General features: G+C 39.8%; 1 protein-coding gene and 1 pseudogene across 1 annotated transcript; both read left to right on the forward strand.

Moving 5' to 3' along the window:
- Nucleotides 1-33829: 33829 nt before the first annotated feature.
- On the forward strand, nt 33830-38242 carry LOC147454202 (uncharacterized). The gene is made up of 3 exons (XM_086517293.1): nt 33830-34123; nt 34352-34366; nt 37460-38242. Exons 1-3 carry the CDS (start codon nt 33830-33832, stop codon nt 38240-38242), a joined length of 1092 nt encoding a protein of 363 aa, XP_086373419.1.
- Nucleotides 38243-39591: 1349 nt separating this feature from the next.
- Nucleotides 39592-40240, forward strand: LOC147454203 (uncharacterized; annotated as a pseudogene).
- Nucleotides 40241-72089: the final 31849 nt, after the last annotated feature.

The following is a 72089-nucleotide window of genomic DNA, read 5'->3' on the forward strand; positions in this document are numbered from 1 at the left end:
CTTGTCTCTTGAGTCACATGGATGTGGGCTCAAGAGGAGACAATTATTGAGGCAAAATAGAGAATATTCTAGAGAGGTGATTGATTTTTTGTGTGAGGTTGCCTACTCCACGATAGAGTAGAGTGGGTGCAATTTACAAAAAAAGGGTTAGCAATTAGTGTTAGTAGTTTGAAGTTAGTAGGATGGGGTAAAATTACATGGCATATGCACTCAAGGTGCATTATATGATTTATACAATGATAAAAAGTAGGATAAGAATGAGAATATACACAATTTGGTGGAAACCACAAGATGTAAATGAAATTTTTCACCTTCTCCTCCAGTGAATGAAGCGGTTGTAGAGCTTTGTCGGTGCAGTTCTTCTGACCATGGGGAAGTTGAATTATCCATGATCAAACTCCTTCTTTTGGAGGGCTTGAGCTTGGTTATTTGCTGATTTTTTCTCTTTTTATGAAAGGATGAAGAGGTTATGGTAATATGAATTATATTCTAGAGAGAGAAATTGAGCTATATGTGTGTAGAGATGATAATCTTTTGAGCTATGGAGTAAGGAGAGACGGAAATGGTGAAGAAGATGAAGTAAGCCATGAAAGTTGCAGGTTTGAGTGAGGGATGGAGAGGAATGAGTGTATGTGTGTGGAAGTGGGAAAGGAGGTGAGAGAAGATTATGGGTTACTTTGTGAGAAAAGTGGGAAGATTGGGGTCCACTCAAAATATCTTATCTCACCGCTGGTAGCTCCAAAAATCATGAAACAATTTGAGGTGATTACTCAGATTGTGGGCTACATTTTCTTTGTTGATTACTTCTTCAAATTACGAGCGGAGATAGGTGTCAAAATTCTCACCAAAAAGCCTGTTTTTAATGCTTGCAAAAGTATTTTAGTGGCCCCCTCCTTTGTTGAATTTGTAAAATGTATCCAAGAGTGAGCCCCTCCTTTGTCATATCATAATACAAAGCATCCAAGTTTCCCTTTACACATGCATGGAGGAGGATTATTGGTGAATAAAGCAATATATACATGGTGGGACTAGTGTATGGACTATTCATTGATTTTAGCTCAATGAGCACATGGTGTTAGAATAATGAGTAAAAATAAATAAATAAAATTATGGAAGAATTATGGATATGAAAAGATATTGGAATCATATGATATGATCCCTCTTTGTATTATTTTGGGTGAAAGAGGAAAAGGTATGCAAGTAGATGAAAATAATATAATAAATATGACTAAGAAAGTAGAAATCAGTTTTTTTTGTTTTCACGAGGGTGAGTGTGAAAATGTGGGGGTGATTTGTATAAAAGAAAAATATGAGGTTAGAGTATGTACACATTGGCAAAAAATACACTTATGGTGCAAGAGGATGAAAGAAGGTATACATAAGTTTAATAAAACACACACCTAGGTATAAATATTTAAATAAAATACACAAATAATTATAAAAACCCTTAAATTTAGGCCATATATACAATGCAATATTTACACACAAATGGGCCATAATATATTTTATTTTTTTGATCTTATTTATTTATTTTTGACTCAACTAACCCAGTGACTAGCTAGATGAGGGTTTTAAGAAGATATGGGAAAAGCCCCCTAACTCCTATGTACAATGAAAAGGTAAGAATAGACACAGTGTTTAGGTGATTTTGGTAGGGTGGGATAACTCACTGTGGCAATTACGGAGAGCCGAAAAACGGCTATCACTACCTACTGCCCAAACCTCAGCCAAAAAATTTCAAAATTTTTTCATGAGGTACATGGAGCGCGATCGATGTTTGACCACATTTTGACATGAAACTTGGTCAGCTTGTAGTCCATGTTATGTTGATAATCTTCCCCAAATATTTTTGAATTTGGATAACTTTTTCCTAGTCAAAAGCGAGTTTTCCTGTCTGTCCTATGGATTTTGACTAGTTTCTGTATTTGGCTATTTTGATCAACTTTTTTCAATTTTTTGACATGGCCCCTTTTGGCAAAGTTGTTCTAAATGATATCAAGGATGTACTTGTCAAATATCAGGCCCAAATGTCAAAAATATACATGGATCGCGATCCATGTTTGGCAACATTTTTTCATGAATTTTGTTTTGCAGGTTCTTTATGCCCTGTAGAAGCCAAATCTCACCCCTTTTTGGATTTGGATCCCAAAATCTCAAGATCTGCTCAAATTTGTGTCTGCAATGCCTGTTTTACTATTTTTACTATGTTTTTCTTTTAAGAAACCTTGATCAGAGCTGTTTCCCAATGATGTATACTGTAACTGGTCACTTTTTGCAAATTTGGTTTATTGGGGTACATGGATGGTGATCCATGTTCCTCCACAGATTCTTGCCAAACTTCTCAGATTGCTTCTAGAGAGTCGGTTGATGCCTTTGATCCACAAATTTTCAAATTTGGATCACTTTTTAGCTCTCTACCATCAAATTTTCATAATTTCATAGTTATGGTCATTTGAGTCAAAATATGGTTTTCACCGTTTTTTCCTTCAATCTTTTAGCCCAAATTGGATGGTGGTAGTTTCTACTTACCTACTCCTAAGTACTGAAATGAAACATAAAATAAAAACAAACTGAACGGTACAAAATAAAGTCGAAACGGAAAATGGAACAACACCCTGAAAGCACAGAGAAAGTCGAAGAATGAAATGCTTTTGGCTATCTCACTCACAACCCTTTTTACTTCTCAAGAATAGATCTAGCAAGTCCTTGACTTCTAGACTCTATCAAGCACTAAACCTCGTGTCTAGCTGCTTCACTGTTAAAGTGTAAACGGAATGAAATGACAAATCTTTAGAAAAAGAACACTCTAAATACGCACTAAGTCACTCACCATCTAAGGATCATATCCCCGGCAACGGTGCCAATGTTAGCGGGTCGCCACGACGGACGTCTGCAGCATAGGTTTTTGGCACTAACATAATATCAGTACTCAAGGAAAGTGACTCAGATGGGGCACGGAGACTCTATGAGATCATCAATCTCACGAAGTGAACCTTAACAAGCAAACACACTAGCTCAATAAGCAAACCAACACTCAATGATCAGGGAAATCTGCCTATGTCCTTTCTCATAGCTCTAGGTCATCACGCCATTTCGACACTGGAACGGACTCGAAATGCAATGAAACTTTAGGAGGAGGTCTAGGACACCTAGCGGCACTATCCTAGCAAGTCTAGTTGCAATCCGACAAGGTACCAAAATCACGATCCATCATGAAAAAGGTCATGAAAATTGCAACAGAACTTGCCAGAAATGTCGCCCTATGGTCTAAGAACACTCTCCTATAGTCAAAACAAAAATAAACAATGATTTAAGCACTCAAATATGCATTTACATCTCACAGACACGTAGTCGCGAACCATAGCAAAATAACAATGCTTACACTTAATTTAAAGAGCAAAGAGAGAGGAACACAATGCAACTTTTGGATTTGAAAACTGATTACCCATTCATTAGTTGTGTCGATTACAAATTACAACAGCTCGTAGCTTGAGCGTACGTTTTTTGAGCTCCCACTTCTTCTAAAGATAAGCCTCCTTTCACATTAAGGTTATTGACCTTTATACCTAGGGCATTCTAAATGGCCAGAGACCGGTTAACATGTACCTTTACAATTGTCGTTGACATAACTACAACTCAGGGAATTGACTACTACTCTAGAATTTGGATTTACACAGAGTATTACTATACTAGCTCGCCAAAATAATAAACTATAAATGTGGTGTTCGGCTACATGTCCGGCCAGTTGGGCGCCCGTTTGATCTGGTCATCAAACACTCTATGTATCACTTCAAACCGAGCTATGGGAGTCAAAATTTGACTTTCAGATTTGACTTACCAAAAATTCAAATGTTTGATCTGCAACCTGGAAACTGAGTGTACCTGTATCAATTTTGATCTGATTGAACTCAAAATTGCCTTGTGGCTTTATATTATGTTGGTCTAACACTGTCTAAGTTCAAAAGTCAAAATTGATATCTCTGGATAGTAGAAGTAAATAATTGTGATTATTTACTTTTGTTAGTATTTTGCACTTTTTGGATTGGTTAGCAAGTATACAACTTGTTAAAGTCTCTGGACAAGTTTCAACAAGTTTTGACAAAATCTCATCAAGTTTATCAATTCTTTTGTGTCCGCAGACTCTGATTTCGAGAATCTATCTTAAGTCTCACTTTTGTGATCCAAATTTCACCAAAATTGATTTATGAAGTCCACTTGGTATGCTTGACTCTGTGGTATAGTCAAACTTGCAAATTTCTCAAGTTTTGAAGCGGATATAATAATTGTGATTATTTGCTCCAGCTATAATTTTGCAACTTTTTGTCCCAATTTTGACAGAGATATATTAAGCACCTTAAGTTAAGGTCACTAGCCAAGTTTCATCAAGTTTAGATAATTTTTGGTCAAATGGTTATCAATTATCTGTCCACATACTAACTTTGCAATTTTAGTCACAATTTTCACTCCAGTGATCCAAATCTTACCAAATTTGGTTTGTGGGCTTATTACAACATGGTAAAACTAGTGATATGCTAACTTGGTCAAAAAAGTTGAAAAATGGGGCATATATAAATAATCGCGATTATTTACTACTAACAAATTTTTGTATCTTTTTGGTTACCTGAGCATGTACACATGTTTATCACATCAATATAAGCCTATGAATCAATTTTCAACAAGTTTGGACAAAATTTTCCCCAATTTACACTCAAGATTCAAAAACTCAGTACAAACTTTAGTTTTTACCTAGTTTTTTGTCAGTTTAGTGATCCAAATCTGTTGGGCCTTTACAAAAGTTGTTTGTACACATGCAATGAGTCAATGGTATGAACCTTGGTCAATTTAGAGCAGAAAGTTAATAATCACGATTATTAACTTCAGGCTTAAAATGAATACTTTTTTGCAATTTTTTCAAAGACAAACCTTATATGAGCTATTTTAAGCCTATGAATCAAGTCAAAACTTAATTTGGCCAAAAATATCAAGAAAAAGTAAATAATCTGAGTTTTGGCCAACTCTTGAAATTTTTACCTCGAAGTGTCTTTGAGCTTACCAATTGGTTCAGACAACTCTTAAGCTTACTCTCCAGTCGGATTGAGTGGTTTTGAGTCTTTTTGAACTATTTCTAGCCGTAGACTTGAAATTTTGCAACTTCCAATAACAACTCACACTTGATTCTTTCAGAGAGAGCAATGTTCTGAAATCCACCTCGGATCCTACTTACCCTAGTCCTAGATTCTCATGCACTGGGGTTGTGGAAAGTGTCCACAAACACTCATTTTCTTGTTTTTTATGTTTTTGTGAGCACTGATCTTAAGACTTATCTCATCTACCAATCATTCTCAAAATCCTAATCTATTTCTATAATCCTACAATCCTAAAGGCATTCAGCAAGTACGATTACTTCCAAGCTACCTCTACACAGCAAAAGACGACAATCTTAAGCTATGCGGTTTCTAAAAGAAAGTTTTGAACTCTAAGCAAACCTAGAGGAAGTTAAAGGATAACTTCACAAAATGCTCGTGTTTTTTCCTAATTTAGGTCTCTTCGATCCTCGATAGCGGCGCCAAATGTGGGACGCATGTCTAACCTCACTATCCTATCTTATTGCAGTATTAGCGAGAACCACTATTAATTTGTCAAACCATGGGAGGAAGCTGACTCGACTAGTGCATACAGGCTACAAGAGGTTGTCAATATCTCGAAAAACAACTAATAGCTCACATCTAACTCAAGCTACACTCAAGTGATTGAAATCACCAAAAGCCAATCGCTCAATCGGCAAACAAATCACATTCGTTACAGCATTAAATGACATCCAAATGTAACGAAACTTCTAGGACATGTTTATAAGACCTAAGCACATATATCCTTATGGTTTCAAACTCCACTTTAGGTCAAGTTTCAAAATCGTGATTATTAACAGCAGTGGATTTTTTACCTAGTCGTTTTTGACCCAGAATGCATCTAAATGCTTAGCAATGATGCCCCAATACCCTGCCTATGCTTAGTTTTTGATTTGAAAGTGTAAATTCCTAGTTATGATAAAATTAGGCCACGGGTCGGCGACGCCATGATCTACAAAATACTGTGATGTATTTACGTCAATGCATAGAGATCTTACCTGTGGTTGCAATGCAACAAACGCAATTGCAATGTGACAACCGGGGAGGGAGTAGGAAGCACGAGAAGGAGAGGAGTAAGCACTGTTAGCTCACACTGTGTATTTCTTATCCAAAAACTTATAAAAAACTTACAAAATTTGGCTTTTATACCTTAGCCAAGGTTTTTGGGTGGTCAAAACTAATAATTTGGAGTTCTACCAAATCTAGGTAATGACTGGCTGATACAATCTGGAAGCTTGTAGCCCCGGCTCATTAATTACAGAGTTTATCCAAGAAAATAGGAGTTACAATATTCTCGATTTATCAAAATAATAAATGCTTTACAAAGAGAACTCCGAATAATGGTGTCCGTGTTAGCTTGCTGCTAACAATGGATTTTCACCGTGGCTTGCACTAGAGGACACTTGCAACCCACTCAAAACTTGTGACTGCACACCTATGTTTTTTATAGACACATTCTCTCTTTATTTAGCCCCCAAATCATCCTTTACATCAGCATACCAATTAGCCATTTCATAAAAAATATCATCCTTGCTCACCCTCACTTTACACGTGATAGGATTGTAGCACTTGTACCCTTTCTACTCAAGGGAATAGCCAATGAACACACATTTTTCCTACTTTTGGATCAAGCTTACTTCTTAGCTCATTCGGAAGTTGCACATAAGCAATACATTTAAACAATTTAAAATCTCATACGTCTAGTTTTTCACCATTGAACTTTTCTTTAGGTGTCATATCATGTACTGCAGCAGTAGGGATCCTGCTCATAATGTAGATGTTGGAATTAGGGTTGCAGAGAAACGCACACAACTTGGAGAAGATGAAGAAAGCTCAAGGCACACAATAGAGAGTGTGTTACTTAGTGTACAATGGAAAGATAGATAGCCCTAGAGTGATGGGCGTATTTACAATGCTCGGGGGAAAAAATCTCCTAAAGAGGGAAAAAATTCCCCGGCAGTCCTAGTGTGTTCACACACATCACTACCACATGTATATGGTAACAAATCCCGCCTGGAGTGACGCGGTGAACGAGAGCTGGCACATGAGTAAAGGGAAGTGCCATGGCATGAGGACATGATCAGTCCACAAAGGGGAGTAAGCCCAAAGCTTTGCGGAAAGCTTCAAGCTTCTCACAAGACAATGCCTTTGTGAAAAGTTCTGCAAGGTTGTCCTGTGTTGGCACATAAGCCAAGTTGATCTCTTCTGCTAAGAGCCTCTCCCTGACATAGTGGTAATGCACCTCAATGTGCTTTGTGTGAGCATGAAAATCTGGGTTCCTCGCAACTGCCAATGCGCACTGACTGTTAGTGTAGATAGTGTTGGCAGTGTCCTGTCCAACACCCAAATCAGCCATAAGGTGTCTGAGCCATACACACTCAACCATAGCTGTGAAGACTGCCTATACTCAGCCTCACAACTCGAAGTGGCCACAGTAGGTTGCTTCTTGCTCAACCATGATATACATGAACTGCCAAGCATGAAACAAAAACCACTTGTGGACATTCACGTGTCAAAACAACCAGCCCAATTTGAGTCCGATAAGGCATGTAAGTTTGGCGGCAATGATCCCCCCTTGGGATAAACAAAGCCAAGATGTAAAGTGTCACTAAGGTAGAAGAAAATCCTCTTGACAGCCTGCCAATGCTTAGACCCTAGGCTATGCATAGATCTGCTGACCTGTGAGACTGCAAGCTGAATATCCGGCCTCGTGTTGCATACATAAATGAGGCATCCAATAGCAGTTTGGTAAAGAGTGACATCTGCAGGATCACCAACATCATGAAGACTCAATTTCAAACCTGTTTCCATGGGAGTGGCAATAGGTTTGCAATCCTCAAGTCCAAACTTGCATAGCAATGTCTCTATGTAGCTTTTCTTACACAAGGAAATACCACCATCACACTGCTTAAACTATATACCCAAGTAATGATGCAACAACCCCAAATCTTTCATCTTGAAAGTAGCATTCAAATCAGCCTTAAATTCAGCAATATGTCTCTCATTTGGTCCAGTGATCAGCAAATCATCGACATAAAGAACCACAATGAGAAGTACACCACCCTCACGCTTTACATACAATGTGCTTTCTGTTGGACTATTTCAAAAGCCTCGTTTAACCAAATGAGTGTCAGATTTCTCATACCAAGCACGAGGAGATTGCTTCAACCCATACAAAGCCTTCTTACATCTGCACACTTTGTCCTCTTGTCCTTTTATAAATAAACCGCGACGCTGCATTACATAAACTTCCTCAAATATGACACCATTCAAGAAAGTAGTAACAATGTCTGATTGATGTACATCCCAACCAAAATGAGCTGCCAATGCACATAGAAAACGCGCAGTAGTCATACGACAAGTGGGAGCAAAAGTCTCTTCATAATCTATGCCTTTTTGTTGTGCATAACTCTTTGCAACAAGTCGAGCCTTATGGCGATCGATCTCACCATCTGGCTTGCGTTTCAACTTGTAAACCCACTTTGTACTAATGGCCTTTTTGCTAGGAGGCAAATCACATAAAGTCCATGTGTCATTTTCTATAAGTGCAGCTTATACTGATTGCATGGAAGCCATCCAATTTTCTAAATTTTGTGCTTCATCAAAAGACAGAGGCTCCTCAACATCATGTAAGATAGACACAGCCAAAGCATAACAATCTGATGCAGAAGATGCATGGCAATAGCCTGAACGAGTACCACTAGACAAAGGTGCATGCAATTTACTCTCATGCAAAGTGTACACCAGCCATTTTGGCATACCTCTAGCCTGCTCATTTTCATCCCTTTCCTCATCAAGTAAATCATGTACATCTGCATCAGTAATAGGCTGATTTATAACATTTTCAAAAACCCCCATAGGTTGTACATTTGCCTCATTGGAACTTATATTCGTATTTCCACCACTGAAAAGAGGCAACAAAGTGTCATAAATGTCCTATGAGCTTACATTACTGTCTGTAGTACATGACAACAAGGGCTGAACAGAATCTTCCACAAACACTACCTCCCGTGAAACCAAAATACGTTTTGTTTGCGGATGATACAACCCGTAACCTTTGTTTTTAGCACTATAACCAACAAAAATACATTTGACAGTCTTATCATCCAATTTTCTGCACTGTGTTTGTGGCACCAAAGCATATGCCAAACAACCAAAAACACGCATGTGCTCAGTAGAAGGATTTCTATCATGACATCCTTCATATGGAGTAATAGACTGCATTCGTAGGACACCTGTTAAGTACATAAGTGGCACACATGATGGCCTCAAGCCAAAAAGAATGCGGCAAAGCTTGAATTTTGGCCATACATCGTGCCATTTCCGTCAGTGATCTATTTTTCCTCTCAGCAACACCATTTTGCTGAGGTGTATAAGGCATTGTACATTGGTGTTTTACCCCATAACTAGCCAAAAATGCATTAAATTCATGAGACATATACTCCCCCCCTCGATCGGAATGGAGGGTGCCCATAGTATATCTCGAGACATTTTCAACCATAGCCAGAAATTTTTTGAAGCACATAAAAACTTCGGACTTCGTTTTAAGTGGGAACACCCATGCATGCCTGGAGTAATCATCAACAAAAGTCACAAAGTACAGGTAATTGCCCAAGGATGGAGTTTGCATGGGCCCACAAACATCACTATACACAAGCTGCAACCTGCATGTGGCCCAAACTGAACCATCCTTTGGAGACTTAGAACGCTGCATCTTACCCAAAATACAGCCTTCACAAACATGTTTGACAGGTGCTTCAAGAGGCGGCACAGAAGCAACCATATCAGATTTCTGCAAACGCAGCAAGCTGGCAAAATTCAAATGACCAAAACGTGCATGCCAAAGTTTTGCATCTGAAGTAGCCCTTGAATCTGCAACATCATTTGCAAAATTTTGTCCACACTTGTCATACAAAGTGATCTTATACAGCCCACATCACAAAAGGCTAGATGCAACAATTTCATCACCAAAACTGAGATCATGAACTGTACATCTGTCATCCACAAATTTGAGTACAAGTCCAAGTCTAGCAAGTGCGGATATAGACAAGAGATTCTTTTTAATCCCAGGTACATAAAGTGCATCAATAAGTGTGAAGGAAGTGCCATTAGCAGCAATGAGCACAATCTTTCCAACTCCCTGAACTGGATAAGAGGAATTGTTGGCACAAGTGACAGAATTCCCATGAGGGACAGAGTTGACAGAGGTAAACAATTCATGATGTGAGGTAATGTGGTTTGTAGCACCACTGTTGAAATACCACACATGTGAATCTGTAGCAATTGACAAGCATGCATCATGGACAACAGGATTGTAAGTGCACTTTGCGCTAAAAGCCCATTCTGCATCAACATCAGCATCACAATCTCCTTGCACAAAAGACTCAACAATGGCTGCATTTGTAGTGGAACCAGCATTTGCAGTGGAACCACCCTCTTTCTTCTTAGCCTCTTTGGCCTTCAACTTAGGACACGACTTGATCAAGTGATCATTAGATTTACAATAATGGCAACACATCTTCTTTTTGCCGTTGTCACCAGAATTGCCTGACGAATTGCTACCAGCACAAGCATTAGGAACAGAAGTTTTGCCACTCGCAGCAGAACCATAAGAAGTGGCTGCATTGCTATTACCACCCTTTCTTTAAGAAGCAATAAAAGCCTATTTAACTGCACGGCTGTCTAGTCCTTTTTTTTTGGAAAGTGAATCTTGCAACAACAATGTGCATAATGCATCAAACTTGACAACTTCTGGATTTCCTTGGGTCATAAGTCTCGAAGTACTCGCAAAAGTCTGGTAAGAATCTGGTAAGGAATCAAGAACAGTTTGCACAAGGGAACTATCTGAAATGACTTCTCCTACAACAATAAGTTGCTCATTGATATCCTTGACACTAGCAAGGAAAGTGTCCATATCATCTTCCTCATGCATAATCTTTGACTCTAGCTCTTTATGCAGCAAAGTAATTTTAGCCTCATTACGACTTGCATAAAGACCATCCAAAATATCGCAAGCATGTTTTGGAGATTTTGATGAACGGATGTGAGGAACAATGGTGCGCTTCACAGACAACAAAATCAATGCATGAGCCTGCGCATCCTTAACATCCTAATGAGCTTGTTCTATCGCAGGCAAAACAGCTCTAACAGCAGCAAGACGTGCAACATCCTCAACATCGCCTACATCCTCAGAACCATGATGTACATCAATGCCCTTCACAAAATTCCAGACGCCCTTTGACACAAGAACGTGTTGCATCATACAAGCCCACATAGGGTAATTGTCCCCATCCAACCTGTCCTCAACAGCAAACATCTTGAACACATTTGTGTTTTTGTTGTCAGCCATGGTAAATGATGCACCTGATGTGAAAACTACCTAAAAATAGGAGATACGGAGTGGGAACAACATGTGCTATATAGCACAAACCGTAGAAGACTGTAAGGCACCTGTTATGCAGAAAATAGCAATGATAGAAACTATGCACAAACTGACAAAATAGCCTATGCAGCACTACCTGTAGTGGAAACGGAGGCCGAAATGAGACCGAATCAAAAATCTGAGCAGACTTAGCTCTATGAGCTATCCCGAAGTATTTGTTGACCTGCAAACGCTTGCCAAATCTCACTGAAATCGGAGAAAGTGAGCAGGCGTGTGCTAGAGCAGCTGGCGACTAAGCCCGGGAGGACGAAACCTGCTCTGATACCAATTGTTGGAATTAGGGTTGCACAGAAACACACACAGCTTGGAGAAGCCAAAGGAAGCTCAAGGCACACAATAGAGAGTGTGTTACTTAGTGTGAAATGGAAAGATAGATAGCCAATGGTTGTCAATGGTTGTCAATGGAACTCACATAGTAGCTTTATCCACCCATAGATGTAGTCTTTGTCGGACCCCCTACATATGCATGCAGTAAATCCAATGCATTACTGCTTACACACTTATCATGAGGAAAGTATGCTTTTGACTGCTTTCCAAATTGACAAGCTTCACATACTTCCGCATTTCAACAACTCCAAACGTAGGTAAACCTGTAACCATCTCCTTAGTTTGCATTGTTTTTAGCCTCTACAAATTTACATGACCAATTGTTTGTGCCAAATGTCTATATCTGGAACAACACTAGCACCTCGTGTGAACATGGTAGCGAACATGGCAACATTTACTTTGAGCACATTTACATCCAAAATAAACATTCTGCAAACTTGATTTCCTTGCACAATCATCCTTCCATCCTTCTGATGCTCTTCAAGAAAGAGAAAGAGACCATTAGAGTTAAACCTGCTCACACGCAAACCTTGCTCAACCATTTTCCCAACAACAACCAAGTTCTTAGTAATGTTGGGTACATGTTGTACATCAGCCAAGTACTTCACTTCACCATCTGTAATAGACAATGACAAATTTTTTGTATGCATAATAGGATGTATAGTATCATTTGTAATTTTTACATTTCTAGTTTGTAGTAATTTTTTGGTCTCTTTCTTGAAGACCATTAGAGTTAAACTTGCTGACACGTAAACCTTGCTCAACCATTTGCCCAACAAAAACCAAGTTTTTTGTAATGTTGGGTACATGTTGTACATCAACCAAGTCCTTCACTTCACCATCTGTAATAGACAATGACAAATTTTTTGTATGCATAATAGGATGTGTAGTATCATTTCTAGTCTCTACATAACCAGGACTTTGTAAAGTCTACATTTTCTTAAGCCATTCACCATGGTTGTTCATGTGATTAGATGCACCAAAATCCACATACCAGACATTATCACTTGATTTTACCACATTTTCAGACATAGTATTCAACATGTGTTGCATCACAAATAGGCTGTCGAGCTCATCTGCATTCCTACTAGTAGTTGAGAAATTGTTTTGATGCCTCCTATCTAGACATTTACGTTCAAAGTGACCATGTCTTCCACAGTCCCAACAAAATACATTGTTGTATTGACCTCCATTATTTCACTGCAAATTTCCACAACCTCTTGCAATCCCCATTTCCTCAAAAGTTTCCTCGACCACCACCTATGTTCTGACCATGTTTGTTGTTCTACTTTTGTGCTTGGTGGCTGCCTTGTCCACGACCTATACCGTGCCCTCTTCTTGTGTTGTTGAAAAGGACCTGTTCAGAGTTGTTTCCACCCTGCGTAGAGGAGTCTTCCTCAAGTTCCTTTTCTTCCACAATCAATAGGGTGAAAGCATGTTAACATGTCGCGCTTTTTGTGCTAGTTAGCAGTTTCAAGTTAGCACATCTTCGAAAAGTTGGGCGTCCGGTAAATTTTTTACAAATAATATCAAAAATTTTCGGAGGTTGTACATTTGGATTCCTTGTTTCAAGTGCCTTCTACTGATATATCATATGTCATAGATCTTGGAGATGTAGCTCAAGTTATTGTACTAGTCAGCATATGCCAAAATTGTGCTAGTTAGCATTGTCCGGGACATGAAAAAGCATGACATGGTAACATGCTTTCACCCAATAATGACACCAAATCTATAAAGAAGGGAATGTTCCCTCGAAGATGGATGCCAATCTTAAACTGTTTGTACTCATGAGCCAAACCTCATAGACAGACTTCTACTTTATCATCATCATCGACTATAACACTAATAAGTGCAAGTGACTCACATACGTTCTTTGTCTTTAGCAAATAGTTATTGATGGACACAATTTTTCTCTGTACAATGTTCAGTGAGTCTTCAACTACAGCTTCATTGCCTTAGTGTTGGTCACATACAATGACAACAAAGTGTTCCAAGCCTCCGTAGGACATGGCTAATGCAATCTTCCTTGATAGTCAAGGGCGGCACAATCACGTTTTTTTTACCGTTGGGCGCTTGGCAAGCCCAAAGGCAAACCCTTGACTATTGTGCAGCCTTTGACCAAGGGTAAGTTAATGGATGGACATGAAACTTTGTAGGGGCAAGGAAAGTAAACTAATCCCTATCTCGGCAAAGTTTCATGGCCATTGCAATCCATCTATTAGCCCTATCTTTGGATCTTCATTGGGTCCACATCCATGAGCTTAGTCCTGCAGCTTGTCCAGTTCCCGCAGCTTGTCCACTTCCCAAGAGACGGTTCTCAACCAAAACCATCTAAACCTTGGACTTCCTAAGGATTGCTTCCTATGTGTTACTACCTGTCAATTGGCTAGCCTTGTCGAAAGGAAATTTCCCACACCATGGCCCTATCACTCATCACAAGTCTTTTAAGCCTTTAGCCTCCCAAGAATAAGGCCATCTCATCTAAGGTTTTTGGTCTCTCTAGCCATTTAAGAAATCTCTACAAGAGCCATTGTTATGAAATTACAAGTAATCAACATACATATTTGCACACTTCAATATGAGTGAATAACACGTGCACAAGGCCAACAATAAAATGTAGGTGTACACATCAATCTTTGAGGATGATTTCATGAATGTGCCAACTTATGTAAGAGGACTAGACATTGCCATGATACATGGTAAGACCTTTCTCATGAGGCATTAAACTATGCACACACACTCTCACAAAATCTGATATGTATGTGTGTTTTGGACTATTGGAGATAGAGGTTACATCCTCAACACAATGGACCAATGGAACAAATAATGACATGACCATGAAGACGAAACCATCAGACACGAGGACAAAGATAAGAATAACAAGCTACAATGACAAAAAATGAATATGGAGAAAAATTTGACGATGACAAATAGCTTTAAAGATTTGAAGATGGCATCAACAATGCATCTAGCCTTTTGACATCGGAGCCAAACACACAAAAATATCTAAAAGAACCACATATGTATTTGACCTACAACCTAGTTGTTACCATTTTCTAGGGGAGGTGCACTTTGATCCTACACCAGGTTGACAATTCCCTAGGGAGAATGTTGTGTCTTTGGTCCTACACCCAGTTGAAAATTCTTTAGGAAGGACGCCTTTGTATTCTGGGTGCTACATGTGACTCACCCCAAAATGATGCCCATATCTAAACATATGAGCCAAAATATATAAAGTCTCTGTAAAAACCAGAGTTTGGCTTTAAGGGGGTATTTTTAAGGGTAAGCACAAGTTGTGGCACCAAATCAGAAAGCCCTATAGCCATGTAGGAAAGGATAATGATGACATGGTCCAATAACAAGAGGATGCCACCTCTCTAGCCAATAATTGTAAAGCACCAAGTCTGTATGAGAGGATAATTTCAAATGAATCAATTGCATTTTGAGAATGATCAATGTGTCTACTCTCTCTCTCTATGCTCTAGCTTTTGTCATAACATAACCCCAATCACCATCTCTCTAACCCTAACGCTAACACCATGGTCAAGCTAAGGCTTCAACCTCCATAGGTTAATGCTAATAATTGGAAACTAGGGAGTACACTTCCACATACATTAACCCATCAAAGGGCGGCACAATCACCATCTTTTTCCTGTTGGACCCTTGGTGAGCCCAAAGGCAAAAATTTGGTGACTATGTCATCCTTGATCGATGAGACGGGAACATACGGCCATGAAACTATGCAAAGGCAAGGGAAGCATACTAATCCTCAGCCTTCCAAACTTTCAAGGTCGTACGTTCTTGTATCACTCATGAAGAGTGGTGCAATTCTGTCAATTATTTACCTTTGCATCCTTGTCAAGCCCAAATGAAACAAATTAGCAATTTTGCCGCCCTTAATGAATGAGATGGCAACAAATGGCCATGAATTTTTATTTTTATTTTTTTTTGGGGGGGTGGGGCCGGGGGGCACTTTAATCCATGCCCCTATGGACACTGCAATTCATCTTGATAGCCAAGGGCCACAAAATTGTGAATTTTTGGCCATTGGGGCATGAATTTTTGGCCATTGGGGGATTGAGCGCCCCCAAAGGCAAAAAATTGGTGATTGTGCCACCCTTGATCAATGAGATGGGAATTGATGGCCATGAAACTTTTCACACAAAAAAAAACCATACAAATATCCAACCCTTTGATATTTTCATGGCCATTGCAATCCATCTTGACGGTCCAGGGTGGCACAATCGCCAATTTTTTGGCGTTCGGCCCTTGGCAAGCCTAAAGGCAAAAACTTGGTGATTGTGGGGTCCTTGACCAATGGCATGGTAAACGGATGGCCATGACTTTGCAAGGGTGGGAAATCATACTAATCTCTATCTTTCCAAAGTTCCATGGCCATCACAATCCATCTTGATGATCATGGAGGGAACAATCATCAATGTTTTTCTGTTGGGCCCTTGGTGATCCCAAAGGCAAAAATTGGCGATTATGCCCTCCTTGACCCATCGGATGACAATGGATGGCCATGAAACTTTGCAAGGGAGGGAGAATCACATTAATATCCACCCCTTCAAAGTTTCATGGCCATTGAAATTTGTCTCAATGGTCAAGGGCGACACAAATACCATTATTTTTAATCGTTGTGAATGCTCATTGAGCCAAAGGAAAACCCTTGGGGATTGTGCTTCCCTTGATTAGCGAGACGAGAACCTATGGCCATGAAACTTTGCAAGGGTAGGGGAAGCAAACTAATACAGACCCTTGCTAAGTTTTATAGCCATCACAATCCATCTCATCGATCAAGGGCAACACAATCACCAATTTGTTTCCTTTTGGTCCTTGGCAAGCCCAAAGGCGAAAAAGTGGCATGGTAATTGTGTCACCTTTGATTGATGAGTCCGCAACACATGGCCATGAAACTTTCCACGGTTAGGGGAAGCATACTAATCTCCACCCGTGCAAAGTTTCATGGCCATTGCAATCCATCTTGATGGTGAAGGATGACACAATCACCAACTTTTTGCCATTGGACCCTTGGCCGAGCTGAAAGGCAAAAAATTGGTGCTTTGCCACACTTTATGGATTAAATAGAAATGTATGGCCATGAAACTCTATAGGGGTGGGGGAAACATACTAATCCTTGCCCTGGCAAAGTTCCATGGCCATCCCAATTTTTCTTGACATTCAAGGACAACACGATCGTAAATTTTTGGCCGTCGTTGGACCCTTAGCGAGCCCAAAGGCAAACAATTGGTGATTGTGTCGTCCTTACCTAATGAGATGGAAATGGATGGCCATGAAATTTTGTAGGGATTGATAAATCACACTTATCCCCACCATTGCAAAGTTTCATGGCCATCACAGTGTGTCTCTTTGATCAAGAGCGACACAGTTGCCAATTTTTTTCCGTTGGACCCTTGGTGAGCCCAAAGGCAAAAAATTGCTCGATAGTGTTGTCCTTGATTGATGAAAGGGAAATGGATGTCCATGAATTTTTTCAACTCCATACTAATCCCCATCCTTGCAAAGTTTCAAGGCCATCACAATCCGTCTCATTGGTCAAGGGCGACACAATCGGCAAATTTTATTGTTGGACCCTTGGCGAGCTCAATGGCAAAAAAATTGTTAATTGTGCCGCCCTTGACCAATTAGATGGCAAGGGATGGCCATGAAATATTATAGGGGCAGCGACAACACACTAATCCCCACTCCTTTAAAGCTTCATGATCATCGCAATCCATCTCATTAGTCAAGGGCAATACAATCATCATATTTTTGCCTTTGTACTTTTGGCAAGCCCAAAGACAAAAAATTGGCAATAAAGTTGTCCTTGTTCAGTGATATAGGAATTGATGGCCATGAAAATTTTTGGGGGTGGTAAAAAACACTTATCCACACCTCTACAAAGGTTCATGGCCATTATAATGCCTCTCTTTGTTCAAGGGTGACACAATCACCAAATTTTTGTGGTTGGGTTCTTCGTGAGCCCAAAGGAAAAAAATTGGCTATTGTGTTGTCCTTGATCAATGATATGATTTGAAGCACATTAATCCCCATTTTTACAAAATTTCTGGCAAAATCGCAATTTATTTCATTGGTCAAGGGCGTCACAATCACCAATTTTTTTCCTTTAAATTCTTGGCGAGCCTAAAGGCAAAAAATTGACAATTGTGTCGCCTTTGACCCATGAAATGGAAATGGATGGCCATGAAACTTTGTAGTGGTAAAAAAAGCATACCAATATCCACTTATTAAAAATTTCATGGCCATCACAATCAGTCTTGATGGTGAAGGATGGCACACTAGCCAAATATTTGTCATTGGGGCCCTTACAGAGCCTAAAGACAAAACATTGGCGATGGTTCCATCCTTGACCAATGACACGACAATGGATTGATATGAGACTTTTTAGGGGTGAGAAAAGTATACTTATCGCTACCCCTACAAAGTTTCATGGCCATCACCAATTGTTTTACGTTGGATCCTTGGCGAACCACGAGGCAAAAATTTGGTGATTGTGCTGCCCTTAATCGATGAGACGAGATTGGATGGCCATGAAACTTTTTAGGAGAGGAAGAAGAATACTGACCTCCACACTTGAAAAATTTCATGGCCATCCCAATCTGTGTCAATAGTCAAATGTGGCACAAACTCCATTTCTTTGCCATTTGGGCGATTGGCAAGCCTTTTCCCAAAGGCAAACCCTTGGCGATTGTCAAACTCTTAACCAATGAGACGGGAACCTATGGCCATGAAACTTTTAAGAAGTAGGGAAAGCATACTAATTCACACCCTTGCAAAGCTTCATGGCCATCACATTCCGTCTCATCGGTGCAAGATGGCATAATTACCAATTATTTTCCTTTTGGTCTTTGGCAGCCTAAGTGCAAAAAATTGGTGATTGTGTCACTTTTGATCAATGAAACGGCAATCAATGGACATGAAACTTTTCAAAGACATGGAAATAATACTAATACTCACCCTTGATAATCTTGATGTCCATTGCAATCCATCTTGATGTTCAAAGATGACACAATATCGAATATTTAACCATTGGATCCTTGGCTAGCCCAACGATAAAAAATGACGATTGTTCCTTCCTTGACTGATGAAAGCATTTCAATGTCCATGAAACTTTGTAAGGGTTGGGAAATCACACTAATACCCACCCCTAGAAAGTTTCATGGCCATCACAATCCATATCATTGGTCAACGGAGGCACAATTACCAACTTTTATTATTAGGCTCTTGACGAGCCCAAAGGCAAGAAAATTGGCAATTGTGCTACCTTTGATCTGTGCGATGGCAATGGATCGCCATGAAACTTTACAGGGGTAAAACAAGAATAATAATCCATACCCACTCAAAGTTTAATGGCCATCGCAATCTGTCTTGACGGTCAAGGGTGGCACAATTGCCAATTTTTTATCGTTGGGTCCTTAGTGAGCCTCAAGGCAAAAAAAATGCAATTGTGCCCTCCTTGATCAATGACACACCAACATATGGAAAGGAGACTTTGCAAGGGTGGAAAGAGCATACAAATCCCTACCTTTGCAGAGTTTCATGACCATTGTGTAGAGTTTCATGACCATTGCAATCCGTCTTAATAGTCAAAGGCGGCACAATCGCTAAGTTATTTCCGCTAGGCCCTTGACAAGCCCAAAGACAAAAAATTGGCGATTGTGCCACCCTTGACCAATGAGATGGAAATCTTATGGCGAAAAAACTTTGCAATAGAGGGGGAAGCATACTAATATACATCCCTATGAAGTTTCATGGCCATTGCAATCCGTCTTGACAATTAAGGACGACACAAACACCATTTTTTTGCCGTTGAGCGCTTGGCGCGTCCAAAGGAAAACCCTTGGCGATTATGCCTCCCTTGATTTCATGGCCATTACAATCTGTTTGTATAGTCAAGGGTGGTACAATTGCCAATTTTTTTATCACTGGGCCAAAGGCAAAAAATTGGCGATTGTGTCACCCTTGACCAACAAGTTGGAGTGTGTTTTATTTGCGAGCTTTTGACTTTGAGCTTTTACAATCAAAACCAGTTTTGCCAGCTTTTTGATTTTAGATTTAGAGCCTTTTCTAACGACATAAAAAAAATATCCAAAACAAAGACATGAGAATATTATACACAACAAGAAACATCTATCATCTCACAACAAATTGGCTTAAGATTTTGAGTCTTTTTAAACGATACACACCAAAAACATGTACAAGTTTCCAAAAGCCCTAGTTTTGAGCTTGTATAATCGTCTAGATACATACCACAAAGCATGATTATCTTACTAAAAGGAATTCAAATAAAAGTCTCATGTGTGTAGAAAAGCTACTCCTGTAAGAACTAGGGAAAACTAGACTGAAGATCCTCCTCCCAACCTCCCATTATATAGGCGGGCTCCTAGCTCCTTGCCCTAGACAGATCCCCTGTCCACACTATCCAGTCCGACCCTTGGCCGTAGTCCATGACCATCCTAGTTCTTAGGTTACAGGACCCTTGTCCTGACATTACTCCCCCCTTAAGAAGAGCTTCCGTCCTCGAAAATAAAAGTGGGAAACTTCTTCTTAAGAACACTAATGTTTTCCCAAGTGGCACCTTCTTCAGGTCGGTCTTTCCACTTGATTAAGGCTTGTTGTATTATGTGATGTCGTGTACGCAACTCATGATAATCCATAACATGTTCAGGTGCATGCGGTAAGGTAGGAGGTTCAATGTAATCAACCAAAACCTGTTGGTCAATGACGTTGTCATCCCCATGTAACCGCTTTCGTAGACGGCTTACATGAAACACCGGATGAATGCGAGAATTTGATGGTAGTAATAGTTTGTAGACACAATCACCGACTCGCTTGAGTATTTTGAAAGGCCCACAATATCGGGAAGATAATTTAGGTGTCGGTCGAGTTTTCAAACTTTTTGAATGTTCTGGTACACGTAAAAATACTTCCTCCCCTTCTTCGAAGGTAACTTGCCGACGTTTCTCATCAGCATATTTCTCATACCGATCCTCTTCTTGCCGAAAATTTTGACGAGCAAGTTTCAGCATATTCATGTGGTCTTGGAGAAAATCCTTAACATGTTGGAGTTTTTCGGTTGCCAACCCCACCGTAATTGGTGACCTAGGTTGAAACCCGTACATGAGCATGAAAGGACTAAAACTTGTTGTGGCATGCTTAGAACTGTTGTAGGCAAACTCGAGAATAGGTAAGTATTCTTCCCAGTCTGACTGTTTTTTGCTCACGTATGCTCTTAGCATATCCTCTAGCACCTGGTTAACCCGTTCCGTTTGACCATCCGTTTCTAGATGATCATATGTACTGAGGTTGAGTTGTGTACCCAATCGTTTAAATACAGCTCTCCAAAAGTGGCTGTTAAACTTGGGATCACGGTCACTAACAATGTTACTTGGAAACCCATACAATTTGTAGAGATTGTCCTTACATAACCTGGCTAGTTCTGGTGTCTTAACCGTTGATTTGGTCGTACTAAACTTACATAGTTTATTCAACCTGTCTACGACCACCCATACTGAGTCATGACCTCGTATAGTGGTTGGTAAACCTACAATGAAATCATAGAGATACTTTCCCATTTTCCATTGGGAATTTCCAAAGGATGTAAGAGTCCTCTTGCTTTCAGGTGCTCTGCCTTGTTAACTTGACATTTTTAGCAATGCAAGACATAAGATTGAACAAAGCCATGTAAACCTGGCCAGTAAAACTATCGTCGTGTGAGAGAATAAGTTCTTCTAATCCCTAGGTGCCCTGCACTTGGACTATCATGACATTCATAAAGAGTTTGGTGCCGAATGTCTGTGTCCGTCGGTACACAAACTCTCCCCTTGTGGAGTAGGTACCCATTGTCGATGGTAAAATGATTCCATCGCTGTAGTTCATCACTTGATAAAGGAGAACTAGGTGTGGAGGTTAACTGTACACTACCTGCATTGGAGTGAGAAGGATCCCTCTTTTGAACATGGCTCCACACTTTGGAATATGTTGCATCATGGTCATATTTGCCCTTAAGAGAATCTAGAAATTCACTACGAAGTTCCGTGAACAAGTGTGAATTGATCTTTGGCATTCTACTAAGAGGGTCTGCCACTACATTGTATTGGCCTTGCGATACCTTAATTTGTTGTCATATTCGTGAAGGATCTCGGTCCACCTGGCTTTTCGACCCTTTAAATCTGTTTGTTGTATAAATCATTTGATGCTTTCATGGTCAAACACAATCTCGAAGTGATCACCATACAGATAGTGCCACCATGTCTTTAAGGTAGACACTATTGCGTAGAGTTCGTGTTCGTAAGCATAATAGTTCTGCTGAGTTGCATCAAGCTTCTTACTTTCAAACGTTCGTCTGTCTTGTAAGAGGACTGCTCCAATAGCACGATCACTGGCATTCGTTTCCAAAATGAATGGTTTCAAAGGATCTACAATAGCCAGTATAGGAGTTGTAGCTAACGCATCTTCGAGTGTTTCAAAACTCTGCTATTGAGCGGAACCCCACTGAAAAGCTTTACCTTTGCCTTTTAGTTGATCCGTCATAGGAACAACAATGTGAGCATAGTTTTTAACGAACCTTCGGTAAAAACCTGCAAAGCCTAAAAAGATTTGTAATTCTTCCAGATTTTTAGGAGGTGGCCATTTCCGGATGGTATCCACTTTGGATTGATCCATGTATAGGCCATTAGCTGAAATAACATACCCTAAATATAATGAATTACATCCTTGAGAAAATCACATTTGATTCCTTGGCATATAACTTGTTCGTGCGTAACAACTCAAATACGTTCCTGAGATGTTGTAAGTGTTCTTCTTCAGAAGCACTATAAACTAGAATGTCATCGAGGAAAACAATGACAAATTTGCCCAAATATGGCTTCAAGACACTATCCATAAGTGTCATGAATGTTGCGGGCGCATTGGTTAACCCAAAGGGCATCACCAAAAACTTGTAGTGTCCAAACCGTGTCTGAAATGCAGTCTAAGGTATATCGGCAAGCCGAATACGGACTTGGTGATATCCTCACCGCGTCGATTTTTGTAAAAATGCGAGCATGATTTAGCTTATCAAATAACTCATCTACTCTTGCCAATGGGTATTTGTTCTTAACTGTGACCGCATTTAAGCCCCGGTAGTCTACGCACATACGCATACTGCCATCCTTTTTCTTCAGTAAAAGGATAGGCGAAGCCCATGGTGAAGAACTGAGTTGTATAAACCCTCTGCTAAGATAGTCAGCAAGCTGACGTTCCACCTCAGCAGCCTCTGAGTAACTCATACGGTAAGGTGGTTTACTAACAGGTTTATAGTCTGCAGTCACATCAATGCCATGTTGTACTAAACGTGCTACTCCCTACCAAGAACCACATCAGCCCTTTCCATCATAACCTGAAAATCTAAATAGCTCGGCATTGAGTATCACATATTTCAGTATCATGTCCATACATCATTGCTACCTTGTAGCTGTGGGTACTCGGAGTTTGAGGCAGTTTGAGCTTTTTCACCAATCCATAATTGATGAAATTGTGAGTAGCACCGTCATCTACCAAGATGTGCACCTTGTGCCCTTGCAGATATCCGTGCATACGTACTAACTCATGTGGTCCAAAGGTTTGTTGCCACATGGAAGGTGTGAGACAACATTCATGCATCACCTCAGTGTGGTGTTACTTCCACTGTGGAGAATTTTGAGGAAGACTCAAGAGGCAGTAGTTTCACCGTGTGCACTGCTTTCTCCTTTCCCTGAGCAGCAAATTTCCCCTTGGGACAATCCTTTTTGCCATGGCCTCTTCCTAAATATTGAAAACATAGCTTCTCTTTCTTGGCTTTATCAAAATCCTCAGGAGAGAGAGGACCCCTGGACCCCTTGGGTTTTTTAGATGCATCTGAATTAGCAACTAGAAATCTTCTTTTATTGTGCCCATACTGAGTGCGTGTATTACCATGTATACTTTCAGGCACGTTACTATTATGTGTTTTCTTATCATCAGGGTCATCATGAATATGTGCTTTCACTATGGCTTCCTCAAGTGTTTTAGGGTCTTGGGTCTTGACATACTTCTTAAGTTTTGGAGTCAGACCTCGTATGAACCCTCGTACTTGTTGAAAGGTATCTAAGCCTTCCAACTTGAGGATGACGTCTTGATAGTGAGAGATATATTCAAGGAGTGATGGATATTGGCACATGGAACATGTGTCCCAAGCAGTCCAATTCCGATTGGCCTCGTTTGTAGGCAAAAATTCCTTGCTAAACATTGCTTCAAAGGCTACCCAACTCTCTGGGATGATGTTTTTCTCCTTGAGAGACATCCACCATTTGTAGGCATTGCCTTCTAGAGTTAAGCTCGTTTGCAGAGCTCTGACTGCATCCGGAGTACATTGTAAGGCGTGAATTCCATCCCATTTACTGAGAAAGATGTTCACTGCATCCTTATTGCGGTCTCGGTCTTCGCCCTTGAAAACTGGTGGTTTAAAGTTCTTTAACAAGTCATCTACCTCTTTGGCAGTGAGAGTATGCACTGTTTCGTTAATTGGGCCTTACCCTTGTGTTCCAACGTGCTCATGCATGTGGGTGTGAGGAGGACTCTTAGACTGCTGTTGCATTAATTGAATGACTAATGTGGAAATTTTAGTAACATTTTCATTTAAAGCTTTAAAATTTTCATCCATGACTGTCATGTGTGTCTGAAGTGCACGAAATTCTTGAATATCGAGAAATTCATAAGTATCTTCTCCTGCCATAGCGTCGCGGGTACTCTCCTTGAGAGGATCCGTTCGCGAGCCGTCATTGGTAGGATCAGGAGTACTTTGCTCAAAATCTAATGTCATGTTGATATCCGAATCCATGGTGACACAGTGCAGTGAAAGTACTCAGAAAAAATACCTGATGTTGGTAGCACTTGCCAAGTATAGGTAACTCCATTTTTGCGTCGTAGCACCTGACCGTCAAAAAAAGAAGAATTTGCACAAGCGGCGTAAAAAACGAACTCCACAAAATCGCCCGTGGTTCACAAGACGACTAAAATCTTGTAGTGGAGATGGTCGAATTGTCACCGTTGTGAAGAAGCTTGATTATTGAAAGCTTTCTTAATCGGCGAATGATTATGTTGCATGAACTCCAACGGGAACTGTCACAAATGTAAAAATATGCAGAAATCTAAATTTTTTTGCAATAACTGAGCGGATTCGTAAACCGTCAAGCTCGAGGGAAAGCAGGCACGGATTGATTTTTGCTTCTTGCACCGAGTACGGAGGTCGAGGCTTGTGGGAAGGACCACCAAGAAGGTCCAAGGCTCAAAAAGTTAAAATTTTTGGCCTTGCCATGTGAAAAAGAAACCCAATTTGGCGTTTCTGTGTGCAGGCAACGTGAAGAAAAAACGTGGGTAGCTTGGGAGATGTGTGTGCCTTGCATAGTAGCAATTAGGCCAAACCCTCTTGGACTCCAAGCATTGAAGCCATGGCGCTCCTCCCTAGCCCAAGAGCGTGCAGTTTCGTGCACCACACATCCCCTTCCAAAACGGAAAACGTACCCGATTTAGGCAAGCCCACTTGCTAAATTTGGTAAAAGCCCTAAAAAAGCCACGGTTCACACCTTAAAGCCCTATTTTTAGGAGCCAAAAGTGAGAACTCCTAGAGAGAGAGTGGAAGAGAGACCTTCTAGCCAACCTAAGCTCTGATACGAGTGTTAGAACTAGGGAAAACTAGACTGAAGATCCTCCTCCCAACCTCCCATTATATAGGCGGGCTCCTAGCCCCTTGCCCTAGACGGATCCCCTGTCCACACTGTCTAGTCCGACCCTTGGCTGTAGTCCATGACCATCCTAGTTCTTAGGTTACAGGACCATTGTCCTAACAACTCCACATCTAATACATAAGAGAAATCTCCTTCAATGCATACCTCTACATGACATTCTCTAAGATTTAGGTTCACTACACCACAGGCTTTATCTTGCGGGTTTGCCCTAATACAAATGCAAGGTTTCTGGGAGTGGGGGTTTCCAATCAACGAGCAAAGAAAACCGAGTGAAACCAGTTTTTGAGCAAATATGGGAAACATTCTTGACAAATTGATGTGAGCACAATGTGTATCGAAGAAAATAATTATGTCATGTTGGATTCAACTAGCACCTCAACCCAAAAGGGTTGGACACTAAAATCGCCGCAAAGGAACGGAGGCTTCAAAATCTCAATCTTCAAAACCTACCCCTTTCTCCAATGACCCAATTATATTGACATGGAGCACATGTGATGCATGGGGGACGAAGATTACCTCCCGCATGAATGTGGCCTGCACACTCCTTCCTTTTGCAATTTTGTTTTGAAAATGTCTTGTTATTTTTTATCTCCATCTAGCTAACCTCCTTACCATCCCTAAACCTGGCACTAAGTACAGATCCACCAGCTCTAACATTGTGGCTGCACTCTATACTTACATCAATGTCTTTAAGAACAAACCGATTGTGCCACAACATCTCAACTTCAGATGGTTGTAGGTCAGTGCCCTCTGCCACTACCCAAGTTTCAGATGTTCGTCCTTGCGGATCAACAATTATGTCGCATAGTTCTTTCCATCTTATTTTTGAACCTATCATAGTGAATCCCACTCTCTCATTGGCAGCGTCGAAGGTCAACCAAACGCCTTGTTGGTGTATGTTGCCAAGGATAGAAGTGAGCATAGAGCTTTTGATTGAAGTGAAGCTTATATAGATATGCTTGTCAAAAAGCCCCATCCTCTGGAGCAAAACAAGGACATTCTAGGGAGGTATATGGTTGGCATTGTCTACAAAGTGGAAAGTCATCCATGGAACTCCCCCTAGAGGATTCAATCTCTTGTACTCCTATGTCTAGTATAGAGCAAGAGTCAAAGCAGGGCCTCATCGGCCAGTCAAAAGTGAGTTGATTAGTAGAGGCAATGGGAATATATGATAGCCTAATGGTGTCCCATAGTTGTTTGTGGACACGTTGAGGCCATGGCTAGAAAAATACATTTTGCCTAATCGGGAAAAATAAGGGCAAAACTTGGACTTTTCTCGGTTTTTAGATCAAAATTTGAAGCTTGTGCCAGTAATTACCCTAAAACTTGTGTAAATTTTTTGATTTCCTTAATGGCAAGCTTAGAATCTAACCTTAATGGAAATTTTTGCAAGCCCACATGCAAAGGTTTACCTCAGTTCGCCTGCACGATGAGACCTCTCTCTCTCTCTCTCTCTCTCTCTCTCTCTCTCTCTCTCTCTCTCTCTCTCTCTCTCTCTCTCTCTCTCTCTCTCTCTCTCTCTCTCTCTCTCTCTCTCTGTAGTACGTGCTGCCATAAGGAAGCTTGGTGGGGTGGCTTCTGAATAGATGCTGGTTGTGATACTCACGATGGCATTTTTTGTGTCTGTGGTGGCTTTCCCAAAGGCAAACATAGGGATGAAGGTGGGGCATGAGAGGATTGCAAGCTTCGCCAACCATAGCAGCCTGAAATTTATCTTTGTTTTGTGCGCGCTGACTTGCGCAAACTAGAGGTGCTGATCAGACATTGTCGTTTTTGCTATCATCGATCACTACATTTACCTACACACAGAAAAACATTCCAGGCCACCAGCTAGATTCATCTCTCTCTCTCTCTCTCTCTCTCTCTCTCTCTCTCTCTCTCTCTCTCTCTCAGACACACACACACACACACACTTAAGTCGGCCTCTATAGGATTTACAGAGCCAAAAGCGAAGAGAGCCTACTTTCTGAATTCTGTCAAAACCGGCTTTATAAATGCTAATACACAGAGAATAATAATGCATAGAACGCAATGCTCACTATGTGCAGGGTTAACGAGCAACGAAGTGAAATGTTTGCAGCACCTCTAGCCACAAGGAGCTTTGGACGTGTTTCTAGATAGCAAGTTAGAGTACATGCTCAATAATTCCTAGTTACAAGTAGGAGTTTTCACATTTAATCTAGAAACGAAGCTAGCAATTTTCTATTTCATCTAGCAAATCACAAACTCCTATATAGCAACTTGCTCTTGGACATGTTGATCTAGTAAGTTCATATAGTAAGTCATAAACTCCTATATAGAAACCTATTCTTGGACGTCCTTATCTAGTAAGTTCATCTAGTAAGTTATGAACTCCTATATAGTAGCCAGCTCTTTGGCATCCTCATCTGGTAGTTTATAAACTCCTATATAGAAAAGGGTGTTTCATCTAGTTATTTATCACTTACAATGGATCAAGTAATTGTAGTAAATTTGTCTGTCCCTAATTTCATTTTAGTAAAAATTCATTAAGCATAGTTAAACAACTAATTATTGAGAAATATCATGGTTACTCGTTCGATATCAATAAGTTTCTTAATTGATATATTTGTTACTAATACAAATAAGAAAACAAAATAAAGTCTCATAGTTGTAGACGAAGCTATAAAAGGAAAGGGATCAAAACATTTTACATCTCACACACTCTATCATTGATATGCAAGTACCACAACTGCACACATTGTCCTTAGAGAGGAAAAGATATTACAGAATGATGGAGATTATTGTAAATTTTTTGAATAATTTATGTTATATTCATCCAAATAATATTAATGATACAATTCTTAACACAAACTAGATCACAATCTATACGAAAAAAACATCCAATTCAAATGTAAGTTGGATACCCTACAAGTACAGTCCACGTTGTGTTGATTATTCAAAAGTCTCATTAACTTCTTCACAAGCTTGGGCCACTAGCATCAAGTTATAAATTTATTAAATCAAAATATTTACATCTTCCAGATTATGCTAGAATACAAGGTCAAAATATCAATGTGGAGGTATATTTAAAACCTAGATTTCTTCAAAGTTTTCAACAAGCTTAGTTGATAACACCAATTTAGGAATTTTGGGACTTATTCAAGTCCCATTTTTAAAAATGAGAGCTGAGCTGTAACATTTAATGGCCTAATAACTTATGTGTAGCGGAAATTAGCATGAACATGGTGGGCATTTCATTAGAATAGATTCCTAATGAAAATTACAAGAGTGCTTGGGTGGAGAGAGCAACAAAAAGAATAACACCTAGTTAGATAGCATCGACAATACTTTCAAAAGAGAGAGAAATTAAGCTATTGACAATAGTTGAGGACCGGATTTTCATGGAGCCGGTCCCCCCTCCCAAAGGCTTTGTATTATGGTTTCTCCCATCAAGAGAGACATTGTACAATACAATTCTTTGTGTTCCTTCAAGACTAGCTAGTGCAATGAAGATGGAAACTTCATGCACTAAGCAAAACACTTAACAAACACAACTTGAATTATCCCCGTTTCAGACCCAAGACCTCACACACCTTCAAAGATGGTGAGAGCTAGCAGGGTATGAGAGTAGATATATTGAGAGGAAGAAGAAGTATCTTACGAGAAAGATGTACGTCTCCTCACATAATCACTCATATGTAGCATAGCTTAGCTTAGTAATTAGCTTGGTAGAGGAGATGAGCATGCATTGAAGCTTGGCTCTTGGTTGGATTTGCATCCACATGCCAAGAGAGTGTTGATGTAGGCTTCTATCTCACAAGCTTGGAGTAGGTGATGAGTTCTCCATTAAAGCTTGGGAAGAGATAGTCTTCTCTTTCTTCACACATGAGCTTGTGTGAGTGTGTGTGTGATAATGCCTTGCAAAAATCAGCCCCCTCTCTCTCTCTTGGGCGAGCCCTCTTGCTAATTGCTCTTGCTGAAGCCTCATTGGCCCTCCCCAAGTCAAGCCAATTACAATTAAGCAGCATAAGTGATAGCCTTCTGACATGTGTCCCCCTTTCCCCTTTTGTGAGAGCTTTAGGTAATTAAATAATTAAACTAAACTCTCATTGGACCCCTTTGCCTCCTGGCCAATAGGAATCAGGCAAGCCATGGGGCTCCTGAATGCTCATTGGACCCCTTGGGAGACTGCCCAATAGTCTTCTAGGAGACTTAATTCTCATTGGTTTCTTTTATTAAATGTTTTTAAATTAATTAAACTAGATTTACTCTAGCTTAATTCTCATTGGTCCACTTCAAGGGTCATCCAATAGAAATTGGGCACACCTTGTGGGCATCTGGCCTAGGGAGCTGACATGTGTCCCTCATTCCCTTTGTGTAAAGGGAGCCTGTGTGTGTGTGTGTGTGTGTGTGGCTTTCTCTCTCATCCCCTACCTTTAGGGCTCGCCCCCTCCCATGTAGGGATGTGCAAAGACTTTTAGGGCACACACAAAGCATCCAATTTTCCCTAGGGTTGACCTTTGGACACAACCTTTGAATTTTGGAACCTTAGCATTTTGGAAGTCTTAATGGGCTGAACCTTAGGGTTTTTTCAGCCCATTGTTGCACATGGCTCTTTTGCAGATGGACCCCCCTTTGGATCCCTATTTTCCCTCCTTTGGATCCCTACTGTGGCCGGTCTGCTAGCTTAACCAATATTCTAGCTTTTTCTCCCCTGGCCTTCCCCACATTAAATGATCAGTTTAATATGAGAAAATCATTTAGGAGAATTAGATATTGATTATTATGACATGAGCTTTGAGCTTTTATTGGCTTACTTTGAATACTCATACCCTTTGAATAACACCAAATTGTTACTAGAACACCGATTTAGGTTTCATTTTCAAAAGGGTCCCTGCAAGGTAACTCTTATTTGACACGTTAAACTATCTAAACACACAAAAAAACCACCATTAATCATAAAGAAAACATCAAGATAATTTGCACCTTTTCAAGTACATATCTTAAATAATTCATGCAAAAAAACAGTGGATTATTTTAATGCTATGACTCTAGAAGATCTTATCAAGTGCTGATTTTTTCTATTACAAAAACATGAACTGTCATGTTTTCTATTCGAGTGTCATTGCTAGTTATTTGAACCCTTTGTTAGGGATTCACAAAAGCATTTTATTCATTTACTAAATGCAAGATACCAGACATCCTTACTAATATTTGGAGTTACACTTTGCAAACTTTATCCCTTCTTTTATCACAAGAAGTACATAGGCTTCAACACATTAGTATGGTAAGCGTAACAAGCTCTGTTCTATATCAAACTGAGGGTGAAAGAGAGAGTACATAAACAATCACAAGGACGTTGATGAATTTAACTAAATATTTTCTACAATGAGAACGAGGTTTCTCCATATGGGTATGATTTGTTCCATCTTGCTAGCTTGTGATGATACTCTCTATTGACCAAATAGACACTTCGATAGCATGTGGTCAACTTCACCTTTTTATTGGGTCTAGAAACCTTAGTGTTGTGTTTGTGGCTCCTTAATAAGCTGTTTGTGATGTTATTGTGGCTCATGAGGTTTCTCTTATTCATTGAAAAATCCTTTCACTTTTCGACATGCTATTCCACACATCCACATTATATTTTAGAGGTTCTTTCCATCAATGTGATGCACAAGTAGATCTACCTCAAGTCTCCATTGTACATGCAAACTTCAAGCTACTCATCTAGACCTCGTCTACAAATGTGGGGACTAAACCATTAGTTCATTTTTGTGTCACGCTCAAATTAAGATCTAGAGCATTATTCAAAAGATTCATTACTTTGTTAGAGTACAAGGTAAAATCACAGCACTGCGCTCTCATTAACCCACGTGGCTACTCTTTAAAAATGTGGGGACTAAACCATTAGTTCTTTTTTGTGTCACTCTCAAATTAAGATCTAAGCATTATTCAAAAGCTTCATTACTTTGTTAGCTCGGAGCTTTGTTTGCAGGTTTGTCTCTAGCCACTGTTTGAGAGAGAGAGAGAGAGAGAGAGAGAGAGAGAGAGAGAGAGAGAGAGAGAGAGAGAGAGAGAGAGAGAGAGAGAAGGCTATAAAGCGAGTAACATCTTTTTGACGCTCCTCCTTTCAACCAAAGCCATCATCACAGCACATTATAATTTCCACACACATATTCATAGGAGTAATTGCTACAAGAGGCTGTGACTTTTTTCTAGCTAGTACTAGCTAAAGGAAGTAACAAGCATTGCTGGATGTGGGTCTACAGATTACCCTTCTCTTTCTATGCTTTTCTTCTGTGCTCCAAAATAGTGTGCATTTACCCTACGCTTAAGCAACTTATTAGGAGATTAATTAGCTGCTATGGCCTGGAAGTCAAAATCCAGATGCAAAGTGAGGGCCTCTCTCCAGCTACAATCACCTACGCACAGGCATCTAGAAGGCATGTGGCTCTGTCGCGCTTTTCTAATCATTGCAGTCAAAATTTAGATGCAAGGTGAGGGCCTCTCTCATGTTGCAATCACCTATGCATGCATAGATGCAATCACCTACACAAGCATCACATGTTGCAAGATTTTTTAATCACACATCGATCACAGGCGTTGACGACTTTCAAATCTATCATGCTCCCTATCAGGTGTTCTGTTCACAATGTCAGCAGATGCGAAGCGAGGGCCTATGTTTCGATGCAATCACCTACGGATGCATCTTGAAGGCATGTGGCTCTTTGCAAGATAAAAGATGTCGTGCCTTGCACCGTCTTGGTCGACATGTATGCTTAATGTGGTGCGCTTGAGAAAGCACAAAAAGTGCTTGGAGTGTCACCTCTTGGAATGCATTAATTGTTGCATGTGCCCAACTAGCTATTGTACTGGCACCTTATACCTGTTCACATGAAAGCAAAGAGCCATGAAGTAAAGACTACCTCGTTGACATGGTGAGCGCATTCTTCAGTAGCATAGAGTCTCTAGGCCAAAGCTCCTCCCTATTCATTCTAGCAATAGAAGGTCGACAATGTCACTGTTTGCCTCATCGGCATATTGGCATCGACTTTATTTTGCAGTGAAGCCTCTGTACCTTCCCCGTGTAGCAATCATAGCAGCTTTGTGTGCAACAAGACCCAGTGGCTAGATGAATAGTATGTCCAACTTCAACTACCTTACTCAGCTTGTTTCTGCAAGTGCAACTAGTTATGACCAGCATTATGCCGCTCCAAGTATAGCACATGGAGATTCAACAACCCTGTGCCCTCGACCATCCTTCAATGTTCATGGAAATGATATACAACAGGTCCCATGCCTAATTCTCAAGATTCACACCATTTTCATTCCGCGTAGTATGCCTGCGTAGCAGCAAGCCGGACAGACCCAGAAAGGAGTATCAAAGATCTTTCAAACCATGGTAATATTTCATAGATCATCAAGCTGGACAGTACTTCAGATGCTTGCCGACATGATAACACTCCCAAAGCTCAAATATTTCACTCAGATATCTCATCAACCTCCTCCATGGTCAATAGTATGATCGGGCGTCGTGCATGTCGAGCCATAGTGATCTTGATTCTTTGATGCGGCTTCCCTCGATGCTGTGTAGTCCTCTGCCAGTCGTGGGCGTCTGGATCTTAATCCTAGCTCTGTCGCTTGGTTGATCAATGTGCCTCTGGTGTGAGGAGAATGTGGGATTTGCTGTGGTAGTAGCTGCTCCGATGGTTTAGTGCCCGCTCTAAAGAAGTCTGTGATCCGCCTTGACACTCACTAGCTTCTCCTCTTGTTAGGCTCTTTCTGTGCATGCGCAGCTCGAGCAAAAAAAAATCCCAGGCATCGATTATTATCTCTGGTCCTCATTCCCCATGACTCTAGAGAGTGGTCCAAATCCCTCTCTGAACAAGCAATGGAAGCGGCCTCATATCTTATAGTTAACGGGACGTGTCCTGGCCTCTGTTGGTACTCCATTGTATCGAAGCTGGTGTCTTGTCACAACGTCGTCCTTCGCAAGCTGGAGAAGACGCGCTATATAGAAAGCCATCTTCGTGCCTAGCTCATGTGTGGGTTGTATCCAAGATCACAATTGTGTACCATAGTTACCCAACTCTGACAAGCCCCAAAGTGTAAGATCACAGCTCGAAGAGGTGAATGCACCCATTCGTAGTAGAAGGCCCACGTTCACTCTGAGTAGCCAGTGTTGCTTGTGGTATCCACTACAGATGGCTGGTCAAAGTGAGAAAACACTATGTGATGACATTGATAGTGAAAGTATAAGTGAAGTGCGAGAATATCCTATAGAGAAACGCAGAGAATTTGTAGACTTGCAGTCACAAATCTTATTTCATGAGTTTGGGCAGGATAGTGCTTGGCCAGAAGACCAATATCTATTGTTTGGAAGGTCTGGGAGAAAATGTAATGTTTTAACCATTTTCATTGACGATGTAATGGCATGGGATGTAAATGTAAAGCTTTTGACTCTCAAGAGGAAGCTAGGACTTGTTGACCGCTACAAGGTAGTATACCGCTCAAACGAGGAGGCCATGTCTATGGTCACCTTGATGGACAGAGCAAAAGTGATAGGACATATTATTCCTAGAAGAAAAATTATTTTGTATCGACTGCCTCCACCATATCCCACTGCACAACCACCTTATTAAGTTTACTATGTACTCTCCTTGCAAAATGGATGACTATTTCAGCATCTCTTAATAATATTTGATCACTAATGTACTCATTTAAAGGTGTTTATGTTGTACGTTCTTTGATTTGTACAAAAGTTCACACGTATATTTATATTTTGTCTGCAGTCATGGGCACAATAACTTCTTGGAAGTGCGCGTGTAATTATAAGTGTTCACACTCTATTAACGGTTGGGAGTTGGTGTCAAAACGGACCTTTTATTTTCATCAAAATCAAGACTCATTAGGAAAGCTACATCCTTCTGTGACCAAGCGTAGAAGGGTACAAAGTGACATTGATTTGGATGTCACACATAACATCACAGAACGAACAGAAGATCGACATGTAGAAAGAACTGAAGAGTCCAATAGTGATGGAAGGAAGGCTTTCTGCAACTGTTCTTTCTATTGCTATGGCGGGCGGTTTGTGCATACTTCAACCCTTTATCGACACCAAATTCTTTCAAAGAGATTTGGGAGCTTGAAGCTCCATTTTGGTTTAGATGTGCCACATGTAGCACCTTCCTGGAGTGAAGGTCTCAACGTGGAGGAAGAGAAAATGGAAGATTCAAATGGCGGTGACCATCATGCAGATGGTGACGACCATTTACAGGCTGATGCTAGCATGCAAGATAGTAGGGAGGAAAATGAGGAAGGGACATCTAATGTTCTCTTTGAACTAATAGAGAAAATAGTAGAACTTCAAAGTTTATGGGATGAACATAAAATGCCGATAGGTGTTCAAGATCAAATGCTACGTCTTCTGTTTGGTGACCTTGGTGGAGCTAGGGTAAAGAACTACTCTTTGAAAAGAAGCCTAGCTAAATTGTTGGTTCAGTTGCCAAAGACATGGGAAGGTGAGCTTGGAGGGGTACAAGTACCCGCGTGCTGGGATCAATTACAAACAATGTTGAAAGGTTTGGGGATGGTGACTGCCTCTCATTATCGTATTTGTACAGGAAGTAATGGAGCAAAGCACGCACTAGAACTTCTATACCCAAGTATAGAGGACAACTTTGTAGGAGAGGTTCTAAGGTGTGCCTGTTCAGGTGCTTCAAACTCCAAAAAGCTTAAACGTGATTGTATTACTTGCTGTGAAAAGTGCAGAGTATGCACAAAGCCAAGAAAGTCAATGCTTGCTTTTGATTATATTCCAATAGGACCTCAACTGAAGCTTCTTACAAGGAGTAGAACCTTTTGTCATGAGCTATTGAGTTTGTGGCGCCATAAAAATCAATGGTGTAAGGGAGATGCATTTTCTACGGGAAGGCATATAAAGGAATTTTGGGATGGAACAAAATTCCAAGGAGTGAAGAACTTTTGGGACCCATTGTCAACATATGAGCTGCCAGTTGTTTGCTCTACACCTGGATGTAAGAAGTCTTACACGACTTTTCCCTTTGACAAACGCTCTCAAAAACTTGAAGATGCATGGGATGCTGATCGAGCAGTGTACACTTTTATCTGCTCCGAATGCAAGGAAGAAATCGAATGTGAGAAAAGGTTGTGCAAGGTAATGATGTCTATCTTCCTCTTTTTCTTAGCAAAATATACACTGAATGTCCTTACTTACTCTGATTGTTGGTGTGCATAATCAGGGTGACCCTAGAAATATAGCTCTCTTGTTGCATTGGGACGGGTTTCAAACTTCAAGAACCACACAAAAAAGTTGTGGGGTTGTGGAGATTATGGTGCTCAATGCTGGAAAACAAAACTCTATGGATATCATGCCAGTCTTGTTTATTCCACAAAGCTGCAAAAAGATTATTAAGTCTTCCGGCGATGTCTTCGGATCATTTCTGAAACCATTAGTGGATGAGTTGGAATCACTGTATATTGATGGAGTGGATGTATTATATGAGTATCCACTAGAAAACATCTTTGATGATACGAGGGTGGAATCTAAATTCTGTAAGATTCGAATTATGGTTATGATGGTTACCGGAGACCATCCGGCCCAATGCAAGATTGGCTTGTTCAAAAATGGGGGACAAGAGTTCTGCAGGAGAGATAAGCCACATGCATCACTTGCAAGAGATAGGCCTGGACAAGAAGGGAGGTATATTTACAATGAAAATCGCTTACAAGTCAGATACCCACCAGTTGCAAGAACAACAAACGAGATGGTTCATGCCATAGCTGAGGCAAAGAGGTGTTGTACTTTTGCTGAGAAGGATGAGATTTGGAAGAAAGCTGGTTTATCAGGGGAGTCAATACTTTGGAGACTCTTTGACTTATATGGATTTGACCCCTCTCTTGACTTGGTTTTTGATGTAATGCACACCTTGTCTCTAAATGTTTTCAAGAAGTATATTGTACACTTATTCCAGAATGCAGATTCTTCAGTGAAGAAAAATATTGATGAAGCCACTTTGACTGTTACAAAATTGGCACCAGCATCTATTCGCTATGGTCGGTGGCCAAACTCACCAAGTGTCTATTATGAATCCTTCAAGGCGGAAGAGAATCAAAAGTTTATGCAGTGGTGTCTACCATATATTCTAAGAGTCGTAGATGGTATTCCGCATGAGATGCAAACTTTAGGAATCTTGTTGGTGGACATAGCACATAGCTTTTATGGCTACAGTCAAGAACATGGAATGTCGGCTACTGACATTCAGGTTATCAAATCCTTGATGCAATCTTGGAGAATCCGAAAGGAGGAATACTCAGGAGCAAACTCATCACCCTTGGAGCATGTACCTGGAAGTGGGGAACTACTAGAGGATATTTTGCGGCATGGACTACATGACATATATTGGTGCTATATGTTCGAACGTTTAGTGAAAGCGTACAGTGCTATCAAAACAAATAGCATAAATGATGAAGCATCTTTTGTACAATTCTATCTGAGAATGTTTTTCACAAAAGTATTCCAAGCAATCCAACATGATAAAGATGCCCTGCTACCTTGTGATAGAGTCCTACAACAATTGCATAGTGTATTGGGTCAAACTACTGCAGCTGATTGTGCAATCGGGGCCTCCATTGAGTGCTGCACTTCACATCTTGATGGACTATTCAACGTTACTTCTATTGGAAAGGCAAGATCGTTGTGGAACGACATCTTAAAGTATGGCAAGAGAGCATCTTGTACTGATAACATTCTTATGAAGGGTATTGCAATATCAAAGAGGAGGGGTAACTATAGGGTTCCAACATCTGAGGAGGTTACCTACTTAAGGAGCTTTTGGAACATCGATGATGAAATCTTTTCATTTGGTGATGTGCAAACATATGACAAAGTCTTCTATAAAGGAGAACTTTTCAAGATTGGCAATGATGTAGTTGTAAAGGTGGACGCGTTAGACACCTTGTCTGAGGAGAGAGGTCATTGGAAAGCTCGCATAACCTCTTTCTTCTCCATGCAGCTTGATGGGAAAGCAATGATGTTTTTTGGTGCAACTTACTACAAACAATGTATTACAGGAGACAATTATTCAGAGGAACTAGTCATAGATACAATGACTGGAATGAGCATTCTTCAGAAAACACCGCTTCCATTTACTTGGGATAGTGTGCAGCCTATCTATTCTTTGCTTCATAAATTTATCCCATTGCCATTACCGAGGAGCCAAAGATTGATTGCATATGAAGTTAAGGACCTAAAGCAGAGGGCTAGGCTACTAATGGAAGGCAATTGTGGGAATGTACCCTTGTGGTTGGAGCATGATGACATTGTCAAAGTCCGTTTAGAAAATAATGGTACAATACAATTCAAGCATGCTGTTGTAAGATGTGTACAATGTGACAGCAAAATCACAAAGCTTGCTATTTTGAAATCTAATGCAAGTGATCCTCATATATGGAAAGTTCATGAGGAGGAAAACACATGGAGAGATTGGGATTCTTGTGTTCTTTTAATCAAAGATTGGATTGTACTAAAACGTAAAAAAGTTAGAAATCTTGGAGAAAGTGATCGATGGATCCCTATTTTATGGAGATGTCCATAAGCCAAGGACATGAGAAAAAGACATTCATAAAGTACTTGATCACATAAGGCTTTTGCTATTAGAGAATTAAATGATTTTGTGGTTTGAATTTTATTATATGGTTGAGCATTGTTCTCTCTATGATTTATTTTCATCTTAACTTTTTGTATTGTTCGAGTTATATCTCAAGTGGCACAAATTGAAACTTTTTGGAGTCTATCTTATCTGCATATGTCGACTACTCTTGTAGGGCTCGCATGGATCTTCCACAGTCAATTTTTCAGCAACTAGTTTCACTTCCTCATGAGGAGACTGTGAAACTACTCGACGCTTGGAGGGAACATCACTCTTTGGGTAACAAAAGGGTTGTTGGTAACTCAACTAGTTCTCTTCCATATGATCCGATCATATATGATCAAGTATTTAGAGCTCCTCCTTCTAAACATAGAGAGCACATTAAGTTGTATGGTAGAGAATTTCTTAAAAAAGAGGATCATGGTCAGTATAGAGTGTTGTGTGCAAATTATGGGATGGTGCGAGGGTGGTTTGCAAAGGTAGGGCCAATTGCAGATTTGAGACATAATAGCAAGGGTAAAGATATGGTTTTGAGTATCATCCGAGAGAAGATGGGTGAGCTAAAGCCAGTGAAAGTATATGGTGTGGAATATTTGTGGAAAGAGTCCGACATTTACAATTGGTGTATAAAGTCATTGGCGTCCAAAAGAAAGTGGACCAAACAAAAGGCTCGCAAAGGCGCTATAATGGTATAAGTTTTTGATTTATCTTTTTATTTTGCTTTCAAATCATATGCTATGTAGATGTTTATCTTATTCTTGAGTTATGTTACATTTTTAAGGATACTCATGATGTTCAAGAGCTTGACAATGATGGTGTAGAGAAAGAGACAGAATTATCATCAAAGGTAATAGTATAGAATGATTTTTAAGAGTTTTGATATTAAGTTTCTTATTGAGTAATTTTTATTAGGACGAGGATGCTTCCAAGCAAAGCTATGATGAGAACTTTGTAGATGTGGTAGAGGGCGATAAAGACATCTCAAAATCCACACTGGTAATTGATATATACTATTCTTTATACAAGTGTAATGCCGATCTTTTAAGATTTTTTAAAGTTTTGTGTATGTCTTATGTATTTAGAAAGAACCTGATGTATACATTCCAGAAATATCTTGGGACAATGATGAAAATCATATGGCTGTATATGAGGTATATGAAGATCATGCTACTTCTTTTGCTCTCTCTCATTTCATATCTACATGATGATTTATTTATGTGAAAATGTTGGCTTAGGAGTATCAAAATTTTATGAAAGAAAATATCTTTTCTAGTGCACTAGGAGATGTGGATTCAATGTCTTTGTCTGCTGGTGATAAGTCTCATGAAACTTCAATCGAGAAGCCGGTGAGATTTTGTTCATGTTTTTTTCCCATTGTGTAACATTTTTAGAGATGTAAAAAATATCAAGTTGTGTTTTTTGTGTTGGTAGATATCGGATAAGTTAAATAAAGTTGAAAAAAATTGCATCTAAAGGGTGCGATGAAGAGCATTCTAGAAAGAGTACTCGAAAACGGAAGGTATTCAAATTATACTATTAAACTAATGCTAATTGTAAACTTGTTAAATAAATGTCATTAAAGTAAGCTTGGGTTATGTCTTAGGCTACAACTAAGCTTGCTGAACTCCTTCAAAAAAAAAAGAAGGGTCAAAAGCTAAGAGGATTCAAAAGTCAAAGGTAGCTGTTTTGTTTTTTGTTGATGGCTCTAAACACTTATACTATGGTAATAAATCTAAAGTAATGTGTCTTGTCTCTCTTTTTAGGATGTTGAGAAAGATGTTTTTGTTTCTAATGAGAAGGCTACCTTGGAAGTGCAGGTTTGTTTTCAATCTTACAAATATATCTTATGCTTACTCTCGAAAAGATTGCAACCATATTCTCTAATTTAACTCTTTATTGTGTAGGCATGCAAACTCACTAGAGAAGATCAAGAAACCATTCTGATGAAATGGTTTGGGGTTAGAAGAGTGGAAGAAGTGTATCCATTTGTGAAGCCTACTTACATGGCTTTTAAAAAAACTAACTCCTTTTTTTGTAGAAAAACGTGTGAAACTAGCTCTTCTACTATGTGTGAAGATTTGGTAGCTTGGCTTTTATTAGAAGGCATGATGATTGTAAGACTTGAAAAGATTGTCTCTCTTTCTTTGAAGGATGTAGAAGTAGCTAATGATAAAGACTAATGGTTGTATGATGGACTTTGTAAGAATTTTTGAGAGACATCTATATGAAAGTGATCATTTTTAGTTTTCTATTTAATCTTTATCTCTTTTAGTCAAAAAGTATGTGCTATTTTGTATATGTTATGTTAAATTGATTATTTATGTGGATTATTATAATACAACTACATAGATAGCATTGTGTGGTTACAACTATGTAGATGAAAGAAGAATTTCTTACTATATGGTTAGTTAAAACTCCCATATAGCTATAATATTATGGCTACAGCCATATAGGAGAATCCGAGTCAAACTAGTAAGAAATATTGCTATATGGTTACTTAAAACTTCCATATAGCTATAATATTATGCTTACAACCATATAGGAGTATTCTCATTATTACTAGTTTGCACTCTTACTAGATATGTGTATTCAATCTAGTAAGTTGCCTAGTAATTATATTTTTTTTGCTATATAGAAATGCGTCCAAAGTTCCTTGTGAGCCCTTGTGAAACCTGTCGAAACCAGTCTGCGCCGGCGCGGACTGGTTCCAGCAGGATTCAAAGGTCTTCTTATTTTTTGTAAATAATGTCACCTTAAGAAGGCGTTCATATTACCTTAGTGATCATAATGGAAACCAAGCCATGATGGTGCGGACCAGTCCACCACGAGTAAGTGCCACTGTCGCTACTGGCGAATTTGAGCGATCACATTTATATTTTAAAAAGGGCTCTTTGGAATGTTGGAGAATATGGACACCTATCGGAATGGGTGCACAACATCAGGAACACATTTTAGTAGCTGTCCAGCTTCGCCAACATGCTTGGGAATCTTCTGTTTTAGGGGATAAAAACCCAAAATACCCCTCAGATTTCAAACATTCTCCATGATTCCCTCACATTTGGCCAGAAATTCGCAAAATGCCCTTCAATTTTACAAGAATTTTATCGAATTCCAAAATAGCACTAATTAACTACAAACATCTCTAAAATCTTTTTTTTTTGCAAAACTTCATAGGACGATTGATTCTCCTCAATAAAAGATGATAGATTTAGGATTTTAAATGATGTTGAGGCCTCTTCATATCAAATCGTTCATCATTTTTGGATGTAGATGTCTCCATTAGTGAGATTATTGGTGAGTATTTTTATCGAAGACACTTACACAGATCTCCATTGTCATAAACACTAGATTATGTCAAAATTGGGGCAAATACATCCCAAAATGATGCAAGGGTATATTGGGAACTTTTGAAATTTGAGGGGTATTTTGGGAATTTCCACAAACTTCAGGGTACTTTGGAGCTTCCGCCTTTTCACATACTGCCCGAGGCCCGGGGAAGTCACTTATCAAAAGACCCCTATATCACGTGCGTTCAAGAGGTAATTAATAATACCCCAATATACATACTATACTTACACTGTGAGCCTATTTAAAAAACCCCCACCCCCCTCTGTATGTATACATTTTTATACATTTTGGTCTTTTAATAATCCTCTCCGGTTAACTCACGTGATATCATACACATTCTAAAAAGTGACCGCCCCTGGGTGCGAGGTGGCTCCATGTGTGGATGAGGGGGATGATAGCCACTTACTTGTGGACAAAGGACGATCTCTATGACCATCTCTACATAGAGACTGTCTCTACTTCACTACCATCTATTTTCCATTATCACTTTTGAAAATCTCTCTAATTCACAACTAACTTTATTGAAGGACTCGCTCGTTTCTTTTGTCGCTCGAAAAAACTCGCTCGCCATCTTGTAAGACTCCTGGGAGTTAGTGTAGGCTTATGAATGACCACATGATCTTTTGGTTGAAGTCCTAGAATATGCACATACACATAGTACATTTGCTCACATGCCAAAAACGCTTTATGTGTAGATTCTCTCCTCTGAAAATTGGGACAAGTGCAACTAGGTTCTACCTTAATGTGTACATCATAACAACTCTCTTGCAATACCTAAAGAACTTTGTTTTGTTCACTTTCTAGTTTCTTGTCCAAGAACGTTGCAACCATACTTGCAACTAAATCCAATCTCTTTGGTGCTTCTTTGGAAATACCATGTCTCCACTTATGCTTCCTGCTAACTGGAGCCTCCTTGTGTAAGAGCAGCATTTCTATTGTTAATGAATCATAGTGGTGTTGCAAAATCTACAAATTGAAATCCACTGTGTACCAAGCTGTCACTCTCTTCCTTTGATAAGTTGGTTCAAATATCCACTTGCCAAAAAGTAAAAACGACAGGTGAGAATTTAACTTGCCTCTGTACTTTTTGTGTGTGGCCTGGTTCATAATTGCAGAACCATATCCATTGTGCAATTGTCTTGTATTTAAAATTTCTCTCAAACCAAAAACAAGGAGCAACCATTCCACTTGACGGCTCTGTAATTTGTTACCACAACTTTTCTTCCATAGCATTCCAAAACATTTCCTCATGCAATTAGTTGGCATCCTCATAAAGCCCACCCTTCGTAGGCAACTTTGACCTCTTGATTACACCTTACTAAATTCTCCCTGGGATGCACTAGAATGCTCTCTCCTGCTTCACTATCAGTGAAAACATATACTTCTTCTTATTATCATCTCTATCAAAATGTATACTCTGTGGTCTCCTTCTGGTTTTGGAATACATATCCAGGTATATGTGGGCTTGTATCCACTGCACTTGTTTTCTTATTCCATTGTATTGTCCCTTTGTCACCTTCCATCATAGGATCCTCATACAAAGGACTACCAGCAACCAAGACTTTTAATGTACTAACAAAATGAGTTGGATTTTGAGATTCTTTTTATTTGGAACTGGCCATCATTGCTTCTATGGAAGGACCCATTCCGATGTATCTGCGTGTGGTGTATCCCAATCTTTTTGCACATTGAATATACACATTCAAAACACCACTGACACATGCATCATAAAGTGAGATTTTATGTTTACCACCTTCACTTGCAAGCCAACTAGCATGGATGCTCTCTAACAAGTTTATACTTGGAATTTGAGCTTTCTCCCATGGACTCTTATTGACCTATAAATACAAAACCATATAAATATAGATCTTTGTTTTCATGTATTTAATAAGAACCAAAAAAAATGATTGATATATCATTGTCTTAACACTTCCCCAATGGGAAATCCATTGCTCCCACCAATTAAAAATAGAATTAAAGCCTTTCTATTATCCCCTACCACATATTTCACCCACCATTCTTGTATTGTGGAAGCAATATGGGAGGCCTCATTTGTAGTCTTTGCTAAGTGCCATGCTTCACCCATTTCAATGTCATGCATTTGTCTATCTGTAGCAACATGTTTTTTTGTGTGTTTGTGTAGACTCTAATCCCAATGGAAAAGACACGAGCTCTCCCTCCCCTCCATTACATTATGCTGTCCTCCATTGTATACAACACATATTGCCAACCAATTAGCCCTGCTTTTATCAGACATATCTCCTTTCACAAAGGTAAAAAAGACATGTCACTCTGCAACATTGAAGGCTTCCAAGACAATAACTCAAATGCACAATCCAATCTATGAAGAAATCTATGGCCATGTTGGTCGATGTTGTGGGTGAGACCGAAGGTGACCATCGTACTTATGCTCCATACCGAGCATCCTTATATTGTTGTGAATTGGAGGAAGCCTGAAACAACCATTTCTATTATAAAAGTTTGGGAGATCATCAACCTTTCTAGGAGGTCCACAAATCTCTAAAATTTTAGACAACCTGCACGATTTACCTTCGTCTTTCGTCCATGAAATGATGGATGTAACCTTTGAATACTCCTGCCCTGTATGCTCCACCCCATCTTGTGTGTCTTGAAAGGGTCCTAGTCTCTAAAACAAATGTGTTTGTACCTTCATCAATACCAACATTTAAATGTGATGGAGTCGAACTTTTGTTACATGGTGTGGCGAACATAAAAGAATCACCAACTTCTTCACTTGTTTCTAAATTGTCAACAACCACATAAACATAGTCATCCAAACAATAAATGTGGTAAGCTGAGGATAGAGAATGGTCAAGAAGGTAATTCTTTTGATCTTCATGAACCCATCTTGGAAACACGTTGACCTTAGACTCAGGGCTTCCTATTTGAACAAATGCTTGCACTCATGGTGCATGAGGCTGTTAGGTTTACTAGAGATAATGTAGAATGGCTCATTTACTCATTAGATTATGCTGAGTATTTAGAAACTACGGGGAATTTTCTTGTGTCCGTTTGGGATTCTAGAGGAGATACCACCACAATGGATTTTGAGGAATAGGGACCACTTTGGCGGGAAAGAAATGTTGAGTTTGAGAGAGCACTTGGTAAAGAGTGGTAGGAGTTCAAAGGAAAAAAGTTTTCGGTATGGGATGGTAACCATAGGCTAAAAACATGGTGGAAGAGAATCAAAGGTAGTGAGATCTTTCACCTTTTTCACTCTTTTGTAAGGCTTTGTTTTTACAAAGGATGAATTTATATTTTTTGATAGAGTACTCAAACAATGTTCAATACCATGCTAGTGTTCGTTGCCAATTCCTTGAGTTGTCCACAGCAAAAGAAGCAGAGTTTCTTCTTGCACTTGACACTTTGAATGCGTATGTTTGTAATTGCCTGTTGACTCTCATTTTTTTTGCAAAAAATTCTTGTGTTTAACTCTTTGTTTCTATTTTTTTGCAGCATTTCTAGGGCACATTTCATGCCAAACATCACTCATGAAATCTATATGTTTCAAAGATTTGGCATGGAAAATAAAGATCCAATCCTTCAAAAATTGACACTCGATATGAGAGAATGGGCTAGGGTGGAGATGACTGTGGAGGCAAGGTATTACCATGGTGTTTCACCATGGTACAATACTCCATGTGCATTGATATCTCAACTTGTGTGGAAGGTGATACCTACTCTACATGTTGGGTAGTTAATGTAAAATTTTATTATGGTTCCAATATAGTGTTTTGTATTAGTACATTGCATTTATGTCCAAAGAAAGAGGAAAGCTAGATGCACTTGGACTAAATGATGTTGAGAAGAAGAAGAGACTAAACAAGGCCACAAATATAGGAGAGGAACGATTGAAAGATAGGGGCTACAAGTACTTATCAATCGCCAATGCTCTTAATGGTGATGAGTTCTTCAAAGTTTCTTTTTAGCATTAAATGGGTTGAGTCTGGAATGCTAAAGATCACTAGAGATAAGCTCTTTTGTTTGAGAAGCTCTAGAATCACTCCTGAGAGGTATTGAAGCTATTAGTTTTTTATTTTTAATTGTGTTCGTTCCATTTCATTTTTATATACCATTAAGTGATATGTTGTTCTTATTGCTCATAGAAAGAAGATACTTTTGCACCTCATGAGCCTCACTAAGTCTAAGAATACACAATATCTTTATTTCGGTGATTACAAGCAAGTTTTTAGAAATTACATGAAAAAGGAGACTTATTGGGCTCACTTGCATGGGGAGGCTACACTTATGATTGAAAGGCTGTAAGTAGAAGGTCCACAACATCCAAATTCTTTTGACCTATTCTACAAGATGAGCATGAAGAATTATATTTGTAGGTAGACATCTGACCATTGTTTTTAATAGAATATAGACATGTTTTAATTTACACAAAATCAAGTTGAGTGTGTTTTCTTATTATTATTATGAATGTAGGCTTTTATTTATCTAATGGATGCGGTGAAGTCTTTTGACTCTAGTGAGAAGATGCTAGAGCTTGTATTGTCGGCTAAGAGAGTGATTTATAGGTTTGCATCTTCCACTTGCAATCTTTGCAAAAAAGGATCATTTCATTTTTTTGCCATGGTTTGGTGACAGTGGGTCATTTTGAGAGTGATGAAATATCATTTTGTGCTTACAAAAAATCCTTAAATTCTCTGTGGAAGCCCGATATGGGGTGGATGGTGTTTTTGAGAATACGCACATGTATAATGTCTATGTTGAATTAAATCCCTTATGGGAGCCCAAGATAGGGTTTATGGTTTATTTTGAAAAAGTGTTCTCCATACAAAGGAGACTTGCTTTTTTTTTGGATCCATGACATTTATTATACCATTGCGTTTATGTGCTTTTCCAAGTGGATGATGCTCTAAAAATTGTGTAGATGGGTTATGCAATGCATTGAGGCACATGAGTTGAATGAAGCGCCATTATTCACTAGAGAGTGGATTCATGTGCTTGATGAGAATACAATGTTCTCTCCCTCTTTGATTGAAAGGAATTTGACAACATGGGAAGCCAATGTTTGTCCTTGGTGGTTGGATTATCCACTAGGAATTATTCCAAAGCAAGAGTTTGAATTACAGAAGAGTAAGTACATTAACACTTGTGGCTCTTTTCTTTTGAGAATGTATATGTCCTACTTTAGTTCTAATTTATGTCATATTGTGCTAAATGGTTGTTGAGTGAAGAGTTTCAAAATGAGAGTGATGAGTACTCAGAGGAGACACAAGAAGAGTCTCTCCCTCCTATTTCTCATAGAGCTACTCAAAAAACCATTGAGAGTGGCTCTCAAGGTAATCCACTAGCAAGCAATGTACTCAAGAAGGGTAAAGGGAAAATGGAGCCTCCAGTTACATCAAGGATACCCACTCCTTCTTCTTCAATGCCTCCCATTGTTCCATCTACGGAGCCCGGCATGTCCTCTTTGGCAACCACTATACCCCATATGGCACCCGATTCTAATGTGCCCACTACATCTTCATTGGTGCACACTACTTCATTTTTTGTTGTAGAGTATTCACTTGGGCGAGAGGCTTGGGAGAGAAGGCCAATCACATGATCTGTTTGTAAGTTTAAAAAAATTTGTAGCAAATATATCTTCCATATTTCCTAATTCAATGCTAATTTGGATAATGCTTGCATGGTTCCATTACCAAACCGTTGTAGATGTTTTTCTTGTGGATATATCACAAATTGATAAGTTTGCCCTTGACAGGTATATTTCCATAATGCTTACTTATTTGCATTTTCTTCTTGCATTGTTCTATGATTTTGAACATGATTCATGTTTGATTTTCTTGTAGCATCAATAATTCTTTTACGACACAAAATACAAATCTATATAGCAAAGATGGTACGTGTGCCGTGTCGTGAGGTTGCTAGGCTTATCTTTGCAGATTTTCCTACAAGTTTGCTTGTGGATGGTCTAGGACCAATCCCATTGGGTAAGTAACTTTTCTTTGGATTTGTACCTACATCTAACTATGGTTGCATGCTTCCATGTCATCATTCACTTTTGTAGAGGACATGAGTGTTCCCAAGTGGAATAAATTTTTCAGGGATCTCGTGACAGGATGCATGGATGTTTCTTGTGAGTTTTTGGCCGATGAGGGGTTTTTAGTCACCATGTGCATGGACGAGCATATTGTAGATTTTATTGCAGATGCAACTAGGGTAGGAATTGTGCTCTTACTTACATGGACCCTCATGTGTAATAAGAAGGCATATCGTCATCCACTCACTAGAGAGGCGATGAGATAACAAACTTAGTTTCATAGTTTAATTTCCTAACTAAAAACATTGTAGCTATGACCTTCATTCTTTGAGTTATTTATCTTGCAGGTGATTGATCTTACCAAGTGTTTTTGGTGTCGTATTGGCCATCATGTGCCACACTATGATAGAGAGGCAGGGTGAAAATTTTCGAAAGATTGTTTCCAGCAGATTGTAGCTACATGATAGATGATGTAGTCTTCCCCATTGAGATTGATGGTGTTATTCTTAGAGGCGGGGCAGAGCGGTTTTCTTTGTTCTTTTGGTAAGACTAGTCCAAAGTATGGTACTAGTGAATGTTATGGTATATATGTTTTCTCAATAGGTTTCCAATGTACTTTTTATATGGTCAGGTGGTTGCTGGCAATGTTTTACTAAGCCTCATGACTATTTTTTGGACTTGCTTGCAGGGTGTGGTGATTTGGGCCGAGCTTCTGTGGAAGATATGAGGCATTGCATGTGTCTAGAGCTAGATGATGTGCTCTATGAAAGATGTTTGATCGACATTGCATGTGGACCTATGAAATGTTGATTGCGGATGCACACTTGGTTGAGGAAACTCTATTCTGATAGTACACATCTTAATGTTTTGATTTATGTTTTTATGTACATGGCAACCATATGACATTGACATGGAATTTTGGTATGCTCCATACATTTCATTTGGATGTTTCATTTGTTTTTTTGTGGTACACAATGGCCACATGATGTGGAGACGACTTTGATTGGATATTTCCAATGTAGTTAGATTATGTTGACACCATTGGCTTGTGTGTTGATGTTTTTGAGATAACAAAATTGTTAAAGTGATGAAAATAAGAGTTTATGTGAAGGAAATCCTATGTGGGAGCCCAAGAAAGGGTGTACAACTTTTTGTATGAAGAGGTCTCCATACAAAGGAGACTCTAGCAAAAATTCTAAGAATTAAGTTTCTTGTACAAGCTCAAAAATACATACAAATAGTGCTTTTTATAAAGTTTCATTTTGCATAAGCATAGAAATGCTTCCATATTTCTTAACACTAGGTTGGTAACCTAACAGGACATAAAAGTGTCCTTTCAGGGTTTTGAAAAAAACCTCCAAAACCATAGTAGATCCACTCATTTTGTAAAATCCTTTCATGAGGTTATAGTTCAAGGCCTACTACACATGGAAAAAATAAGAAACTTGTAAAATTTCTCATATTTTGGTCACACCAAGCCACCAAAGTTGATGGACCAGTACATTTTCATCAAAATAGTCATTTCTTATGTTTTGTTGCATAAAAATAAGATTAGGGATTTTTGTAGGACTTGAGATAAATTCCCTAGCTAACTTCAATGGGTTGGTGATCAGAACATATGAGTGCTTCTCACTCACTATTTTTTGTTTTGCCAAAAGAAATAGGTACAAAAAAGTTGAATTTTTTCCAATCTGCAAACCTATCATCAAAGTTTCTATAGCCACGCTCAATACAAATAATAAATGCATGTTTTCTTAGTTCCCTATTGTCCTTTAGGTTCATAAGAATCCATGGAGCATGTCAAAATAATAATACATCTCTTACCAAGGGGAATCTTGGGGACAAAGATGAAGTGCTAAATACAGTAAACATGAAAAAACTAGGTTCAACATTATGAGTTGTAGAATCCCATAGAAACTATTCAATATCTAGCCTAGTTTGATCCTTACGACTAGATATGGTTACTACCTACAAAATGCATATAGTTGTCACAAGAAACTAGAAATATTGAAAAAGCTATACTTGATATACTAGAATGTTTTGTTTTCTTCTATAATTGAAAAAATCAACCATCGTTGTGTACTATGAAAAATAGGGTATTAGGTGCCCCAAAACTCAGGGAATATTAGTTTTATGTTACAATATGCGACATAGAAAATCAAAACTGCATTTGGATATCATGAAAGACACCAAAAAAATCATAGAAGAGCTACAATTGGCTAAAAACAAGATTTGACAATTTTTGTAATTTGGTCATAACTTACAACTTTAACATTTATTTAGCCCTAGAAGCATCAAGACATGTTGAGGACTACTAAAGATAGTTCTCTAGCATTATAGACCTCACAAACATGAATTCTAGAGTGGTATAGTTGCAAAAAGTTGAAAAAAGCCAAAAACAAGACCCGTTTTTTCACACAGTTTAGGTTGTGAAATGTTGTGCAAGGACAAGGTTAAAGATGGAATTGATATTCCAAAAAAATGTCGAGTTTTTTTCAGCTCATGAGACAGCTTTCTAGATAGATAGAACCTCAAAATCCATTTTGAAACTCTTGATATAATTCAAGGAAAATGGTCACTTAATAGGACATAAAAGTGTCCCAGGACATAAAAGTGTCCCATTACCAACCTAGTGTTAAAAGTTTTTGGTAGTTGAAGGATTGTACTATGAAGTTTTGAGTTTTTCCACTACACAATGATAATTAAAGATATCATTAGTGTAAAATTAGGTATCAAAAGCTTCAAAAAATAGTTCCAATTGTAAAAGCTCAAAACAAAAATCTCGTAAAATAAAATCCCCAACAAGATGGCCATGGATGGCCATGAAGCTTGCCATGGGGTGGGGAGCACACACTAATACACCCCCACAAAATTTTGTGACCATCACAATCCGTTTTGATGGTCAAGGACGGGACAATCGCCCATTTTTTGTCATTGAGACCTTAATGAACCCAAAGGAAAACCCTTGGCGATTGTGCTACCCTTGATTGATGAGATGAGAAATGATAGCCATAAAAAATTACAGAAGTTTCATGGCCATTGCAATCCGTCCAGGTAGAAAATTGGCGATTATGCCACCCTTGATTGATGAGACAAGAACCCATGGCCATGAAACTTTGCACGGATAGAGGAAGCACACTAATCCTTATTCGTCCAAAGTTTCATGGCCATCCATTTTTGTCCTGATGGTCAAGGATGACACAATTGTGATTTTTTTTGTCATTAAGTCCTTGGCAAGCCCAAAGGCAAAAAGTTGGTAGATTGTGATGTCTTTGACCAATGAGACAAAATGTATGGCCATGAGAATTTGAGCGGGAAGAGAACCATACTAATCCCCACCCTTAAAAAATTTCATGGTCACTGTAATCCATCTTAACGACCAAGGACAACATAATCGCCAATTTTTGACCGTTAAGTGCTTGGCGAGCCCAAAGGCAAAAAATTGGTGATTATGGCGCCCTTGATCGATGAGACGACAATGGATAACCATAAAACTTTGCACAGGTAGGTGAAGCACACTTAACTTCACCCTTGCAAATTTTCATGGACATCACAATGCATCTCATTAATCAAGGGTGGCACAATTACCAACTACTTGCCCTTCGTCCCTTGGCGAACCCAAAGACAAAAAATTGACAATTGTGCTACCCTTGACCAATGAGATGGCAACATATGGCCATGAAACCTTATAGGCATGCGAATAGCACTTTATTACTAACCCTTGAAAACTTTAATGGCAATCTCAATCCGTTTCATTGGCCAACCACAAAAAAATCATCAAATTTTTACTGTTGGGCCCTTGGTGACCCCAAAGGCAAAAAATTGTTGATACTGCCACCCTTGACCGATGATATGGGAACCTATGGCCATGTAACTTTGCAAAGTTGGGAGAAAATTATTTATCCGTACCGTTGCAAAGTTTCATTGCCATTGCAGTCCGTCTCATTGGTCAATGGTGGAACAACCACCAAATATTGTTGGGCCCTCCGCGAGCCCAAAGGAAAAAAATTGGCAATTGTGCCGCCCTTAACGGATCAGATGGCACAGATGGACATGAAATTTTGTAATGGTGGGTGAAGCATACTATTTTACACCCTTTCGAAGTTTTATGGCCATCCCAATCTATGTCATTGGTCAAGGGTGGCATAATCCACAATTTTTTGCCTTTGGACCCTTGACGAGCCTAAATGCAAAACATTGGTGATTGTCCGGACTTTGACTGGTGAAATGGATGGCCATAAAACTTTGCAAGCATAGAAAAAGCATACTAATCCTCACCCATACAAAGTTTCATGGCCATCACAATCCATATTGATAGTCAAGGGAGGAACAATTTCTCTTTTTTCTAAAAGGCCCTTAAGAAGATCTTTGAAATATCCTAATGTGAGATGATAACCAGATTGATAACATTGTTTCTATGGCAAGATTATGCCTAGGTTGGCTCAAAAAGTCTTGCCAAGAAATATGGGATGCTAAAAATGGAAAGGTTATTTTAATGAATAATGTATATTCAGATCTAGCCTGATGGTGCAAGTTGAACTTCTAAGAGAAACCTATTCCTAGAGAGTCTTGGAGAAAGCCGATCTACTGCTTTATTTTCTAAATAAAATTTCAATCCTGTTTGAAAGGTTCATGAAACAAACATGTGACATATACTAATATAGAACTTGAATGTTTTTTACAACATGGTAGTAATTAAATTAAAAAAAGTGGTGTGAGTACGGGGTGGAAAGGGGGATAATGAAGCCACGATGGCAACATTCTATGCACGGATGGACCCAATCAATCACGTAGCTTTCTAGAGATTTTCTTTTCTTTCTGTTAGCCTAGCCCGTGCTATGCCTTAGGGACCAATGAAACTTGATAACTATGCCTCTAAAATCTATGGGGTAAAAAGTATGAAGGTTAGCTCTATCCTCCTAGAGTATGCAGCACTTCCTAAGTTGACTATTGTTTAGATGTGTAACACTATAGGCTATAGATAAGTTTAGCAATTAGTGAATCTTTCTTAAGGATCTATGATTTTGAGACTCACAAACCTATGGTGTCTGTGTAGATTTAGGAAGTAGAGAACTACTATTGGATCATTTTTTCCCTTAGCTTTTGCAATGTGAGATGAGACTAAAACTTTACTAGTGGCTCATGATTAAAGCTACAAGTGTAACAAGGGAAATGTCCACTCATTCTCTCTCAATCTATGGAAATAGGGCTGGAGACTTATCGAGGGTAACCCATACTTTATATTTATTGGATAGGGACCTCTCAAAGTGTGTCTTTTTAGGATATAGTGAAGAGTCTAAGGAATACAAACTCTATGATCTAGAGGAAAAGAAGTTACTCACTACTTGCAATGTGGTATATGAAGAAGGGTTGTATTCGGTGGAAAAAACAAGTTTTTCCACTTTCTCATCAAATGAAGAAATAACCTAACTTGTGCTAATTCAAAGCTAGGTAAATATTGAAGAGGAGGAATTGTCTCATGATGATGACTCAAACAAAAGTAGCCAACCTATTGTAGCATCACAAGAGAAGCCACTACCAAAGTGGACTCAACAACCCTTTGATGATCAAAATCCTCATGTTTACAATCCTTGTGAAGAAGAAGATGGTTTTCAAAGGTCAAAGAGAGTAAAGGAGTAAAAACTAGCCTCTAAACACATCGTCAACAAAGGTATACTGATTGAAATTGTGGGCTTTGTAAAGGAGTGAGCCTCCATTAAAGAGGCCATGGCTGATCCAATGTGGAAAGAAGCAATGCAGATAGAGTATGATAGCTTAACAAAGAATAAAATATGGGGGAAATAGTAGGGATTGGACACCAAAGAAGAAGTCAAACACAATGCCGATGGCTCATTTAAAAAGTAAAAAGTAAGGTTATTAGCACAAGGTTTTTCACAAATTGAAGGGTTTGATGTGAGAAAACACCATTTCTTCCACAACTCAAATGACCACCACTTTCCTTGCACTTCCTCTTGCTACTATCTTTCTTTGGGTTGTTTTAGAAATGGACGTAGTATCAAATTTTTTGAATGGACTTATCAAGGAGGAGGATTATGTAGAGCAGCGACCAATTTTGAGTTTTCCCATCCAAAGGGAAGGCTCGAGTTGAAAAAGGATTTATATGACCTAAAGAAATCACCATAAGCATGGTATGTCAGGATAGATAGGTTTTGCAAATGTTGTGATTTAATCAGAGTGCTTTTGATCCAAATTTGTATGTACTAGAAGAGAAAAAAAACCGAAGCATTGCTATCTTATATTTGGATGACTTGATTACCATAGGTGATCATGAAGAGATCATTCAAAAAACTCAAAAGAGTCTGAGTTTTGATCTTGAAATGACAGAATTGGGACTCTTATATTATTTAGGTTTGGAAATCCACAAAGGGAATCTTCATCTCTTAGTAAAAATATGCAACAAAATTCTAAAAGCATTTTGGATGATGGATTGTAAACATATCAGCACTCCATTGAGATGAATGTGAAACTCCCCATGGAGGATTCTTCTCCCTTGCTCAATGTCAAGAAGTATAGTAAGCTTGCATTGGGATGTTTGATTTTCTTGTGTAATACTAGAGATAAACTTGCTTTGCAGTTGGTGTTTTGAGAAGTTTTTCCAACCAGCCTAGGGTATCTCATTGGAAGGCAAGTATGCATGTTCTAAAGTATATTAAAGGTACTTTGAACCATGGCATTTTCTATGGAGTTGGCCGAAATAACCTCAGTGGATATTGTGACATTGATTAGGTAGGAGATTGTGATTCTAGAAAGACAGTTTCTAGATATTGTTTCTCACTTGGTTCTGGATATTTTTTTTGGATTAGTATGAAAAAACCAATTTTCCCTCTTTCTTCAATAAAAGTGGAGTATAAAGCTACCTGTTTTGCATCTTGTGAAGAAATTTGGCTCATGAGAGCTCATGGGATTATGTGTTCCTATTGATTCAACACAAACAATTCAATGTGACAACTAGAGTTGCATGGAGATTGCGGACAACTCTTTCTTCCATGCATGCATAGAGAATAGTGAGGTTCAATATCATCTATTGAGATTAATGGTTACTAAGCAAAAATTAGAGTGATGTACTTAATGGAGAAAAATATAACATACACAATTGAGAGAGAGAGAGAGAGAGAGAGAGAGAGAGAGAGAGAGAGAGAGAGAGAGAGAGCATGTGCAACAAGTACGTGGTTCACCCAAGTGTGTGCTACATCCATGAGAAAGCAACCACACTATGGATTTATACTTCAAACTTGAAGTAATTTCTAGTGAGCTTAGAAGCCCTAAATGGTTGTCTTGCCTTATTCTCTCTCTAGGTTGCACTTTTTACTTCCTTTTTTCATGTGTAAAATATGTATTCTTTTATAGATACCAAGGATCCTCTATGGACAACCCGCCCTCTCACATCAAAGGTAGCCTCCCATGTGTAGATGTGTCCACCCTAATCTGACCATTGTTGAGGTTAAACATGGATGTGCCTTTGTCTCACGCAGAACGCCTAGTGTCAAGCCACCCATTGATTGGTCTAACTCTTATTATTTATATGCATAGAGGAATAAGGATCGAGGTCTCTTCCTACCACTCTATTCCACCCACATCTAGTGCCTGCTCTTCTCCTCCCTTGCACTCCACATTCATCGCTTCCACACATCGTGCTCTCATAAGTGGTATCAGAGCCTTGGTGTAGCGGGACAATCGTGTCAATTACTTTGCCATAGTAGTAGATCTGGAAGTGAGAGATTGAGATCAGATGAGAGTGGGGAGCATTGGATTGGACCCACCCTTGTGGCGCATACACAAGCCTCGATCACAAAGGCTCAAGGACCTCACAAAGTGGGAGAGTGAAATTGGAATTTTGATTTCTACTGTAGAGATTCATTTTCGAAAGGCTCACACATGTACACTTTGGAGAGGAAATTGAAGGGAAACAATGATGTTCCCAGCTAGTCTGAGTCAGCCAATAGGTGAAGATCCTGCAGCAAAATGATAGCTTGGAAGAGGGAGACTGCAGATCTGTAGCATGAGCAAAATCAAAGGGGAAACTCAAGCGCTAAAATAGCGGCATATAAAAGCAAGGATTTGTAACGCTACAACACACAGAGGCTTGAAAAGAGAAATCAAGTGCTTATCTCATTAGTACTAGAAGAATTGAGTAGCAGTTTTTTTTTTCAATCTTCAAATTTATAGAATTTCTAAATCTTAGCAACATTGGAGCTTGGTTTTTTTATTGTAGCGCCAGACAGTGCAAAGTAGCAAGGCTGGTAGTTTGAGGATTTAGTAATTCTAACAAGAAGGACCAAGGTACAACACTGCAATATGTACGTCAAAGGGGAGAGCGGGAGAAAATAAAATCAAAGAGAAACATTGTCTGCAGCAAGAGAGCTTCAACAAGATGAAGCATGAGTGTGTGCACACACCTACAAACACTCACTCCAAAATCTATAGTGGAAGGAAGATAGTGCAAGGCAAGGAAGATAGTTCAATGAGCAGTGGAAACTTGAGCAAAAACTGGGAGATCATATGTGTGAGAACGCTCATACACAATCAAAGGACTTTGGATTGAGTAAAGAGAGCGCTAAAGCTCTCCTTCGTCATAATGCCGTAGCCCGACAGGCTACTTAGCTAGTTCGACGGGCTATGCGTATGACGGGCCCATGAGGTATCTCTATATAGGGCCCCTAGGGGGCCCCATTTACTTCCTTTCCCTCCACCTCTCAGCTTCCCAGGTATCCTCACAAGAAAGACAAAAATTTAGAAATCCCACTAAAGCAAAGACAAATTTTTTGGTATAAATCCTAGCTTAATTTCATAAGTTCTTTATTTTCTTTGTATTGAAGTTGGTGTACTTTTTATTTTATAAATGTTTTTTATAGATTTAATAGTATGTTGGCCTTGCTTTTCATGTCAACATCTGTCCTATTATTGAACCGAAAGTGTCGTTGTGAAATGCTAGACTAGCAAGCACTATTTTACAACGTGCCGACCGTGTTCACTTCGGCATTGGTTCTATTTTGGGCCGGAGGTGTAGTTGTTGAACATGGTTGGTTACGTTCGATTTATAGGTAGCTATTAATCTTGTAGTTAGAATTAGTTCTATTATTGGACTGGGAGTGTCGTTGTGCAAGCTAATAGTCTAGTTTCTATGTTTTGTGAGTAATATGCGTGCTTTGAGGCTAGATCGATGTTGCTTTTGGCATGAGCTCTACTACTAGATTGGAGGTGTCATTAGTTTCATCGAATGATGCCCTAAATTTTAGGCTAGTTCGATGTTGCGTTTGGTATCACTTGCACTACTGGGATGGAGATGTCATTAGTTTCATCGAATGATGCCTTGAGTTTTAGGCTAGTTCAATATTGATTTCGGCATCAACTCTACTATTTGGGCTAAAAATGTTGTTAGTCTCATTGAATGATGCCCTGCTTTTTAGGCTAGTTTTATGTTTCTTTTGGAATCATCTCTACCATTGGGTTGGAGGTATCATTAGTTGCATTGAATTATGCCTTGCTTTTTTAGGCTAGTTCAATGGTGGTCTCGCCATCAACTCTACTACTACTCGGATGGAGACGTCGTTGAATGATGCTCTACTCTTTCATCTAAGTGCTATCGTTAGGTTCAATGAATGAAGTTTATACTTGCTATAAAATTGCAAGTTCTGTTGTCTTTAGAAAATCATGAAAAATGTTATCATTGTAACATAGATGGATCCTGTGGAAATGAAAAAGTTAAAAACAAACATCAGAACTTTCATGGTCACATATATATGTGCCTTGTCCATGAAGGAGATCACCTCTACATTGGAGAGTGAGATGCACAAAGAGTGCTTCTTTGATGTCATAAATGAAGCAGTTCGGATAGACTTCTCAGCTTACGATGCAAAGGTTATCCATAGGCTAACGGATAGTATTGTGGGAAACATGACACAGTGTTTGAAACTTGGACATTGATGCACCAACAGATGAGGATCCAACCAAACTACATCATTGGAATAATGTATGGCGTGCAGAGAGGTCAAAATCAAAAAGAGCATGCAATATTGATGCCCAAGATGTCCACATCCACAAGGCTAGAACCATCTTTTTGTTTCATCCTCCTCTCAAGATGTAGTACTGGTAAAGTATAATGCACAAGCTAGGGTGGATTGCGAGCATTTATTGCACACCCTCTTTATGTCCAAGTGTGCCATTGGTGTTTGCCTCATACCTGAAGCTATCAAGAGTGGTAGAAAGCTTGGAAAAGGATCTAACGCAGTTGTGTCAGAGTGCACCATCGAAGGAGTCACTTGGTTTCCACCTAAAGTGCAATATGTGCTCAAGGACTTCAAAGGGGATGCAATAGAGAGCCGCCAATCTTTAGGTGCATAGCACAAACACATCAAGGGGTGTGAAAGTTTTTGTGTGGACTGCTAACAATCTATTGCCAGAGGTAGTGCTACATTTGAAGCCAGGGAGGAGAATTATGAAGTGGGTGTTGGAGCTACAAGAGTTTGAGTTTGACTTTAAGCTAGATCACACGAGTTGCTCTCATGAGACAAGGAGTAACACAAGAAAACTTGATCTATTTTATTATCAGAAATGAGCTGCATAAGCTCAGTGGTACATATCATTGGTGAAGAAGGTATATCCTTCTCTCCTAACAACAACACATGTGCGCCATGGGATTCGAACATCAAGCTGTTGTGCTCATAGCTACGCTTCAGTGATGGTCCTAGGCTATGCAATCATTCCCTACCAAGGACCACATCTGCCCTCTCCATGTTCATAACCTGAAAATCCAAGGATGTGGAGCAACCTTGTACTTCCAATGGAACAACTCGGACTTGAGTATCCTAGATTTTGGTATCATGTCTACTCATCATTGCTACCTTGTAGCGGTGGGTACTCGGAGTTTGAGGAAATTTGAGTTTTTTCACTATCCGTAATTGACGAAATTGTGAGTAGCACCGTCATCTACCAAGATGCACACCTTGTGTCCTTGCAGAGATTTGTGCATATGTACTAACTCATGTGGTCCGAAGGTCTGTTGCCACATGGAAGGTGTGAGACAACATTCATGCACCACCTCGGTGTGTGTTACTTCCACTGTAGAGAATCGTGAGGAAGACTCAAGAGGAAGCAGTTGCACCGTGTGCACTACTTTCTTCTTTCCATGAGTAACATATTTTCCCTTGGGACAATCCTTTTTGCCATGACCGCTTCCCAAACATTGAAAACATAATTTCTCTTTCTTAGCTTTATCAAAGTCCTCAGGAGAGAGTGGACCTTTGGACCCCTTGGGTTTTTTAGATGCTTCTAAATTGGCTACTATAAATTTCCTTTTATTGTGCCCATACTGTGTGCGTGTATTACCATGTGTATTAGCAGACACATGATTATTATGTGCTTTCTTTTCATCTGGATCATTTTGAATATGTGCTTTAGGGTCTTGGGTCTTGACGTGCTTCTTAAGCTCTGGTGTCAGAGCACGTATAAATCCGCGTACTTGTTGAAAGTTATGTAATCCTTCCAACTTGAGGATAACATCCTGATAATGAGATATATATTCAAGTAATGATGGATTTTGCTCATGGAACACGTGTACCAAGCCATCCAATTCCGATCGGGCTCATTTGTAGGAAAAAATTCCTTGCGAAACATAGCTTCAAAAGCTACCGAACTCTGTGGTATGATATTCTTCTCCTTGAGAGATATCCACCATTTGTAGGCCTTGCCTTCCAGAGTTAGCCTCGTTTGTAGTGCTCTGACTGTGTTCGGAGTACGCCGTAAGGCATGAATTCCATCCCACTTACTGAGAAAGATATTCAGTGCATCCTTATTGTGGTCTCGGTCTTCTCGCTTAAAAGTCGGTGGTTTGGTGTCTTTCAACAACTCATCAACCTCTTTTGCAGTGAGGGTGTGCAAAGTATCAATAGTTGGACCTGGACCTTGTCCTTGATTCGAAGGGTAGCAACGTGCTCATGCATGTGCTAGTCAGCAAGACCCTTGGACTGCTGTTGCATTAATTGAATCACTAATGTGGATAATTTAGTGACATTTTTGTTTAGAGTTTTAAAATTTACTTTCATAACTGATATGCATGTCTGAAGTGCACGAAATTCTTGAATGTCATAGCGTCACGGGTACTCTTCTTGAGAGCATTGGGCTGCGGGCCATCATGGGCAGGATCAGGCATACTTTGCTCAAAATCAAAAGCCACATTGATATCTAAATCCATGGTGGCACAGTGCGGTGCAAGGAATAGTCAGAAAAATACCTGAGATTCAGAGAAACTTGCAAAGTTTAATTGGCCTTGCTTATCCCGTCGAAGTCAATATTATCCAAGTGGAAATCGATCCGAAATGTCCATTGTGTAGGGAATTTCTTAATCCCTTGTAGCCGAATCGATTATGGGTAGAATTGCGTTCGACCATAATCGATTTTGAAAAATAGCGTCACGGCGAGCTCCCCTTGAGATGCTTTATTAAATTTTTGATTTTTTGCCGATAATTGGCAGAGAATGTGTGTGGTTGATGTACTTGTCGGACGTGTTGAGATGCCGAGCTTCACCGAAGCTTCACAAGTGGGAGGGGGGGGTACCCCACTGTGGGTACCATCCCCTAGTTTATTGAAAAAAAACTTGGCCACTAACCCCCAAGGGGGTCAGGTGCCCGTTGGGTGTGAACTTCGAGTTGCTCACCGGCCTTGGCCGCCTGCAGACATATCACAAGGGCTTGAGCAAAGCTCTCCCCGCCTCGTATGATGCTCATCTTTGCCTGCTATACAGGCACAGAAAAGGTCCCCACGCCGACGCGATGCCGTAGTTGGGTGCAGGTCGCCAGCAGGTGGCTTCTCCTTGCAAGGGTTGTTGCCCAGGCCTTCGGGCTTGTCCTCCTCCTCACAGGGGTGAGCTCCACGCCCTCTTGACCCCGACATGCAAAAATGCATGCAAAATTGTGTGGCTCCCCTCCTCCATGGCTATGCCCTTCCCAAAACAGGAACCTTGCTCTTGATACCAATGTCAAACAAGGGGAACTAGAACCTAGGAGTCCACCTCCCAACCACCCACTATATAGCATGGCTCCTAGCCCTTTGCTCTAGCTGGACTCCTATTCCACACTACCTAGCCTGGCCTTACCCTTGTCTAGTCCGGCCTTGCCCTTGTCCTGACAAGGAATAAGTTTCAAGGCCTACAAATCTTTGTATAGACTTGTCATACTAGGTCACACAACAAAAGGTTTGTTTAGGTTGCTTCCATGTTAGCCACTGGCGTCCACTTCTAGTAGTCATGGTCTGGGCTTGTCGGTCCAATAGGAAAAGGGTAAGAGTGATCACTGATGAGAGGCGCACTCTAACTAGAACATTCAAGGATTAGTTGGCTACGCATGGGCGCCCAAGTGTGAATGGTCAAGCTCATATAAAAGTCACCTAAGACGAAAAATCACTCATTCTCTCATTTGTGCAATTGAAGAGTGCTCTTGCTCAATCTCCATCTTCTTCTTCATCTCCTTGTGTGTGTGTGTATGTGTGAGACGGATAGAGAGAGAGAGAGATAGAGAGAGTGATCGAGCATTGCAATGGAAGGACGGAGGCGAGGCAGTAGAGCATGGCATGGTGGTATCTCCCTCTTCTTCGCGGCGAGGAATCCTCCATGAAGGCGAGCGTAGGGCGGTGAGTGACACACCCTTGCTCTCTTGAGCTTGTTATATTAATCTGGTTGTGTGCTTGCAGCCGTTTGTGGCTAGCACACAATGTACGGCAAGTCCCTTGCTTTGACACGTGCAACGAATGCGCAGATTTTTGGCACCATTGCCAGGGAGATGCCCTGCACTATTCTCGAATAGCACTCTATGCTGCTTTGTGGTGCAATGTGAGATGTAGAAAAGGTAGAGAAAGAAGGTGTGTGGCTGTTGAGAAGGATTTGTGAACTTTGTTTTTGTTGCAGTGTACTGTTTTCTCTCAATAAGGTGTTAGAATTTTTTTCTGCAATGTAATGTTTTCTGTTGATAAGGTGTTAGATCTATAATGTAATATCTGTAAGGTGTAGTAAGTAGATCTGTTAGTTAAGTAGTTGCTGTAGTATTGTTTTAAATAGTGTGTAAGAGTAGCTTTGTTAGTTGCAAGTAGGTAGGTTAGGTGTGCGTGCGCGCGCATGCGCGGTGCGACCGCGGTGACCTTATCTTCCAAAAAAATAAAAAAACTATATATATATATATATTTATATATATATATATATATAAAAGGAAGGACGGGATCGGGAACATTCCCGAAGCCCAAGCCCAGGCTCATGCCTCACTCACCCTTTGGACTTACTTATTTTAGCCTCATGTCTAAGTAAAAATCGACCCTTTTGAGGACCATCGAAGCTTCGGGTAACCAAATGTTGTGCTGTAAAGCACACCACGACCCCCTAAGCAATACACTTGTTTCAAGCTATCACACGCTCTAATCCGAAAACCGATCGTAAAAAGACATTAAAAAAGATCAAAAAACAAGTGAAAACGGGGTGCGAAACGCCTAAAAAATCAAGTGGTTAACGTTTGAGGGTATTCACCGACGCTTGTAGGGTTCCAAAAGTACATGCATCTACGCTCTGGTCATGTGCTAGAGTCCGAGCAACTAGGGAGAACTTCGACTTACGAGGGTTCTCAATACCCACCTGCCTTAGGTTCCGGGACCTCGACAAGGACCCAGGTAGTACGACACAAGACCCAAACATAGTGGCTAGTGACACTTCATCTGACTACGATATTATGGAAGGGCATACTATACCAAACTCCGAGCAAGTAAATGAAAACGTACATGTCTGGGCCCCATAGCCTGGATCTAGTGTGTTTAGTCGCTTTATAGAAACCTTTAGTAGAGCTACTTGCTCTAAACCTATGGCTAGTGAAGTTACCGAAGGTGAGGGAGACGTAAATTCACCTTTGGTATATCAGGGGGAGCCTATAAGCCCCAAGACTATCCATGTCGATATCCTATCCCCTGCTTTCATGGAAGACCGCGCAAAGCAATCACCCCCCGAAGTTCTACTACCCGATGGTAGGAGTCTTGTGGAGGTGCAAGAAGTTGAGCTCTATATGCAAGTGAGTAGCGAGAGGGAAATGGAGAGTTTCCTAGAGCAACACCAAGCCATGAAGGGAAAGAACCCTCGGAGACAACTGGCATAGAAATCGAGCAAAAGGTGCTCCTGAGTTAGTAGGCAACGTGGGTCAATTTGTAGGGAACAAAAATGCTTCCACCTCGAGGGAAACATCTAGTACGTCGGTCCCAGAGGGCTTATTTCTCAACAAAAATTGGGAGTATGGCCTACAAATAGAAACCTTGTCTACCCTGTACATGGGTTACACATACCATATAGGTTGGTTAGAAGCTGTACAATCTACTTCTACTGCCACAAGTCTAGAGGAGCGGCAATAGATGGTCTGGAATGTCATCCATAGCATCATCCAATCAGAGAGGCGAAACCGAGGGATTATCATTCCTTTAGCTGGCCTTATGAGATTCTTGGATACGGGAAATGCCAGACAACCGACACTATCACGGATGGAAACTCCTTCAGCGAGTCCAATGGACCCTTCATATATTGTGCCGCCTAGAGTTTTGGTACAGTCTGAACCCACAAGTAGTAGTTTAACTTTTCCAAATCTAGCTCATCTGTCTCTCAGAGACATTATGGCTATGATACCTACTCCGGTGATGAGTACAAAAAGTACATCTTGGACCTCTTTTGGTAGCACGGCACCGCTACCTAGTAGCAGAGTGCCCCCAACAATACCTACAGGTGTGCATCAAGCCTATGTACTTGTCGCACCTCATTCCCACGTAGCTCCCACACCCCCAATTATTCCAAGGGATTACACTCCACAATGGCATTATCCGAGCTCTCATTCAAGTGAGTCCATACTATTTAGCAAGAACATGTCGTATCCAGCACCGTCTATGCCTAGGGCCACACCTATGAACTTTGGACCACCACGTGGTACACCACCATATGAGGTATGGGACCCGAGGGCCGCATGTATGGCAAGGCCAAGTCCAACTCCCACCTACATGTAGTTCCAGGAGCGCTTGCACCTGCGGCCACTAGACCTACTCATTTACGAGATTCAACAGCATTTTCTCAAACCATCGGTCGATCTATTTTTGAGAATATGCGTAACATGCATGATAGAGAGTCTAGAAGTAAGTAAGTGCAAATAGCCAAGATCACACAAAAATATAGTGGAGATGGGGATGTGAGAAAGCATATCGGAGTGTTTGAACAAATATGCGATTCTTTAGGAGAACACAATGACCTGCATAAGAGTAATGCTTTAAGCCTAACCATAAGTGGGAAGGTTGGGGATTCGTATAGAACCCTAAGGGTGGAAGAAAAAACAATTTACCCTACTCTTAGGAGACTGTTCTTGAAGAATATATACGAGAGGGAGTGTTTTGGGGTCCAGAAATCCCAACGAGAAGGAGAGTCGGTGAGAGACTTTATTATTATCTTGAAAGATTTGAATTCTTGTTGTAATTAAAATAACTACTTCAATACATTAGGTAGACAATGGGTTGTAGGAGGGCCTCTTTATTTTCCATGAGCTTATGGAGGTGATTAACATTTTGACAAATAGGGTACGCCATGTGTGCAAGAATGGTGGGTGTGTAAGAAATGTGTAAGAGTGGTCAAAGAATGCACTTTTTCCCCCAAAAAGAAAGTGGAAAATTTACAAATTTTGGCCTTCCATAACTGCTCAATATGATCCCCGATTTGAGTGGGGATCATAGATTTGCAATCTACATGTTGAGCTCTTTCCATAGATATGCTACATGATATGGTTTTACCCGCTAGATTTTGAATTTCATTTTGGAGTGAAACTTTTAATTCCAATAAACTAGCCGTTTTGCCTATTTGAATTCAAAAGATGTCCTTTGATTACTTTCTTAATACTAAATGTTTGACTTCCTTAAACTGCCAAATAAAGAGACCCTCCTAGACCCCATTCTGTTCCTAATGAATAATCAATTTCTTGATAGATTCATTAGGGGATTACGACATGAGGATATCTACAGTGGCCTAATCATTAGAGCTATCACAACTTGGGAAGCAGTCACCACAAATGCAATCCAATTGGAGGATAATGTAATGATTCATGGAGAAAGAGTGTCTGTTGAGCCTAAGTCTACTAGCTCGCAAGCATCGTGGCATCAGCCAATGACCCTAAAGTCTACATAAGGAGCCAAAGATCGTTGAGATGACTTTAGCAGATCTCACCAAGGCCATTCAAGAGAGTCTTACAGACAATCATGCTCCACAAAAAAATTATATGTATCCAAGAAGGGAGCAAAAATGGTGCTCAATATTCTATGGTCCTCATAGTACTAGTGAATTCCCTAATTTTAGAGTAAAATTAAATGGGAATTTCAATGCCTCTGGTGGGAGGTATTGTCATCAAGCTAAGGATTTCATAGTATTTAAGTGCATGATGGCCAATAGACTAACCTTAGCATGGACAGACACACCTCGAGTGCCTGCATTGATTCCGGCCCCACCTCTTGAACAAACATCACAACACATGGTCCCTAGGGCCCATAATATTGTTCAAACAACACCCTTACCACCTCCAATGCTAGGATCGCAACCACCACATTCAAGAATCACTTTTGTGAATCAAGTGGGTTGTGAGTCATCTATTGCTTGTTTGGAAGGCTATGAGGAAGATATATACCCTAATATTGCCTATGGGATTGATGCGCTTGAAGAAAGTCCACAATACTACATGGAGGAATATTGGGGACAAGTCAAACCTATCTATTAAGTAATTGCTCTTGCTGCAAGAGGCCAAAATATTAATTACACTACCAAGAGACCACCTATTCAATGCTATGAGTGTGGAGGTCCACATCGTGTGGCCGAGTGTCCTATTAGGCTACAAAAGGAAACCACACTAATGCAAACCAATTAAGCAAGCACGTCTACAATGCCGATACTCATGTGTAATCAATGTGGCATAGATCATTTGATTGCCCAATGTCCCAATAATCCAAATACGCCAAAGATCACACCATTAAACTTGATTGAGGTTACCGAGGAGCCATCACAAAGTACACCTGTGGTACCAATAAACGTACTCACAGGATCGATGCTCCAAAAACAAAATTATATTCTTGAAGAAAGAGACATGGGATCAATTGCTCAATTTGAGAAGAAGAAGAAAAAAGAAAAGGAAGAGATCGCAAAAAGCAACAAAGTCAGACCCCAGTTCAAAGACCAACATAGGGACTGGTGATGACCCCATATATATGAGCGATGTTGAAGAGGATTTTGATTCAGGTGGAACAATGGAGACCAAAACGACCACTAAGAAATAAACCAACAAGGAAGATCGTCATGAGCCACAATGGCTAGGATCCAAGAAGAAGATAGGAACTTACCCAAACCCTACAGAGGCGATTGAGTGGGTCAAGCAATTAAGGAGTTTGGTAGAAGATACCCAAAGGGATCTAGAACTAGCATCTAGGAATATCCAAATTATAGACACATTGTTCGCTATTCAACAACAACCTCACAAAGTTCATAGACCCCTAGCCATACCTAGTGTCATCCAAGATGAAAGTGACTTAAAGTCATGGGAAAGTGGGCGTACTCACTTCTTGTTGGAAAGAATGTTTACAGAGGGACTACCTGACCCTATCAAAGAAATAAAGATCCCATCTTCCCCACATCAAGGGATTGAAGCCCAAAAGGTGCCGTTAAATATTTCTAAATTGATGGATTTCAATGCTTCAGAAGTTAGAACCACCATAATGTTCAAACTATATGGAGACCCTTAGCTATTCTTCGCTCTTCGAGCTTTCCTCAATAGAGAACTGAAGGTCGGGCTACCACAATTTTCACAAATGGATGGAGCTAGGGATATGCCAATAGAAGAGGAACACCTAGATCCACAACCCAACCTAGATGGGAATCCTATTGTAGAAATACATTTCAACAAGTTGGGACAATACTTTGAGGGCGATGAATCCAATGCAGCCATACCAATCACTACCAAGGGACTAAATATTAAGGGAATCCTTGATGGTGGCACTGGGGTTAGCATTGTGCTAAACATTGCTAGGAAACTATGGGAAGACCTCACCTTGGGACCACAATCATAGTAGTAAAGATGGCCAATGGGTCTATTGTTATTGGGATACTAGAAGATCTCAAGATTAAGGTTTTTGGACATAAAATAAGAAATACCTTCATTGTTATGGATTTCTCCAAGCACACTATGGCATTTGAGATGATCTTAGGATGTCCTTTCATGAGGGAAGCAAAAATGATGCACGACTGGTCTAAAAACCATGTCTACTTGTAGTTCAAGATTTTGTCATTCGCATGGATCTTGTAATTGGTCCAGCACATCCTCTAGGAAACAAGTTTATAATTGATCATAGATCTAACACCACAATTCACTCGGCCCCATTGCAATATTGTTATACATGTAAAGTGGACACTTATGTTGGGAAATATTCTCCTTATATGGATGTACTACTTGGGATGACTGAGTCAGACAATGTGGATTGGGTCGACTTAGCAGCAACCATAGACACTTGGGAAAATTGGGGGACAACCAGGGTAACACCTACGGAGGATGAAATGCCACCATTCGTACCCGTAAATATGCTAGAAGCAATGCATATAGCTTCTGATGACCTACAAGATGAAGGTTTGACTGGCATTGGAACTAGTATCATCTCACAAGACTATAGCTCTCACGATTTGAGGGAAGAATCATCAATTGAAATTGACTCTAAGGACAAAGAATTTGAGTTAAATCTTAGTGCAAATATGGGGACAAGCCATTCAAGGCCTAGTGGTACCCTAGATGACAATTTATCGAGGGCGTAGAAGACACAAGTAGCAATTCATCTAGTGAATCTTCACTGGAGATCAACCGTAATAAAAAAATAGACAAGAATATTAAGAGATTTAAAAGGCAACGATATCAAGCAAATACGTGTGCTAGAATAAATAAAAAGAAATCTACCATAGAATGGCTTAATTATATAGGGGCATGTGATGCTCATCGGAAGTTGGTAGATAACTGGGGTGAATATCTTCAAAGAATTATGTGGTGTAGTCCACAACCCATTGACATCACACAACTAGAGGCTATAGAGAAACCAAAGTTGAGCCATACCGTAAGGAGATGACAAAATCAAGAGTTAGCTCAACATCAAAAGAAAGCAGCCAAAGAACAGGAAGAGCTTAAAAAGATCCAAGCAAGAGTGAGGCTTGAGAAAGAAAACAACGTCTTAGACACCAACGAGAGGCTAACCTAAGACTCACGGAAGGGTTTTTTGAAGACATTGATGATGATTCATTGGAATCAGAGCCACCTCTACGATATCCCATCAAACTAAATAGCATTCATGTGAGAGTAGTATATAATGCATTATTGGATACATGAGCTCAACAAAATTTGTTATCCTATGGAGTTTGGTGTCATCTAGGAAAACCACCCCTATGCACAAGCACCATCCAAGTCAAGGGTGTCAATAAGAAGAAGACCATTGTTTTTGGAATACTCCACACTCCTATTATTTATGACAATGAAACCGTGGTTCAAAGCTTTTTGGTCATGCCTGTTGGTACTATGGAGGGTAATATAAACCTAGGGTGCAAATGGATGTCTGCAGTCAAATGTAATATCGATTGGGAGACCGAGAGTATCACAAGGCAGAAGCAAACTCATGGCCCTACGGCTCAAGGTATAACATCTGAAATGTCACCTCTTCCTAGAACAAAAAACAACAAAATATTATCAATCTAAAAATTCACATCATCCTCGCCAGTAGCACAACCCTCTAAAGCTTCAACTTCCATGGCTACGACAGACAATGCTACATCAAAGGATCCACGTGATCTAACCAAGGGTACATATCAATGGGTCCCCAAGGTATCGTTATCGGATCCCCCTATGGTTCAAGTTAACTCACAAACGAAACCTTGAAGGAAGGCGTCCACTCAGGTTAAGAAGGTGAAAACCAAATCGTGTTGGATTCCCAAACAACTATTACAAGCCCAAGGCTACTATGATGGAAATGATCGAATTTGGGTACCTAAACGTAAATCGTGTCCTTCCCTATGCACTACAAGACCATGTGAGTGAAACCTTGTGATTCCAAAGCAAATGGAAGACCATGGGAAGGAAAAGATCACAGAATGCTACACACCTATTCCAGAGCTAGTTTGGGTTCCAAGGCAAAACCAATCTATTCGGCTTAGGTCTGAGCCGTTCCTTGCCCTCTTCTGCCAAGGCGTGATTTCTTGCACATTGGCACTTCAAACCATAATCAGAACTCATAAAATATTTTACAACTCCTATCACCAATCATCAAATGCACTCAATAAGTCAAAAATCTTGTTAATGAGTGCAAGATATCTTACGAGCACCAAATATGGCTACACCCGTTTTGGACATGAAATTTGACTTGGACCACTTGAATAGAGTTCCTAGCTATCCAGAATGCAAAATCAAGAAAACCACCCAGCTAGTAAAAGTTCTATCTCTGGCATGTCAAAGATAAAACTCCACTATTTGAAGAGATTTTTTGCACAATATAACTCTCTTGCGTTTTTACATGTAATTTCAAGTCTCTCCATTGAGTTTCATCAATTTTGAATTGTATGTAAGTGTTTTACTACCCCTTTTTGTCCCGTTTTAAAGATTTCCAATTGTTTTGGTGTTTCTAGCCTTTGTGTAGCTTCAAAGTTGTTCAAACTTGCTCAAAAGTTCTACAATGTTCAAGTGAGGCTTTGTCAATCAAAATTTTGCCAAAATCACCTCTCTAGTTGACTCTCTATCTTCGGCGTGTCGAAGATAAAACTTTCCAAAATTTGATCTTGTTGCAAATTTTATTGCACAGTTTGATTTTCCCCAATGTTTTAAAGCTTATCCTTGCTCTAGTTTCGATGTTTATACAAAAATTGACGTTACTTTCCCCATGTTCCTCTCAAATGGAGGTTTTTACCAAATTTGAGCCCAGCCAAGTTCTTTAGTTGTTCAAGTTGTACCAAAATAAATAGCGAGAATCAAATCAAGTTGTTCTATCACCTTGCAAGTTTAGTTTTTAAGTTCAACCTAGATTAGCCCAAGTTTATCTTCGGTACGCCAAAGATAACTCACATTTTTTTTATGTTGTTCACAGCAGCTTAGATCAGATGCAATCCTTACTATTTTTTACATACCCTACTGCTAGTGAACATACAAACGAATGGAATATTGTGGAAAGTAAGTTAAATTTCAGTATCAAATCTCTTATTTCTAAGTAGGTGATATCCTTCCCAACTAATCACTAGTCTTAGGGACACTTCACCCAACCCTACTAGCTATTCTAATGCTATCGAGGTCCTTACCAAGTGTCCCTACTCTCAAGCAGCTCGCAATAGTGATAAAGTCAAAAGGAGTTTTACTCTAGTCAAAACTAGATTAAGTAATAAAATTTTGAGTGAATTCTTTGGGTTTTTCTCTAGTTAAGGCTGCCTTGTCTTTGGCAATGATATCAAAATGTTGATCGACTGCTTAGCCTCACTATATCAATGCTAGCAAAGCGAGAACCACATACAAAAAAGGTCAAGCCGTGGGATGTAGCTGACCCGACTAGTGCATGGAGGATACAAGAGATAGCTAATCTCTCGGAAAACCCAAGTGTAGTGTGCTCTCACCTAGATCGGTTTCAAATGTGTGTCAAATACCAAAAGCTATCCTTCTTACCGCAAGTCTATAACGATGATTTTGTATAGCTACAATGCTCTAAGTGCGATGAAACATGCTACGTAGAGTGTGCAGAGTATCCTCATCAATCTCACGTGCTCAAAATCCATTTCTGCACTTGGACGGAATCGCACCAAAGATAAACATCCTATTTTGGGTAGGTCATTTTTTGCCTCCAAAGAACTGTATAGTGTCCTTAAGACCTACTCTACCTACTGCTATGGTCAAAAACGAGTTTTGATGTGTGTATGTTACATGAGGAATGAAAACACCTCATAGAAAGACATGACTAAAACCACAACTTCATCGCAAGAAACATTTGTAGAATGGAAGATCTTCGCCTGTGAGCACGTTGGTATGCTCGGAATCGCAATACAACATCACACGAGGAGCCACGAAAAGATGAAACTATAGAGAGCTCACAGAACACTACCGCAGCGTACGCTCACTTTTGTTATCCAAAAAACCTAGGTCAAAAGCTACAAAATCTGGCTTTTTATACCTTAGTCAATGTTTAAGAAATGGAATCCTAACTAAATGGCTTAATAATAAGGCTAGGAACTGTAAATAATTACAAGCTTGGCAACTCCCAACCCCTTTACACTTCTTGGCAAATCAATTGTGATACCACAAGTTTGGAGTTTTACGGGATTTCAAATCAATGAATGAGGTTTTAATACGATAAATAGGGATAAAAATGATGATGATGTTCCTGTTATGTAAACAACTAACACTACTCGACAATTTTGTCCACACTTTTTCTTTTTGTCCACGTTTAAAAACAAACTTGCCCATCCCCCTTGTACTCCTCCAACCCAATGGTAGAGATGATGCCAAAAGGGACACCAAACTAGCCTAAAAAGCAGTGCATCAATTAATTAGACTAGCGACATCTCTCCCAATAGTAGAGTTGATGCCAAAAGGAATCTTGAACTCACAAAATGCACTATGTAGTCATGTTAATGGATAACATGAGTTCGAAAGGAGGGGTTTAAAAAAATATTTTAGTGAATTTAATAGACACATTAATATAAGGGGTTTTTATATTCAACTTTGGAAAAATTCCTAAAATAAGGTGTCATTTGATTCACTCAGACATGTTAAAAGAGGGGTTTCTTAATACCTCGCGAGTGCACGTTATATAGGGGGTACTGAAAGGTGAACCCCCCAAGATGTTGAACTAGCCTAAAAGTCAAGGCATCATTCAATGAAACTAATGACACCTCCAACCCAGTAGTAGAGCTGATACCAAAAGCAACATCAAACTAGCCTAAAATTTAGGCCATCAATCAATGAAACTAACAACACCTTCAATCCATTAGTAGAGTTGATGCCAAAGCAACACCAAACTAGCCTAGGAGCACGTGTATATTACACATAGAACATAGAAAGAAGCCTATTAGCTTGCACAACGACCCTCCGAGAACAATAATAGAACTAATGCTAATGACAAGACTAATAGAACTACCTATAAATCAAACGTAACCAACCATGTCCAACAATGACACTTTCGGTCCAAAATAGAATTGATGCCTGTGAGATCCCCAACCCGCTAATACCAAGACCGAGATGGGATCCTAGACAGGTCTCTAGGTCTGATAAAAACCAGAGTCTCTTAACAAGAAAAATCCAAGGAATAGACCTTGCCATTGACAATCGCTTGGGTCTATAGCCTTGAAGAAGACCTAGTCCTGTCTCGTAGCAGAAA

Source organism: Adiantum capillus-veneris, chromosome 7, assembly GCF_014529385.1.
Source record: "Adiantum capillus-veneris isolate H3 chromosome 7, ASM1452938v2, whole genome shotgun sequence".
Classification (NCBI taxonomy): Eukaryota; Viridiplantae; Streptophyta; class Polypodiopsida; order Polypodiales; family Pteridaceae; genus Adiantum; species Adiantum capillus-veneris.

What these genes read in the sequence shown, in the direction of transcription:
- LOC147454202 (XM_086517293.1), top strand. Translation starts at nt 33,830, where the DNA reads ATGGCTGGTCAAAGTGAGAAAACACTATGTGATGACATTGATAGTGAA.